This window comes from Mustela nivalis (genome assembly GCF_964662115.1).
Source record: "Mustela nivalis genome assembly, chromosome: 6".
Classification (NCBI taxonomy): Eukaryota; Metazoa; Chordata; class Mammalia; order Carnivora; family Mustelidae; genus Mustela; species Mustela nivalis.
Genome location: NC_139025.1, coordinates 93,557,539 through 93,629,627, shown reverse-complemented (window position 1 = coordinate 93,629,627; position 72,089 = coordinate 93,557,539). Strand labels below are relative to the sequence as shown.

Genomic DNA, 72,089 nt, shown 5'->3' with positions numbered 1-72,089 from the left:
GGACCCTGGGACCATGACCTGAGCCGGAGGCAGAGGCTTTAACCCACTGAGCAACCCAGGTGTCCCTAATGTAGATTTTTTTATGTGCAATTAGCCAACATATGGCACCTTATTCATTTTTGATGTAGTGTTCAATGATTCATTAGTTGCATAAAACACCAGGTGTTCATCAGAACACATGCCCTCCTTAATATCCATCATTCTAATTCCCCATTCCCCCCAACCCCCTCCCTTCTAAAACCCTCAATTTGTTTCTTGGAGTCCAGAGTTCCTTGTGAACTGTCTCCCTCTCTGATTTTTTTCCCCCTTCAGTTTTCCCTCCCTTCCTCTATGGTCCTCCATGTTATTCCTTGTGTTTCACATATGAATAAAACCATGTGATAATTATCTTTCTCTGCTTGGCTTACTTCACTTACCATAACCTCCTCCAGTTCCATCCAGGTCAAAGCAAATGGTGGGTATTTATCCTTTCTGATGGCTGAGTAATATTACTATATATATAGAGAGAGAGGTAAAGAGGATGTGGCATATATATATGCCACATCCTCTTTACCTATTCATCTGCTAAAGATCATCTCGGCTCCTTCCACAGTTTCTCTACTGTGGACATTGCTGCTATGAATATTTAGGTTTTGTGGGATTTTTTAAGATTTTATTTTCATATTTGAATGAAAGGGAGAGAGAGAGAGAGCATGAGTAGGGGGAGGGGCAGAGGGAGAAGCAGATACCCGCTTAGCAGGGAGCCCAACTCAGGGCTCAATTCCAGGACTCTGGGATCATGATCTGAGCAGAAGGCGGAAGCTTAACTGACTGAGCCACCCAGGTGTCCCATTGTTGCATATTTTTAGGTAGCCTATGAGTTTAGGAGTGCCCCAGCAGATAACAAACCACCAAACACCCGAAATGTCTTTTTAGTTTTTTTTTTGTTGTTTTAATAAATTTATTTATTTATTTATTTTAAATAAACATATAATGTATTTTTATCCCCAGAGGTACAGGTCTGTGAATCGCCAGGTTTACACATTTCACAGCACTCACCATAGCACATACCCTCCCCAATGTCCATAACCCAACCACCCTCTTCCAACCCTCCTCCCCCCAAGCAATCATCAGTCTGTGTTTTGAGATTGAGTCTTTTATGGTTTGTCTCCCTCCCAATCCCATATTCTTTTTTTTTTTTTTTAAGATTTTATTTATTTATTTGACAGAGAGAAATCACAAGTAGATGGAGAGGCAGGCAGAGAGAGAGAGAGGGAAGCAGGCTCCCTGCCGAGCAGAGAGCCCGATGCAGGACTCGATCCCAGGACCCTGAGATCATGACCTGAGCCGAAGGCAGCGGCTTAACCCACTGAGCCACCCAGGCGCCCCCAATCCCATATTCTTTCATTTTTTCTTTTCCTACCACCCCACCCCCAGCCTCCCCACATTGCATCTCCACTTCCTCATATCAGGGAGATATATGATAGTTGTCTTTCTCCAATTAACTTATTTCGCTAAGCATAATACCCCCTAGTTCCATCCACATCATCACAAATGGCAAGATTTAATTGCTTTTGATGGCTGCATAGTATTCCATTGTGTGTATATATACCACATCTTCCTTATCCATTTATCTGTTGATGAACATCTAGGTTATTTCCACAGTTTGGCTATAAACATTCAGGTGCATGTGACCCTTCGGAACACCATGTTTGTATCTTTAGGACATATACCCAGTAGTGCAATCACTGGGTCATAGGGTAGCTCTATTTTCAGTTTTTTGAGGAACCTCCACACTGTTTTCCAGAGTGGTTGCACCAGCCTGCATGTCTCTTTAGTTTTGTTTTCAGTTTTTATCCTGTTTTTTCTTAGTTTTCCATATATGAGTTTGGTCAGATCTCTGGCTCCAACTGCCACTGTGATGGTACAAAGATCAAACAAACAAGTTATAAGGAAAAGAAAAAAAGTTGGAGGGAAATCTACATCATGAGATTTGAAAGACATTTCAAATTTTAAAAATGGGCAACAGAAACTATAGTGTCTTGAGATGCATAGCTAGAACTAAAGCTATGAAAAAAGGCAAGGAAGTTTTCACTGTAACAGTCATGGTTACTTTTGAGGGGGAAGGGAGTTGTAATTTGGATGAGTCACAGAGAAGATTTATGGGATGGGATACATGACAAAGTTTAATATCTTAAAATGGGTAATAATTATTATTATTTTTTTAATTTAAATTATTTTATTTTATTATTTCTTTAAATTTATTTTTTATTTTCAGCATAACAGTATTCATTATTTTTGCACCACACCCAGTGCTCCATGAAATCCGTGCCCTCTATAATACCCACCACCAGGTACCCTGACTTCCCAGCCCCTGCCCCTTCAAAACCCTCAGATTGGTTGTCAGAGTCCATAGTCTCTCATGTCTCACCTCCCCTTCCAATTTCCCCCAACTCCCTTCTCTCTCTCTTGTTACGCTCCACAAATAAGTGAAACCATATGATAATTGGCTCTCTCTGCTTGACTTATTTCACTCAGCAGAATCTCTTCCAGTCTTGTCCATGTTGCTACAAAAGTTGGGTGTTCGTCCTTTCTGATGGAGGCATAATACTCCATAGTGTATGTGAACCACATCTTCCTTATCCATTCATCCGTTGAAGGGCATCTTGGTTCTTTCCACAGTTTGGCGACCCTGGCCATTGCTGTTATAAACATTGGGTACAGATGGCCCTTCTTTTCACAACATCTGTATCTTTGGGGTAAATACCCAGGAGTGTGATGGCAGGGTCATAGGGAAGTTCTATTTTTAATTTCTTAAGGAATCTCCACACTGTTCTCCAAAGAGGCTATACCAACTTGCATTCCCACCAACAATGAAAGAGGGTTCCCCTTTGTCCACATCCCCTCCAACACATGTTGTTTTCTGTCTTGCTAATTTTGGCCATTCTAACTGGTGTAAGGTGATATCTCAATGTGGTTTTAATTTGAATCTCCCTGAGAGCTAGTGAAGATGAATATTTTTTTCATGTGTCTGATAGCCGTTTGTATGTCTTCATTGAAGAAGTGTCTGTCCATATCTTCTGCCCATTTTTTGATATGACTCTCTGTTTTGTGTATGTTGAGTTTGAGGAGTTCATTATAGATCCTGGATATCAACCTTTTGTCTGTACTGTCATTTGCAAATATCTTTTCCCATTTCGTGGATTGCCTCTTTGTTTTCTTGACTGTTTCCTTTGCTCTGCCAAAGCTTTTGATTTTGATGAAGTCCCAAAAGTTCATCTTCACTTTTGTTTCCTTTGCCTTTGGAGACATATCTTGAAAGAAGTTGCTGGGGCTGATATCAAAGAGATTACTGCCTATGTTCTCCTCTAGGATTCTGATGGATTCCTGTCTCATGTTGAGGTCTTTTATCCATTTTGAGTTTATCTTTGTGTGCGGTTTAAGAGAATGGTCGAGTTTCATTCTTCTACTATAGCTGTTTCACTTATTTCTGGAGCATAACAAATAGCATGGAGGACATGGGGAGTTAGAGAGGAGAAGGGAGTTTGGGGAGTTTGGAAGGGGAGGTGAATCATGAGAGACTATGGACTCTGAAAAACAATCGGAGGGGTTTGAAGTGGTGCGGGGGTGGGAGGTTGGGGAATCAGGTGGTGGGTTTTATAGAGGGCACGGATTGCATGGAGCACTGGGTGTGGTGAAAAAATAATGAATACTGTTATGCTGAAAATAATTTAATTAATTAAAAAATAAAATAAATGTATTTAATAAAATGCAAAAAAAATTTTGATTAAGCTATACATTTGTTTTATGCATTTCTGTACTTTTATTTTGCAATTAAAATAAATTAAAGTCAAAGCATGATAACAGTGGCAGCACAAAACCTCCAACCTATAATTACCCTTGTTTAATGACCTACATTCAATTACCATTTATTGAGGCTACTCGCATCAGTGCATATGTATTTTTAATACTGAAACACAATGCTCCTCGGCCTGTGGGCATAAGCTATACCATCAGGGAGTCAGAACAATTCAGAAACTTTTTGTCTGCTGCATAATTCTCCCTTGTGCAAAGAGTTATACAAAATACTGCCATCATAAAAGCAGTTAATTAGCAGCACTAATTGTGTTGGGTAGTGACCAGGGTCAACGCAAAGACTTGATATTGCCAGCCAGAAATCAGTCTGCCATGGAAACTGTCCCCTAGAAACATGCTGGTTTTCCCAGAGTAACTACAGGGAGAAGCAGTAATGAGTCACCTGGGGGGGTCACATCTCTTTCTGAAAATTACCATTTCACTCCTCTACTTAAAAAAAAAAAAAGAAAAAAGAAAAAAAATGGCCATGAAGTCAAAAGAACACTCTTGAATTACAATGAGAGCAAGTAATAAAAATAACAAGAAGGGGAAATTTTTACCAACAATTGCAGCTTTGCAATATCCCTCAGCCTTTGAATAACTTCTTCTAACTGCATAAACTAAGAAGGTTCTGGCAGATCAATTTCATTCAATGTATTCTAGTTTTAGGTCTATGTTTGCAGCCAACCAAATAAAGCAAACCGTTATAGTCACTCCAAGCCATCCAAATTAATATACTGAATATAAAATCATTGTTTAGAATAGTAACATTAATTGTGGTTCAATTCAACATTAAACTTCTTCCCTTCTAGTCCCAACACCTTTAGGGCCCACTTCCAATATATATGTTCAGATTTCTATTGATATAAATATATAAAATCTTAGTTCTTTGGTGTGTATTGTATCTTGTCATGAATTCTACTTTGTCCCTGACTCACTGGAGCTTTCTCGGACTTCAGCCTGCTTATAGGACTAGAAATAATGTGAAGAGGTAGGGTCAGGCACTGAGGATTATCAGTAATCCTATGGCACCCAACTCAGGAGAGGTCATTCTAGTTTTCAGAGAGTCCAGACAAATCTCTTCAGAAAGAGGAAAAAAAATGCTTCCAACAGGAAGGATAATCAATAAAAGTTAGGAAGTTTTTATTTCTTTTCAGTGTAACAGTATTCAGTGTTTTTGCACCACACCCAGTGCTCCCTAAAATACATGCCCTCCCCAATACCCACCACCTGGTTCTCCCAACCTCCCACCTCCCGCCCCTTCAAAACCCTCAGCTTGTTTTTCAGTGTCCATAGTCTCTTATGGTTCACCTCCCCTTCCAATTTCCCTCAACTCCCTTCTCCTCTCCACCTCCCCATGTCCTCCATGTTATTTGTTATGCTCCACAAATAAGTGAAACCATATGATAATTGGCTCTCTCTGCTTGACTTATCTCACTCAGCATAATCTCTTCCAGTCCCATCCATGTTGATAACAAAAGCTATCCTTTCTGATGGAGGCATAATACTCCATAGTGTATATGGACCACATCTTCCTTATCTATTCATCCATTGAAGGGCATCTTGGTTCTTTCCACAGTTTGGCGACCGTGGCCATTGCTGCTATAAACATTGGGGTACAGATGGCCCTTCTTTTCACTACATCTGTATCTTTGGGGTAAATACTCAGGAGTGCAATGGCAGGGTCATAGGGAAGACCTATTTTTAATTTCTTGAGGAATCTCCACACTGTTCTCCAAAGTGGCTGCACCAACTTGCATTCCCACCAACAGTGGAAGAGAGTACCCCTTTCTCCACATCCTCTCCAACACACATTGTTTCCTGTCTTGCTAATTTTGGACATTATAACTGCTGTAAGGTGGTATCTCAATGTGGTTTTAATTTGAATCTCCCTAACTTCTAGTGATGGTGAACATTTTTCCATGTGTCTGATAGCCATTTGTATATCTTCATTGAAGAAGTTTCTGTTCACATCTTCTGCCCATTTTTTGATATGATTACCAGTTGTGTGTACAGTTTTTTTTTTAAAGATTTTATTTGTCAGAGAGAGAGAGAGAGCAGAAGCAGGGGGAGTAGTAGGCAGAGAGAGAAGCAGGCTTCCCTCTGAGCAAGAAGCCCAATGTTGGACTCAATCCCAGAACCCTGGGATTGTGACCTGAGCCCAAGGCAGCCACTTAACTGATTGCACCACCCAGGTGCCTCACAGACTTATTTTAGACCTAAAAATACAGACTGAAAGTAAGAGGATGAAGAAATGTCCATCATGCAAATGGTTATCAAAAGAAAAGCCAAAGTAGGGGCATCTGGGTGGCTCAGTCAGTTAAGTATCTGCATTTGGCTCAGGTTATGACCCTGTAGTCCTGGCATTACGCCCTGCATGGGGCTTCCTGCTCCTCATGGAGTCTGCCTGACTCTCTCCCTCTGCACCTCCCCACCCTCCTCATGCTCTCTCTCTTCCTCTCAAATAAATAAAAATTAAAAAAAAAAGAAAGCCATAGTAGCAATACTTATTTCATACAAAGTAGACTTTATTTATTTATTTTGGCTAGGTAGAGCATACTTTACTGGTGTTCCCAACAATGTAGGGCTCTCCAAGCCTCTGCCTTTCTTCAAGGAGTGGAAACTATGGAGGTTGGGAGATTCTCAGTGTATTGGGGATGAGTTATGGCAAATACTTCCCAGGAGCTGAGGGCCTCTCTCTTCCTCTTGCTCTCACTGGGGGTAGTGGTTTAGAGGGCTCTTACTCCCTGAAGGCCATGAGAATCATAGTATCTACCACCCAGTTGCTGTTGCCAAATGTACTGTCATACCAGGAAAGGAGCTTGACAATGTGGTCACTGAGAGCAATGCCAGTCCCAAAGTCAAAGGTAGAAGGGTAGGTGTCATTGTTAGTCACAGGAGACAACCTGATCCTCAGCATTTCCCAGGATGTCCTCTAGGAAGCCTTCAGATGCTTGTTTTACTACCTTCCTGATGTCATTCTATTTGGCAACTTTCTTCAGGAAGCAGGACAGATCCAAAATTGACACAGTGGGGGGTAGGAATATGGAAGCCATGCCAGTGGGCTTACCATTTGGCTCAGGAATGACCTTGCTTTACAGCCTTGGTGGCACTTTAGAAGCAGAAATTGTATACTGGGCAGCCTCTTTGGCTCATGCCACAGCTTCCCAGAGGGTCTGTCCACAGTCCTCTGGGTGGCAGTGATGGCATGAACTATGATCATGAGTCCCTCCACAATGTTAAAATTGTCATGGATAGCCTTGGTCCCACACTTCAAATGAGCCCCAGGCTTCATGGTGGTAAAGACCCCAGTGGACTCAACAACACACTCAGTATGAGCATCATCCCACTTGATGGTGAGATTTCAATTATTGAAGTTAGAGATGGGCTTTCCATGATGACAAGTTTCCCATCCTGAGCCTTAACTGACAATGAAATTTGCCATGGATGCAATCATATGGAACATATATACCTTGTAGTTGAGGTCAATGAAGGCATCACTGATTGTGACAATTTCCACTTTGCCAGCATTAAAAGCAGTCATAGTGACCAGGCCTGCAATATGGTCAAATCTGTTTACTCTGACCTCCACCATCTTGTCTCTGGGTCATGGCTAGCACTGCACCAGAAAAGGTGGCTGTCTGCTGAGCAGGAAGAAGCAGAGACCTAAGATAAAATAGACTTTAAAGGAAAGACTGCAACAAGAGATAAAGAAGGACACTATATAATAATAAAGGGACATTCCAATGGGAAGATACACCAATCTTAAATATTTACACACCCAATATAGGAATACCCAAACATATAAAACAATAACAAACATAAATAAACTAATCAATAATAATACAATAAGAGTAGTGACTTTAACATCCCACTTACATCAAAGGACAGATCATCAAAACCAGTAACTGGGTGCTTGGGTGACTCAGTCAGTTGAGCATCTCCTTGCCTTAGGTCATGATCTTGGGGTCCTGAGACTGGGCCACACATTGGGCTCCCTGCTCAGTGGAGAGCCTATTTCTCCTTCTCCCTCTGCTCCCAACACTGTTGCTCTCTCGTGCACTATCTATCTAAAATAAATAAATGTTTAAAAATTTAATTATTAATTAACAGGTAATCAGCAAAGAAACAATGGCTTTTAATCACACACTGAATCAGAAGGACTTAACAAATACATTCAGAACATTCCTTCCTAAAACAGCAGAATACACATTCTTTTCAAGTGTACATTGTACATTCTCCAGAATAGATTGTATATTAGGTCACAAAATAAGCCTTAACAAATTCAAGATCAAAGTGATACCAGGCAGCTTTTTTTTTAAAGATTTATTTATTTGACAGACAGAGGTCACAAGTAGGCAGGAGGCAGGCAGAGGTTGGGGGAAGCAGACTCCCCTGCCAAGCAGGGCTCGATCCCAGGACCCCAAGATCAGGACCTGAACCAAAGGCAAGAGGCATAACCCACTGAGCCACCCAGGTGCCCCCCATGCAGCTTTTCTGACCACAATGCTATGAAACCAGAAGTCAACCACACAAAAAGTGTGGAAAGACCACAAATACATGGAGGTTAAATAAATAACAAATGGGTCACCCAGGAAACAAAAAAGAAATTTAAAAAGGCACATGGAGGGTGCTTGGGTGGCTCAGTGGGTTAAAGCCTCTGCCTTTGGCTCAGATCGTGATCCCAGGGTCCTGGGATTTAACCCCGCATCAGGTTCTCTGCTTGCAGAGAACCTAATTTACTCTGCCCTCTGCCTGCCTCTCTGACTACTTGTGATCTCTGTCTGCCAAATAGATAAAAATCTTTAAAAAAAAAAAAAAGGCACATGGAAGCAAATGAAAATGAAAACACAAAAATGCAAAATGTCTGGAATGCAGCAAAAGCAGTACTAAGACAGAAGTTTATAGCAATAAATGTCTATCTCAAGAAACAAGAAAAAACTCAAACAAGCTAATTTTATACCTACAGGAGCTGGAAACAAAACAACAAAGCCTAAAACCAACAGAAGTAAGGAAATAATAAAGATTAGAGCAGAATTAAATGATACTGAAATTAAAAAAATATATACAACAAATCAATGAAACCAGGAGCTGGTTCTTTGAAAAATATTAAAAAAAAAAAAAAAACCCTGATAAAACTCTAACCAGACTTTTTGAAAAAAAAAAGAGACTCTGGTCAACAGGGACTCTGGTTCTCCTTCTCCCTCTCTCTCTTTCTCTCTCTCTCAAATAAACATATAAATCTTTATAAAGAGAGAGAGAGAGAGAGAGAGAGAGGACTCAAAAGTAAAATCACAAATTAGAGAAGCAAAAAAACACCATCACAGATATACAATTATAAGAGAATATTGTGAAAAACTATATGCCAATAAATTTGACCACCTAGGAAAAAAATGGGTACATTCCTAGAAACACATAACCTCCCAAAACTGAAATAAGAAGAAATAGAAAATTTGAAGAGACTGACATCCAACAAAGAAATTGAATCAGTAAACAAACGAAAAAAAATCTGAACAAACAGAAGTCCAGGACCAGGAGGATTCATCAGTGAATTCTACCATGCATTTAAAGAAGAGTTAATACCTATTCTTCTCAAATAATTCCAAAAAATAGAAAGGAAGGAAAACTTCCAAAGCTATTCTACGAGGCCAGCTTACCCTTATACCAAAACCAGATAAAGAAACTGCTGAAAAAGAGAACTGCAGGCTCTTTTTTAGCATAGATACAAAAATCTTCAATGAAATATTAGCAAACTAAATCCAACAATACTTTTAAAAAAATCATTCACCATAATCAAATAGGATTTACTCCTGTGTTTCAGGGGTGGTTCAGTACTCACAAATTAATCAACATGGTACACCACATCAATAAGAAAAAAGACAAATTTATATGTTCATCTCAACAGATGTAGAAGAAATATTTGACAAAGTGTTCCATCCATTCATGATAAAAAAAAAAAAACACCTCAACAAAGTAGGTTTAGAAGGAACATACCTCAACATAATAAAGCCATATGTGAAAAACCCACAGCTAAGATCATCCTTAATGGGAAAAACTGAGACCTTTTCCCCTAAGGTTGAGAACAAAACCAGGATGTCCACTCACACCACTTTTATTCAATATCGTACTGAAAGTCCTAGCCACAACAATCAGACAAGAAGAAGAAACAAAAGGCATCAAATAGTAAGGAAGAAGTAAAATTTTCATTACCTGAAGATGACGTGGTACTATATATAGAATACATGAAAGATTCCACAAAAAAAACTGCTACAACTGATAAATGAGTTTACTAATGTCACAGGATATAAAATCAACATACAGAAATCTGTTGCATTTTCATATACCAATAAAGATGCAGCAGAAAGAGAAATTAAGAAAACATTTGACCAAAAATAAGATCCAAGGAATAAACATAACCAAAGAGGTGAAAGACCCTACTCTGAAAATTATAAAATACTGACAAGGAAATTTAAGACAACACAAAGAAATGAAAAAATATTCCAGGTTCATGGATTAGAAGAATATTGTTAAAATGTCTGTACTACCCAAATCAATCTACATATTTAATGTAATCCCAATGAAAACACCACCAACATTTTTCACAGAGCTAGAACAAGCAATCCTAAAATTTATATGGAACCACAAAAGACCCCAAGTAGCAAAAGCAATCTTGAAAAAGAAAAACAAAGCTTGGGGAATCACAATTCTGGACTTCAAGTTACATTACAAAGCTGTAGTCATCAAAACAGTATGGTACCGGCACAAAAATAGACACACAGATCAACATAACAGAATAGAAAACCCAGAAATGAACCCACAACTTTATGGCCAATTAATCTTCAGCAAAGCAGGAAAGACTGTCCTAAGAGAAAGTCTCTTCAACAAATGGGTTTGGGAAAAAACTTGATAGCTATATGCTAATGAAAGAAACTGGACCACTTTCTTACACCATACACAAAATATATTCAAAATGGATGAAAGACCTAAATGTGAGACAGGAAACCATAAAAATCCTAAAAGAGAACACAAGAGGTAACTCCTTTGACATCAATCATAGCAAATTCTTTCTAGATATGTCTCCTGAGACAAGGGAAACAATAGCAAAAATAAACTATTGGGACATCATCAAGGTAAAAAAGCTTCATTATAGCAAAGGAAATAATCAAGAAAATTAAGAGGCAACCACCATAATGGGAGAAGATATTTGCAAATGATATATCTGATAAAGGGTTAGTATCTAAAAATCTATGAAGAACATATCAAACAACACCCAAAAAATAAATAATCCAGTTAAAATGTGGGCAGAAGACATGAACAGACATTTTTCCAAAGAAGACATACAGATGGCCAACAGACACATAAAAAGATGCTTAATATCACTAAATATTAGGGACAGGCAAATCAAAACCTTAGTGTGTTAGAGAGAATGTGAAGAAAACAGAACACTTCTGCCCTGTTGTTGGGAATGCAAATTGGAGCAGTCGCTCTGGAAAAATGATAGAAGTTTCTCAGAAAATTAAGAATGGATCTACCATATGATCCAACAATACCACTTACAAGTATTTATTCAAATAATATAAAAACGTTAATTTAATTTGAAAAGATATATGTACCACTATGTTTATTGCAGAACTATTTACAACAGACAACATATGAAAGCAACCTAAGTATCCATCAATAGGTGAATGGACAAAGAGGATGTGGTATATCTAAACAAGAGAAAAACTAGTCAGCCACAAAGAAAAATGGAATTTTGCCCTTTGCAACAATATAAAAGGACTTCAAGGCTATTATGCTAAAAAAAAAAAATAAGAGACAAATAGTACATGGTTTTACTGATATGTGGAATCTAAAAAAAGAAAAGAAAAAAAGCTTAAAACAAACAAAACAATACAAAGCCAAACTCACAGATACAGAGAACAGATTGGTAGTCACTAAAGGGGAAGTTTGTTGGGGGGTGGGTGAAATGGGTGAAGTGGATCAATTGTATAGTGATGAAAAGTAACTAGACTTTTGGTGGTAATCACTTTGTCATGTACACAGATGTCTAATTATAACACTATACACCTGAAACATCTCTAATGTTATATACTAATTTTACCTCATTAAAAAAAGGAAGCTGAAAAACCTCTAAAACTCTGATAAATTAAAAAAAAACATAAGCTACCAATAGACAATGAAAGAGAGGAAAATATTACAAGTCTTCAGATACCTCATAATAAGAGAATATTAGGAACAACTTCTCCAATAAATTTGAAAACACAGATTAATATATAAATTACATTGAGGACACAAGCTACCAAAAATTGAATTGCTAGTTGAAAGCCTTTCCACAGAGAAAACTGAAAGCCAAAATGACTTTTATAGTGAATTTTACCAAATATTAAGAAAGAAACAATAACAATTCTACAAAACTCCTGCAATAAGTTTAATATGAAGAGATATATTCTATAAGGTTAGCATTACATGCTGATACCAAACCAGCAAAATCATTGTTTCAAAACCCAACATCCATTCTTCATTTTAAGAACATTCAGCAAATTAAATAGAAAGGAATTTCCTCAGAAAGAGGAAAAAAGATGCTTCCACCAGGAAGGATAATCAATAAAAGTTAGGAAGTTTTTATTTCTTTTCAGTGTAACAGTATTCAGTGTTTTTGCACCACACCCAGTGCTCCCTAAAATACATGCCCTCCCCAATACTCACCACCTGGTTCTCCCAACCTCCCACCTCCCGCCCCTTCAAAACCCTCAGCTTGTTTTTCAGTGTCCATAGTCTCTCATGGAGAGACTAAAAACGTACAGCTAGCATCATACTTAATGGCGAAAAACTGAATGTTTTTCTCATAAGTATAGAAACAGTCAAGGATGTCTTCCCTATCCGCTTGTATTCAGCACTACACTGTTAGATGTAGGAAGTACAATAAGGCAACAAAAATGAATAAAATGATCCATACTAGAATATGAGAAGTAAAATGTCTTTATGCACTGAAAACATGATCATCTATAAGGAAAATACTACTTACTCTATAAAAAAACAAGTAGAAGTAAAAGATTTTGCAAGTGTTCAAAATACAATGCCAATAAACAAATTATCTATTAAATGTCTACATATTAGCAATAAGCAGTTATAAATTAAACAAAAAAGACTATTTAAAATGGCACCATAAATTAAAATAGGAATACATCTCAAGAAAGATATGTAAGACCTGTTCACCAGAAACTATATAACATGGCTGAAAGAAATTAAATGGGATTTATATATATAGAAAGATACACTCTTCTCCTGGCTCACTTTTCATAAGGAATAAATACATTCATCAAGTAATAATTATGTTATAGCTGTGACAACACTCATATCAATATTGGATATCTCAGGTCTTCTGAATCCAAAATACCAAAGACAGAAACAAAAGGCTACACCATGATTAGTGAGAAGGCCTTATATAATCTATGAGATCTTCCTGTAAATCACTAGCTGTCTGGATACTCTCTTCATTGCTGCCTTCATGTCCTTATTCCTGAATGTGTAGATGACTGGATTCAGAAAAGGAGTGAGAACTGCATCAAAAATAGCAAGAAATTTGTCCAGTTGTGACTTGGGATGTGGCCATGTATAGACAAACATGGTTGGACCAAAGAACAAAAGTACCACAGTGATGTGAGCTGACAGTGTGGAAAGAGCTTTGGACGAACTGCCTGAAGAATGTTTCCAAACAGTAAACAGGATGAAGATGTAGGAGATGAGGAGTATAGAGAAAGAACCAACACAGATAAATCCACTGTTGACAGTGACCATGAACTGCAATCTGTAGGTATCTGTACAAGCCAGTCTGAGGAGACGAGGAAGGTCACAGTAAAAGCTGTCCAATACATTAGGACCACAGAAGGGTAAATTAACAATAAATGCTAGTTGGAATAGTGAGTGTATTATGCCAAGAGCCCAAGCAGCAACCAGAAACAAAATGCACATCCGTGGACTCATGATGGTCAAGTAGTGCAGAGGCTTACAAATGGCAACATATCTGTCAAAGGCCATGGCAATGAGCAGCACCATCTCCACGCCACCAATGACATGGATGAAGAAGATCTGGGCAATGCAGCCTCCAAAAGAGATAACTTTGCGCTTTCTGAAAAGATCATAAATCATCTTGGGTGAGGTGGCAGAGCAGGCCCCCAAGTCAATGAAAGAGAGACTGGCCAGTAGGAAGTACATGGGGGAATGTAAGTGAGGATCGATGGTCACAGAAAACACAATGAGGATGTTTCCTGTCATGGCTGCCACATAGAGCACAGAGGAGAACACCAGGAGAAGAAGCTGGATCTCCCATGAATGAGTCAGTCCCAGAAACACAAACTCAGACACAACTGAGTGATTCCCTCCATCCATGAATCCAGCCAACTCGGCTGCCGCTGAAATGATGAGAATTAAGAAAATGAAAAAGAAAACCTGATTATGGAGATGATAATAGGTCATAGAACCACTAATGTTTCAATGTCCTTATTATGAATGAAAAGTATATAATTATCTACTTTCTCACACATATAAAAACAAATCATCACACATGAGCTATGACACAATTTAAACCAAATTTATGACAAATTTAAACCGAAACTCTGATTGTAATGTTCTGTTCTCAAATTAACAGATTAGGCATGGACATGGATACATGAGTATCCATGACATAGAGTAACTGTGCAAATCACTACTGATATTGACTATTCCTCATTTCTAACATATTCCATCTTGCTTTGATGTATATTCTCATAATCCACTTCTCTCCCCAGTTTGCTCTCACAATTTTCCAATAAAAGTAGGAATAAGAGGAGTGCCTGCGTGGCTCAGTTTGTTAAGCATCCAACCCTGGATTTTGGCTCAGGTTGTGATCCTAGGGGCGTTGAGATTGAGCCCCGGATCGGGCTCCATGTTGGGTGTAGAACCTGCTTAGGATTTTCTCTCCCTCCCTCTCTGCCCCTCACCACCCCTTGCTGGCACACTCTCTCAGAAAAATATATAAATAAATAATAAAGAAAAATAAAAGACAAAAAATAAAAGGTAGGAATGAGAGGAAAGTATGATTAACAAGTGGAATGTCACCTGGAATGAGAGGTGCTTGATATAAGAGTTGAGGCTGATGTTACGACAGATTGAGATTGAATAAAGAGAATGGGGTATGTGAAATTGGACAGCCCACAAGTGTAGTAGAACACTTGTTATATGGATTCTACTACAAAACAGAACAAATATTTTTTCCATCACATTTTATTATGTTCACTGTCCTGGGTACCTCTAGTTTCCACACAATTTTTCACAACTACAAAGCCCTAAACTAGCCTCAACATTCAATAAGAATTTCATGAGGAGTCTAAGCCAGCTAACAATGTAAGGCTTTCTCCACACGTAATATATGCACATTTTAAAGATTTCACCAGTTTCTGCTAAGGTGCATGCCTAAAGTGGCCACCAAGGGTGTAACATATCTTTGCAAACAGCTTTTCTCTGTCCACACACATGAAGGTATTAAAGACCAGCACTTGGAATTGCTGGGATACTACGTTTTAATTCATCAGTGTCTTGGCCTCCCTTTGGTATGTACTTTTACATCCACAGACATCCCCCTGCCCTTTAAAGTGCCCAGAACCACCTTCAGAGTAACATGGCGTGATATGTGGTATTATCCTGCTTACTTTGACTGAAATGCACTCAGATACTTTATCTTCAAGGCAATTTGGACTTCATACTTTTGATTTATGACTTAAAAGTAAGAACATCGGGGTGCCTGGGTGACTCAGTGGGTTAAAGCCTCTGCCTTCGGCTCAGGTCATGATCCCAGGGTCCTGGGATCAAGTCCTACATCAGGCTCTTTGGTCAGCAGGAAGCCTCCTTCCCCTTCTCTTCTCTGCCTGCTTGTGATCTCTGTCAAATAAATAAATAAAATCTTTAAAGAAAATAAGAACGTCAAATATTAATAAGTCACACTTTAGGAGAGATGAGTTTTCTGATCTTGAACCATAAAATACCAAATGTGACACTGGACATGCAGTCCTTTAATATGTGTAGCAGTTACATGTGAAGTGGAAAGTGAGCAGAGAACAGTGTTATATGTTTCTCTGTGTCCAGGTATCTACCTCAGTCATACTCTATAACAGTAGTTTCTGAGAACAGTATTAATAAGGTTACTTTAGGAACTGATGAAGTACAGTAGAAAAGTATAATGATATCCTTCATATTTGCAGCTACAATTCTAGACTTTCTCACACAGAGGAACAACTGCCTGATGCCTTCAGTCATCCCAGACTGCAAAACTCACAGAAATGATCACTGTGTCCTGCCCCTAATTCTGGGTCACCATAGCTGGCATTAATTTCTCCTTTCTCACCTACACACAGTGATTACACTGTTATCTGCTAAGCTAACTGTCTACAATCTATATTACCAGAAACCCAGGGCCTGGAGTAGGGGGCACTAATGCTACTCATCAGGGCAGAGAAAGATAGTACCTCAAGGGAATGAAAGGATGAATCATTCATGGGGAAGTGATGGAGGTACTGGGGAGGGAGTCAGGAAATTCAGTCAAAGCATTGATGAGGAAAGCACATGTCCCCAGTGTAATAAGAGAAATTCTCATGGACTTATATAAAGTCTATTTTGTCCAACTGGTTATCATTCAGATGAAAAACATGAAACCTAGCTAAGTAAACTGAGTTTCCAAGATTCACACAAATGGTTTGGGGACCAAAATTATGTTTCTTGATTCCTATTCCAAAAAGAAAAATTCTAGAGGAAGCAATTAAGTAAGAGAAAGCAAAACTCAAAACACTGTTTTTTTTTTTTTTTTCCTGGTTAAAACCAAACCAAACAGAGACACTCATACAAAATGTCCATTATAATAATGCAAACTGACATTAATTAAATTATATAATGTGTGCCCAATTAAAGATTATTTGACTAATACAATAGTAAATTATATCTGGAAAGTGATTATTCATTGCAATTATGATTTGTGTACACTTTGTATTTTGGTGGTTTTGTAACCAGCCACTACAACAGTAAAAAACTTAACATAATGTTTCTAAAAAGTCCATTCTTTGGTCTTTCTAAATTTTTTTCTTTTTTCTTTTTATAAGTAGTCTCTATACCCAACATGGGGCTCAAATTCATCACCCAGAGATCAAGAGCCACATACTCTACGAACTGGTCCAGCCAGGCATCCTAATCTCTCTAAATTTTATTATCCTCAAAGGTTAATTCAAATCCCAAGTATTTTTGTAGCTCTTATTGACAATTTTCCTTCATACTGATTTTTTCTTTTTTTTTTTTTTTTTTTTTAAAGATTTTATTTATTTATTTGACAGACAGAGATCACAAGTAGGCAGAGAGGCAGGCAGAGAGAGAGAGAAAGGGAAGCAGGCTCCCTGTAGAGCAGAGAGCCCGATGTGGGGCTCGATCCCAGGACGCTGAGATCATGACCTGAGCTGAAGGCAGCAGCTTAACCCACTGAGCCACCCAGGCGCCCCCATACTGATTTTTTCTTTTGCTAATTCTTATAAGTGAAAGAATTAAGAAAATGTGGAAAAATACATAAACTGTACACACCACAAATACAATCTAATGTGATATACAATACATGCCAAGTGAATACTAAAATAAATATGTGATCATTTGGGCAGAGAAAGGGAAGTGTGTTAAAAACATTCAAAGGCAGGGGTGCCTGGGTGGCTCAGTGGGTTAAAGCCTCTGCCTTCGGCTCAGGTCATGATCCCAGATTCCTGGGATGGAGCCCTGCATTGGGTTCTCTGCTCAGCAGGGAGCCTGCTTCCCTCTCTCTCTCTCTGCCTGTTTCTCTACCCACTTGTGATCTGTCAAATAAATAAAATCTTTAAAAAAATAAATAAAAATAAAATATTTTTTTAAAAATTCAAAGGTAGAAGATAACTTGTATCAGCAAGAGCAAATGGGTAGCAGGTAGCTACCCCAAGAACACAGATATTGATCTGGCACTTTAAGAATTACAACTGAATAAAAAGAGATACACAGTATGGGAGAAATACCTTGAATTATGTAATATGAAAGTAAACTTTCATATTAACTTTTAATACTACCTATAATTATGCATGTGTGTATAGCCCATATTATATACACAGGTATATACAGAAAGTCAGTAGATAGTTCTTGATTGAGAAGTTAGATTAATAACCCTCAGCTGTAGTAAGGCAATGCCTTCTGGTCAATGATCTTTACTATTTTTTATTCTCCTTTCTTGGTAATCTTTTCCAGTCGTTTTAACAGACATAAAGGGAAATTTCTCATTTAAAAACTTATCATACCATAACTAATAGTCTCTCAGTAAGAAGGCACCAAAGGCTTTATGGCATACTTCCTGGTAAGGATTAAATCATATTTAATCTTCAAGCCTATAGCCAGCACTCAATTTATTTTCCTGAAGTCTGTGGGATAATCTGAGATGCAGAAAAAAAATAAAGGAGACAGAAAGAAGAAAGAATGAAGATTTTAAGTGTGGGGATTATGGGGCAAGGGGTAAATCAGGAAAGATACTTATGACAAAGGACAAAAAGAAACCACCAAGAAGAAAGAAAAAGAGCTGAACAAGTTTCAGAGCGTATGAAATATGATAGCCAAGGTTTCTGAGAACCCAGGTAAGTTAAAAAGAACATCGATCTCTCACCTTAAATTCACTGATTCAGGGCTGCTCCTGACTTTGACACTGGGTTGCATTTAAGGAAGGCAGATTGCTTCTATTACCTGCCCTGTCAGGCTCACAGAGTTTCTGTGAAAATCACAGATGATAATAAATGGAAAGATGTCTTTTGTAGTGTACAATGATACAGATAAGTAATTCATTATAAAATTTTTACTGTTTTTGTGACTTGAGGAGCTTAATCATATACTAAACAGGAGAAGGAGACATACAGAACAACAGACAAGAGGCAAGTGAAATTCTCCCCACTGTGTGTTTCTGTGTGTTGTACTATCCCAAGAGGGTTCTCTGTCCAGTCAACTTCTGCTTCTGAGGGTCACAGTACAGTTATTTCCAAAGGTGGTGTACTTCTACATAGTGTAGTTATCACACAGCTATATGCTCACTTTCAAAACTCCAGAGATTATTTCCAAATTTTCATCTCTATATTCTTAAATCCTAAAATACAAAAATTCACAGATTGCCTTTTACACATTACAGTAGAATGATCAGCAGCTTTGCTTTGATGGCATTACAACTCACTTGATACATGAGCATGTCAAATTTACAAGACCTCTCTGAACTTCAGTATTATCATTACTAATGTGGAGATAATAATACTTCCTTACAGGGTGTTGTGAGAAGTAGATGTTATAGGTAAACTTTCCTGATTCAATACCTATCACACAATGTGGCACCATAAATGTTATCTATTACATGCTGAAGAGTATATGCACATGACTGACTTTCAAGTACAGAAAACTATTCCTCAAATTCTGAAACTTCCATTGTTCTACAAGAACTAGCTTTAGGTAGAGCTTCTATATCTACACTCACATTCAATCACTTAAGCATATTTCCCAAATAACAATTTTTCTCCTTAGTGGAAATCAAAAACTAGCCAAAGACTGCCTAAGAGATGCAAGAAAGAGCTATGTGTTCTGACGAGGCTGTGATCCTTCTCTTACTGCTATCCCCTCAATCCAAAGTCATAAATTTCAATTAAAAAAATTTTTTTTCTGACCACCGCAGATAACACTGGATACTTTCCTTGTTGTTAGTGGTAAGAGGAAAGAGGGAATGGAGAAAGGACCAAGGCAGGTGCTTCAAGGAATTTCTGAAGGCTGTACCCATCCACACTCACATTTGTGTTGATCTGCCAGGAAAATAGACTTTTCTTTCAAACTGCGCTTTTCATAAAGCATATAAAATTCTTTAGTTTTTACCTATACTTTAGTTGTATAATGGAGAAAGCAGAGGTAGTTTAGGCATATTTTAGTTAGAAAGTCTTGGTTATATTCTATTATTCTATTATGTTCTTGGTTATATTCTATTCCCCATTCTTCTCATTTATTCATTTGATTAAAGTGAATTTGATTACTATGTGCCAGAGCTCAAGCCATACCAGTGTTGTACAAAGTCAATCCTTAGCCAACATGAATATAAATATACTTAAGGCATTTCATGATACATGTCACAGAAGTGTAATGCATAAGGAGAGTGAAAAAAAGGTTACTGTGGTGATGAGAAAAGGCAGCATAGCAGATGTGACATTTGTGTATTGCTTCAAGAATTGGCAAGTATTACAATACACAAACACAGAGTCTAAAAAAGTTATTTCAAGTAGATGTAAAATATGAAAAGCAGATACATTTGTTGCTCAATGGGTTAATGGTGAAGCATGCAGATTATCTACAGAATAGATATTGGTTTTGCAGAATAAAAAAGTAAAGATGATAAAGATTAGTTTGTTCCTGACATTGGGAACTAATACAGATACTTAAGAATTATGAGACATTGAGGTCCTTCATCCATTTTGAGTCTATTTTCGTGTGTGGTGAGACAAATGAAGGGAATCAATGAAGAGGGTGCAAGGAATTGGCGACAAGCCCAGTAAATAGGGAAGATGCTCCATCTGTAAATGTGATGGGTCATTTGGAGGAAAGAAAAAATGGAGGTAAAGACTCCTTTACAGAGAATGCTGAAAGGGACACCTGGGTGTCTCATTTGGTTGGGCTGCTGCCTTTGGCTCGGGTCATGATCCTGGGGTCCTGGGATCGAGTACCACATCAGGCTCCTTGCTCGGCGGGGAGCCTGCTCCTCTCTCTGCCTCTGCCTGCCACTCTGCCTGTTTGTGCATGCTCTCTCTCTCTGACAAATAAATAAACAAATAAGATCTTTAAGAAAAACAAGAGAGGATGCTAAAATAAAGTAGATCAGGGGAGATATATACAGATGTACTAAAACTATAAGGTTTTAGCTTTAAGATTGTAAGTCAGAAAATAAAAGTATTAAGAAATACATGAAAAATTGGTGGCTGAGTAAAGTTGGAGTGAACATGAGGAATGATGTCAAATATGACACCAAGATTTGAGAATGGATAGATAGGACAATGGTGGACTCATTTTTAAAAATAAGGAAATTGGACACAGAATTCGTGGGGATAGAGAAAATAGATGATCAAATTTCTATTAAACAGTTGGAGTTTCAGATACTAGTGAGATATACAACTAGAAATATGAGTCAAGATGTGTAGAAATGAATATAGGTCCAAGATATAATTGTATAGTAATCCATATGGGTAATAACTGAATATACAGGAGTGAATGAATTCCCTGAAAGAATATAAAGGAAAAAAAAAAGCAAAACCCAACCATATAGAGAAGTCATAGTAATAATGTGAAAGGAGACAAAGGAGCCAACAAATTAGGCAAAAGAATCTCAGAGGTAGTACAATCAGTGGAGAGCCAAAGAAGCCAAAACTGAACTGCTCATCAAAATGAAGGATGAAAACTGTAAAAAAAAAAAAATTGAGATACCAATTTACATAAATTTTTCTGCTTTGTAAATGGGCAGTTTGGGCCTGGTATATCAAAGGCACTCACTGTAAATATCAAATAGGTTCATTAGCGGATAAATAATATAATAAATGACAGAGAATTGTCAGAGAACAGATGAATGAAATGTGTATCCCGTTAGGGGCTAAAAGAAAAAGTTTTCAAAGAACCTATATGCCCCTCTGTTGTAACTCACACCTTCAATACTCAGCAGCTTGACATCAATCAAAGAACTGTAACCATTTGGATGAGCACGGAGCATTGGAATGCCAGGTGAAGCACATGATTAAAAAAAAGAAGAAAAGTTTCTGGGCACTGAATAGATGGATCAGGTGGCCAAGCTGACCACAGGCTAGAAAGAAAGTCACAGAGACTGAAAAAATAACTAAAAGCAAAGCAAAACAAACACAAAGTCGGGGCACCTGAGAGGCTCTGTTAGTTAAGCATCCAACTCTTAGTTTTGGCTAAGGTTATGATCTCAGGGTCATGAAATTGAGCCCCACATCAGGGCTCCACACTTAGTGGGGAGTCTGCTTGAAGATTCTCTCTGTCCTTCTCCCTCTGTCTCTACACCCCTCACCAGTAAATAAATAAATACATCTTTTTTTTTTTTTTTTTAAGCCAAGGTAAACTGTTAGGAAACTTGGAAAGGAAGACAATCATATGATAAACTCTGAGTCTTCTATGATATTCTTCTACAGATTTATTCTTTTCTTTGGGGGTTAGATATACACTTTCCCCTACTCATACCTTCAGCTACCCATACACAGTGACTCTCTTTCACGGGCCCGACTCCTGTTCCATCCTCCTTCTCTAGGATACCAATAGCAACATGCCACAGAGGAAGCTGACATCATAGTGAGTTGAGGAATACTTAATTCCTGGAACATAGAAACTGATTTACTCACTACAGATTTTTTTCCCATCCCTCCCACTTACCTGTTTTGACAAGAAAATTAAGAGAACATTATCATTAAAGATTCAGAAAGATTATATTTCTCCCCAAATCAAAGGGATCCTATACAGGATCATTATAGACACTCAAAATGGCTGTATAAAAACGGTCAGAACAGCAGCTAATTAGATCCCCAGGAGGTAGTGACCAAGTAATGCTGCAGAGATTTGGGATTGCCAAACTGAGATCACTTGGCTTAGGGAATTATTGCCTATGGTTGATTTGGTTCTCCCAATGTAGTCAAGCACAGAAGCTATTAATAAGAAAAAATGAGAGGCATTTAGTTTTCTAACAACAAAGAGACCTTTGCCATCTTTTAAACTTTAAATCTTTATTTTATGATGACTAAAGTTGAATTCAAAAGCAACAGTAAAAAACTATCCTTTGACAATTTTTAACCTTTTTATCAGGTTGATTAACTCAATAATATTCAACTTAAAACAAGAATATATTAAAAAGTATGAAGAATAAAAGAATAATACATGGAAATAAAACCATTATTATATTGCATGAAAAAAGTAGAGAGAATATGTAAGAAAATGAGAGTTAAATTGACTTCAAATATAGTGTTTTTAAACATACTCTACTGAATCCTCACGACCACACTATGAAGCACATGTTGCCACCTAATCTCAAACTATTTTTCCTCTAAAATTCACACATATTAGAAGTTTGGTCTATATATGAATTTAAGACAGTCCCAAAATTTTCTTCTTTCTCCTACAGCTAACTTCCTTAAATTACTAAAAAGTCAATATTACACAACATATTTATGAAGCACCTATAATCTTGAATCCAAATTTCAGACAAATACAAGAGCAAAAATAAAATTGTTAACCTCAATTATGTAAATAAATTCATACATCCAGACTAAGAGTTCAAACTTGAGATGCTTCTTCTTTCCTCTTTCTTTACAGCAGAAAAAAACAAAAATGTAAACTCCATCTACTTAGAAAGGCTGGGAAATAAAGCTACAGTTCCAAACCACATGCATTAAAAAAAAAAAAAAAAAGTTTATGTGCAATAAAAATTGAAACAGGACAGGAATGAACACCAAAATAAAAATCATGCCTCCTAAGTTCCTAAACTAGTCACTAAGCTCAATGGTCTCAAAAAGAGATGGATACACTTGGAACAAAACCAGTGATCTTTACTTTGAACAGAAACATGGGAGTGTGTGAACTTTCACTCGACAGAGTGACTGAGGAAAGGAACTTAAAGGGAAAGACAGATAACAGCACCTTTAGAATAAATAGACCATGTGTGGTGGAATGAAAGAAAAATCAAGGCAAGAGGAGGTGGGAAGCAGAAAAACACTTGACTATTCCCATTATGCAAGGAGAAGAAAGGATAAACCATAAGGCAAATGATCAAAATTAACAAATATGGCTTCTCTGAGCCAGTAGTTAGCCCAGGAATCCAGGAGAGAATCATCCCAACAGTCGAGAGATGATTTGGAGACAACATTGCAAACTCACCTGCCTTCTATCACATCTCACTGAAACCCCTAGTTCCTCCACCACAGTATCTTTTAAAATTTCTAGCATATTCAATATTAGATTAATAATTGGGGTGGTTGGCTAGCTCACTTGGTAAAGCATGGGACTCTTGATCTCAGGGTTGTAAGTTCAAGCTCCATATTAGGTATAGAGGTTATTAAAAATAAAATCTTAAAATAATAATTAGATATGCATTATACAAATTTTATTTTGTGGGCACCAGGGGGACTCGGTTGGTTAAGCAACTGACTTCCACTCGGGTCATGATCCCAGGGTCCTGGGATCGAGTCCACATTGGACTCCCTGATCAACAGGGAGCCTGCTTCTCTCTCTCCCTCTGCCACTCCCCCTGCTTGTGTGCTCTTGCTCTCTGTCAAATAAATAAATAAAATCTTTAAAAACAAAAACAAAAACAATTTTATTATAAAATAAAGCAAGAGATGACCTATATGAAAATACTTCAAGAAAGTAAAGGGAAATGACACAAAATAAATATCATATACATAATAGGCTATATACCATGAAGTAGTGAAGGGTATGAGGAAAATTTCCTATGAATTTTTAAAGATCTAACTTCTTTCTAAAATGACAGAAAATATATATGAGTTATGCAATGAAATAAATGACAGAAAATATGAAGTGGTGAAAATATATTGGAGAAATTCAAGAAATACTAAAAGAACTCATTTTATTGTGCTTTGTTTTATTGCATTTTGCAGAACTGCATTTTTTACAAATTGAAGTTTTGTGGCAACCTTGCCATGAGCAAGTCTATTAGTGCCATTTTTCTAACAGTATTTGCTTACTTTATGTCTCTGTATCACATTTTGATTTGCTCACAATACTTGAAACTTTCTCATTATTTTATGATTGTTAGGGAGAGCTGTGATCAGTTATCCTTGCTGTTACTACTGTAATTGTTTTGGGGTACCACAAACCATACCCATATAAGACAGCAAATTTAATTTTAAAAATGTGTATGTGCTCACTGCTCCACCACATGGCTATTCCCCATCTCTCTCCCTCTCCTGGGACCTCCCTATTCCTTGAGTCACAATATTGAATTGGGCCAGTTAACAACCTTACAAAACCCTCTAAGTGTTCAAATAAGGTAAAGAGTCATGTGTCTCTCCCTTTAATTTAAAAGCTGGAATTGATTAAGCTTAGTGAGGAAGGCATGTCAAAAGCTAAGACAGGCCAAAAAGTAGGCCTCTTGCACAAAACAGCTAAGTTGTTAATGCAAAAGAATATTCATGATTCAGGACACCTAGGTGGCTCAGACAATTAAGCCACTGCCTTTGGCTCAGGTCATGATCCCAGGGTCCTGGGATCGAGTCCTGCATCGGGCTCCTTGCTCAGCGGGGAGCCTCCTTCTCTCTCTGCCTCTGCCTGCATTTTCTCTCTCTTCTCTCCCTCTCTCTCTCTCTCTCTCTGACAAATAAAGAAATAAATGAAATCTTTTTAAAAAAGAATATTCATGATTATGATTCATGGGAAGAGGTCAAAAACATCAACATGAACAAGACTTTGGAAGAAGCTGACTCCAACTCTCATGGACAACTTTGAGGGGGCTTCCATGGAGAAAGTAACTGCAGATGTGGTGTAAAGAGCAAAAGAACTAGAATTATAAATGGAGTCTGAAGATGTGACTGAAATGCTATAATCTTAGGATAAAACTTTAATAGATGAGAAGCTGCTTCCTAAAGATGACCAAAGAAAATGGTTTCTTGAGATTGAACCTACTCCTGGTGATGATACTGTGGAGGCTGTCAGAATGACAACAAAAGATTTAGAATATTCCACAAACTTAGTTGATAAAGCAGTGGCAGAGTTTGAGAGGTTTGACTCTAATTTTGAAAGAAGTTGTACTGTAGATAAAATACTATCAAACACCATCACATGCTACAGAGAAATCATTAAAGAAATGAAGAGTCAATGGATATAGCAAACTTCATTTAATCTTATTGTAAGAAATGGCTACAGCAACCCCAGCCTTCATTTACCACCACCCTGGTCAGCAGCCGTCAATATTGATTGAGACCCTCCACTGGCAAAAAGACTATGACTCATTAAAAACTCCGATAATGTTTAGTATTATTGAGCAAAAAAGTACTTTTTTAGTCAAAGTATGATTTCTTACGTGGGTTTTTATATGGCTTTAGATGGTTTTTTAGAAGTAATGTATTGTACTATTAATAGGCTATGTGTCATGTAAACATAACTTTTATATGCATCGGGAAACTAAAAAATTCATTTGATTGCCTTTATTGCAATATTTGCTTTACTAAGGTAGTCTAAACCCACAATATCTCTGAGGTATGCCTATAAATTTAAAAAAAATGATATGAAAATCACTCTAAGAAGAAAAATAAGTATGAACTTAAACATTTTGAGCAAATAAACAGAAAACCAAAGAGCTCAAAAGAAATAGACAAAATACATAGGTTAAAATAAGATCTAAGGAATGAAAAATTAGGGGTGCCTGTGTGGCTCAGTGGGTTAAAGCCTCTGCCTTCAGCTCAGGTCATGATGCCATGGTCCTGGGATCTAGCCCTGTATCTGGCTCTCTGCTCAGCATGGAGCCTGCTTCCCCCCTCTCACTCTGCCTGCCTCTCTGCCTACTTATGATCTCTCTTTGTCAAATAAATAAATAAAATCTTTTTAAAAGAAGAAATGAAAAATTAATGCTCCTTTCTTTTTTTTAAGACTTTACTTATTTATTTGTCAGAGAGAGAGAGAGAACAAGCAGGGGGAGGGGTAAAGAGAGAAGCAGGTTCCCTGCTAAGCAAGGAGGACAATGATGCAGCACTTAATCTCAGGAGTCTGAGATCATAATCTGAGCGGAAGGCAGACACTTAACCGACAGCCACCCAGGCATCCCAAAAAATTAGTGTTTCTTAAGAATGTGTTATATTTGCTAAAGAAAAAATTTCAACAGAAAACTTCTCTAAAATAAAAGAAACATTGAACCTACAGTCTAAAGAGAGTGCCATGACCCAGGAGGGAAAAAAATATTACTGCATGGGTCACATTAAGGCCAATGTATTTGAAGGTACCAGACTTTGTGCACAAAATGCAAAGCCTACAAAATAACAAAAACAAACAATAACCTTAGGAAATAGAGTTCCTATGGGGTATTATTAAAGAAAACTCTTAGCGAACAAGCTTTACTAATCAAAGTAAGTAAAGATAACGTATTGAATTATGAAGCCTAATGTTAAATAGTTTTATAAAATAAACAGGAATTATGATTAAAGAACAGAATACAAATGTTACAAACTATAACAGTATTAAAAATTAATTATCTTAGTAACAAAAATTTTTAAAAAACATTTCTACTGAAAAACTCTGGTCTCCTCACCTTTCTCAGTGGGAGGGAATCAACAGATCATTTTAAGGGTAATTAAGTATTATATTAAAGTATAAGTGTAATGATTAGAAGAACTGAGAATACTATAATCAAAATTGAGTGAAGGTAGAAAGGGAAGTGGGGGGCACCTGGGTGGCTCAGATGGTTAAGCTACTGCCTTTGGCTCAGGTCATGATCCTGGAGTCCTGAGATCGAGTCCCACATCAGACTCCCTGCCATCAGACTCCCTGCTCAGTAGGGAGTCTGCTTCTTCCACTGACCTCTCTCCTCTCATGCTCTCTCTCTCTCTCAAATAAATAAATAAAATCATTAAAGAAAAAAAGAAAGGGAAGTGGGATACAGGGTTAAAGTATAATAATTTCTTTCTATCTCATTGTGATGATTCAATGGATAATATCTTTGGAGGTAACACAAAATTGAAGAATTAACTTATAAACAGTGAATAATTAAAATGATCTATAAATGTTCAGTATTATTAAGCCATTCACACACAAAAGAAATAAAACATTATATAGAGAAATTTTATTGAAAGGATTAAATGGATGCAAAACTGCATTCATTCATTATTCTACTAATATTTACTGAGCACTCATATGCCAGTATTGTGCTGACTGCCAGTGATGTAGATCTCCTGGACCTTGGAGCTTTATATAAGAGTGGGGAGGTATATATTAATCAAACCGTAAATGTGAAATTCCAACCATAAAAGTCACTCTGCAAGAATGGCTAAAATTAACAAGTCAGGTAATGACAGACGTTGGTGAGGATGCAGAGGAAGAGGAACCCCCCTACACTGTTGGGTGGAATGCAAGCTGGTGAAGCCACTCTGGAAAACAGTATGGAGGTTCCTCAAAAGTTGAAAACAGAGCTACCCTACAACCCAGCAATCGCATACTGGATATTTACCCTAAAGATACGAATGTAGTGATCTGAAGGGGCACATGCACCCAAATGTTTATAGCAGCAATGTCCCATAGCCAAACTATGGAAAAGCACCTAGAAGTCCATCAACTAATGAATGGATAAAGAAGATGTTTGTGTGTGTGTTTGTGTGTATGTGTGTACACACACAATGGAATACTATGCAGCCATCAAAAGAAATGAAACCTTGCTATTTGCATTGATGTAGATGGAACTAGAAGGTATTATGCTGAGCAAAATAAGTCAATCAGAGAAAGACAATTATCATATGATCTCTCTTATATGAGGAATTTGAGAGTCAGGGCAAATATCAGAGTCAGAGCTGTGGGGGGAAGGGAAGGAAAAAATAAAACAAGATGGGATCAGGAGGGAGATAAACCATAAGAGACTCTTAATCTCACAAAACAAACTGAGAGTTGCTGGGGCATGGCAGGGAAGGGATAGGGTGGTTGGGTTATGGACACTGGGGAGAGTATGGGCTGTGATGAGTGCTGTGAAAAGTGTAAGCCTGATGATTCACAGAACTATACCCCTGGGGCAAATAATATATTAAATGTTAATAAAAATATTTTTTAAAAATCACTCAACAAAAGAGTGAATATCACATTAGTAGAAGAATTTGATGTAAACAGGGAAGTCAGGGGAGGTTTCCCTGAGGAAGTAACAATGGAACAAAGATCTGAAGGATAAACAGAAGTTAACTAGGAGTGGAGGACAAAGGATTCCCTGCAGTGGGAACAATTTGTGCTCCCTTGTGAGGTCAGAGATGCCACTGGGAGTTGTGTTTGGAACCACACGGCAAGAAAATGAAGTGAACATTATTATATAGATATGGCTGAATTATGTAGTGAAAGACTGCTCCTAAGAGAATGAAAATGAAGATTTTTTTTAAGATTTTATTTATTTATTTGATAGACAGAGATCACAAGCAGGGAGAACGCAGACAGAGAGGGAGGAGGGAAGCAGGCTCCCCACTGAGCACAGAGCCCAATGTGGGGCTGGATCCCAGGACCCTGAGATCATGACCTGAGCCAAAGGCAGAGGCTTAACCCACTGAACCACCCAGGCACCCTGAGTCTTGGCATTTTTTTTTTTTGTGGTCTTAAATTTCTTTATCAGTGTTTTATAGTTTGTAGAGTATACTCTTTCATCTCTTTGGTTAAGTTGATTCCTATGTATCTTATGGTTCTTGTGCAATGGTAAATAGAACTGAGTCCTTAATTTCTCTTTGTGGGGCTTCATTATTAGTGTATGGAAATGCAACAGATTTCTGTGTGTTGATTTTGTGTCTGGTGACATAAGTGAATTCATTTATCATTTCTAACAGGTTTTTGGTAGAATCTTTCAGGTTTTCTATATATAGTATCTTGCCATCTATAAATAGCAAAAGCTTTACTTCTTCCTTGCCACTTTGGATGCTTTTATTTATTGTCTTATTGCTGTGGCTAGGACTTCCAGTACTATGCTAAATAACAGTGGTGAGAATGGACATCCTAGACTTTTTTCTGACTGTAGAGGAGAAACTCCATTTTTCCTGATTTAAGATGATACTGTATGGCTTTTATTATGTTGAGGTATGTTCCTTCTAATACTAATTGTGGAAGGTTTTTTTTTTTTTTAATCATGAATGGATATTTTACTTTGTCAAATGATTTTTCTACGTCTACTGAAATGATTATATGGTTCTTATCCTTTCTTTTATTAATGTAATGTACATTGATTGATTTAAGAATATTGAACCACACTTGCAACCCAAGAATAAATCCCACTAGATTGTGGTGAATGATTTTTTAATGTTTTGTTGGATTCAGTTTTTTCGTCTATTATTGAGTATTTCTGCATCTGTGTTCATCAGAGATATTGGCCTGCACTTCTCTTTTTAAAAGGTATCTTTATCCATTTTGGTCTCAGAGTAATGTTGGCCTCATAGAATGAATGTAGATGTTTTCATTTTTTTTCTGTTTTTGGAATAGTTTGAGAAGACTAGGTATTAACTCTTCTTTAAATGTTTGATAGCATTTGCCTGTGAAGGCATTTTATCCTGGACTTTTATTTGTTGGGGTTTTTTTGATTACTGATTCAATATCTTTGCTGGTTATTGCTCTCTTCAAGTATTCTATTTCTTTCTGTTTCAGGTTATATGTTTCTAGGAATTTACCCATTTCTTCTAGGTTGTCCAATTTGCTGGTGTACAGTTTTTCATAATATTTTCTTACATTGTTTTTCATTGTTGTTGGTTGTTATTTCTTTTCCTTTTTTTATTTTATTTATCTGAGTCCTTTATCTTTTGTTTTTGATAAGTTTGGCTAGAGGTCTATCAATTTTACTAATTTTTTTTTTCAAATAACTAGTCCTGGTTTCATTGATTTGTTCTATTGTTTGTTTGTTTTTTAGTTTGTATATCATTTATTTCACCTCTAATCTTTATTATTTCCTTCCTTCAGCTGACTTTGGGCTTCATATGTTGTTCTTTTTCTAACTCCTTTATGTGTAAGGTTTGGTTGTTTATTTGAGATTTTTCTTGACATAGGCCTGTAATTGTTGTTTACTTCCTTCAGGACTGTTCTTGCTGCATCCCAAAGGTTTTGGACCATTATGTTTTCGCTTTCACTTGTTTCCATGTATTTTTTTAATTTCTTCTCTTATTTTCTGATTGGTTTAGTGTCATGTTGTTCAGGTACTTGTGGTCTTTCCAGGTGTTTTGTTGTGGTTGACTTCAAGTTTTATAGTATCATCAGAAAAGGTGTGTATATGATTTAAATGTTTTATATTTGCTAAAGCTTGTTCTGTGATTTAACATCTGATCTATTTTGGAGAATGTTCCATATACACTTGAAAAGAGTGTGTATTCTTCTGAGTTAAGATGGAATGTTCTGAATTTCTGTTAAGTCCATCTAGTCCAGGGTGTCATTCAAGCCATTGTTTCCTCGTTGATTTTTTTGTTTAGATCTGTCCATTGATGGAAGTGGGGTGTTATAGTAACCTCCTGTAATTGTATTATTATTAATTAGCTCTTTTAGGTTTTTTACTAATTGTTTTATATATTTGGGTGCTCCCATGTTGGATGTGTGAATGTTTATAATTTCTGTATCTTCTTGTTGGATTATTCTCTTTTTGATTATATAATGTCCTTCTTTGTCTCTTGCTACAGTCTTTGTTTTATTTTATTCAAATTCAGTTAATTAACATAGAATATATTACTGGTTTTAAAGGTAGAGTTGCATATAATGCCAAGTGCTCATTATATCACATGCCATCCTTAATGTGCATCACCCAGTTATCCCATGCCCCCACCCACCTCTCTTCCAGCAATCTTGTTTGTTTCCTTTAGTTGAGTCTCTTACAGTTTGTTTCCCTTTCTGATTCCATCTTATTTTATTTTTCCTTTCCTTCCCCTATGCTACCTTGTTTTGTTTCTTAAATTCCTCATATGAATGAAACTGTATGATAATTTTCTTTCTCTGATTGACTTACTTCGTTCAGGATGATTCCCTTTAGTTATATCTATGTCCTTTCAAATGGCAAGGTTTCATTTTTTTGATGGCTGAGTGGTTTCCCATTGTATATATATACCACATCTTCTTCATTCATTCATCTGTTGATGGACATCTGGGCTCTTTCTGTAGTTTGGCTATTGTAGTCATTGCTGCTATGAATATTGGGGTGTTGATGCCCCTTCAGGTCACTACGTTTTTATCCTTTCAGTAGATAGTTATTAGGGTAATTGCTGGATCATAGGGTAGCTCTATTTTTAACTCCCTCAGGGCTATGGTCACAGAGTATATGACCATAATGGAGCTTCAACTCTATGGTCAACTAATCTTCAACAAAGCAGGAACAAATATCCAATGGAAAAAGGACAGTCTCTTCAACAAATCACATTGGGAAAATTGGACAGCCACATGCAGGAGAATGAAACTGGGCCATTTCCTTAAACGATACACAAAAATATACTCAAAATGGGTGAAATACCTAAATGTGAGACAGGAATCCATCAAAATTCTAGAGAAGAACACAGACAGAAACTTCTGTGACTTCAGCCAAAGCAAATTCCTACTAGACATGTCTCTAAAGGCAAGAGAAAGAAAAGCAAAAATGAACTATTGGGACTTCATCATTATAAAAAAAGCTTTTGCACAGCAAAGGAAACAGTTCACAAAACCAAAACACAACCAACAGAATGGGAGAAGATTATTTGCAAATGCCTTATCAGATAAAGGGCTAGTATCTAAGATCTAAAAATAACTTATCAAACTCAACACCCAAAAATATAAAAAATCCAGTCAAGAAATGAGCAGAAGATGTTTTCAGAGTGACCGTACAGCTTGCATTCCGACCAGCAGTGTATGAGGGTTCCCCTTTATTTGCATCCTCACCAACATCTGTCATTTCCTGACTTGTTAATTCTAGCCATTCTGACTGGTGTGAAATGCTGTCTCATTGTGATTTTGATTTATATTTCCCTGAGGCCAAGTGATGATTTTTTTCATGTGTCTGTTACATTTCAGACATACATACATTTGTATGTCTTCTTTGACAGAAGAAATGTCTGTTCATTTCTTCTGCTCATTTCTTGACTGGATTTTTTGTATTTTTGGGTGTTGAGTTTGATAAGTTATTTTTAGATCTTAGATACTAGCCCTTTATCTGATAAGGCATTTGCAAATAATCTTCTCCCATTCTGTTGGTTGTGTTTTGGTTTTGTGAACTGTTTCCTTTGCTGTGCAAAAGCTTTTTTTATAATGATGAAGTCCCAATAGTTCATTTTTGCTTTTCTTTCTCTTGCCTTTAGAGACATGTCTAGTAGGAATTTGCTTTGGCTGAAGTCACAGAAGTTTCTGTCTGTGTTCTTCTCTAGAATTTTGATGGATTCCTGTCTCACATTTAGGTATTTCACCCATTTTGAGTATATTTTTGTGTATCGTTTAAGGAAATGGCCCAGTTTCATTCTCCTGCATGTGGCTGTCCAATTTTCCCAATGTGATTTGTTGAAGAGACTGTCCTTTTTCCATTGGATATTTGTTCCTGCTTTGTTGAAGATTAGTTGACCATAGAGTTGAAGCTCCATTATGGTCATATACTCTGTGACCATAGACCTGAGGCTCTCTCTTCTGTTCCATTGATTTATATGTCTGTTTTTGTGCTAGTATTATAGTGCTGTGATGATCAGAGCTTTGTAATAGAGCTTGTCCAGGATCATGATACCACCAGCTTTGGTTTTCTTTTTCAACATTCCTTGGGCTATTCAGGGTCTCTTCTGGTTCCATACAAATTTTAGTGTAGTTTGTTCCAGCTCTTTGATGTCCATTAGCATGATAAATGGTTTTCAGTCACCTCACTTTATTTTTATTTTTATTTTTTAATCTATTTTTTATTTTCTGCATAACAGTATTCATTGCTTTTGCACCACACCCAGTGCTCCATGCAATCCATGCCCTCTCTAATACCCACCACCTGGTTCCCCCAACCTCCCACCAAATAAGTCAAGCAGAGAGAGTCAATTATGATATGGTTTCACTTATTTGTGGAGCATAACAAATAGCATGGAGGACATGGGGAGATAGAGAGGAGAAGGGAGTTGGGGGAAATTGGAAACGGAGGTAAACCATGAGAGACAATGGACTCTGAAAAGCAATCTGAGGGTTTGAAGTCCCCTCATTTTAAATGTGGAAGTGTCTTTGGTTCTAAAATGAGACTCTTGCAAACAGCATATCAGTTGGTCTTGCTTTTTTATCTACTCTGATATCCTGTGCCTTTTGATTAGGTCATTTAGCTCATTTACATTCAGAGTAATTATTGAAAGATATTAATATTTGTGCCATTATATTACCTATATAATCACTATTTCTGTATATTGTCTCTATTCCTTTTTGGTCTATGTTACTTCAGGGGTCTTTGCTTATAGGATCCCTTTTAACATTGTAGGACTGGTTTGGTGATCACAAATTCTTTTAGGTTTTGTTTGTCCTGGAAGCTCTTTATCACTCTTTCTATTTTTTTTTTAAAGATTTACTTATTTATTTGAGAGACAGAAATCACAAGGAAGCAGAAAGGCAGGCAGAGAGAGAGGAGGGAGCAGGCTCCCCACTGAGCAGAAAGCCCGATGCGGGGCTCGATCCCAGGACCCTGGGATCATGACCTGAGCCGAAGGCAGAGGCTTTAACTCACTGAGCCACCCAGGCGTCCCACTCCTTCTATTTTGAATGACAGCCTTACTTGATAAAGTATTCTTTTTCTTTTATTTTATTTATTCCTTTGACAGAGACAGATCAGAAGTAGGCTGAGAGGAAGGCAGAGAGAGGAGGAAGCAGGCTCCCCACCGAGCAGAGAGCCCGATGGGGGACTCGATCCCAGGACCCTGAGATCATGACCTGAGCTGAAAGCAGAGGCCTTAACCCACTGAGCCATCCAGGCGCCCCTTGATAAAGTATTCTTGGCTGTGTGTTTTTCTCATTTAGCTCCCTGAATATATCATGCCAGTCATTTCTGGCCTGCCTTGTCTCTGTGGATTGGTCTACTGCCAGTCTAATGTTTCTACCCTTCTAGGTTACATAACTCTTGTCCCAAGCTGCTTTCAGGATTTTCTCTTTGTTTCTGATTTGCAAGCTTCACTATTATCTGTCAAGATGTTGTCCTATTTTTTTTATTTTTTTATTTTAAGGGATGTGTCCTATGCCTCCTGGAATTGAATGCCTGTTTCCATCGCCAGATTAGGGAAGTTCTCTGCTATAATTTGCTCCAAAATTCCTTCTGGCCCTCTTTTTTCTTTTCTTCTGGGAACCCAATTATTCTAGTATTGTTTTGCTTTATGGTATCATTTATCTCTCAAATTCTCCCCTCATTATCCAGTAGTTATTTATCTCTCTTTCTCTCAGCTTCTTTATTCTCCATCATTTTTTCTTCTATATCACTAATTCTCTCTTCTGGCCCATTTATTCTAACATTTAGAGCCTCCATTTTTTATTGCATGTCATTAATAGCTTTTTTGATTTTGACTTGATTAAATTTTAGTTCTTCTATTTATCCATAGAAATTCTGTAGTGTCATCTATGCTTTTTTTTTTCCAAGTCAATCTTGTCTTTATAATCATTATTCTGAACTCTAGTCCCGATATCTTAATTATATCCATACTGATGAGGTCCCTGGCAGTCAGTACTGCCTCTTGTTCTCTTTTGTGAGGTGAGTTTTTCCATCATGTCATTCTAACCAGAGAAGAGTAGATGAATAAGAGAGTAAAATACTAAAATTGGAACAATGACCCCAGAGCAATATACACTAAATAAATCAGAAGAGACCTGAAACTGCAACACAATTAAGAAAGAGAGGTTGTAATCAGGTGAACAGAATGGAGCAGTACACTGGGTCTTATGTATATTTTGGTCTGTTTGTTAGAAAAATAGATCCAAAATTGTAAAGAAAGGAAAACATATATGTAGAAAAATGAAATTATTTACAATTAAAGGATAGAATGTCACTGGAAAAATATAATATTAAAGAAAAAAAAAGAAAGAAAAGAGAGAATATCAACAGAGAGATGAATAGAACAGAGCAATATACTGTATCCTGTGTGGATTTTAGTCTGTTTGCTAGAAGAAACTACATTCCAAAATTGTAAAGAAAGAAAAACTTATATTTGTACAAAAATAAAATGAAATACGATGAAAAGATAGTATGTAACTGCAAAAATGAAAATTAAAAAAGGTTTAAAAGTTGATAAAATAAGAAATTGGTTGAAGAAAGAAGAGAAAAAAAATAAAATTGAAAGACTAAAGAATCATGAAAAAAAAAAAAAAAAAAACCCTTGAATTCTATATACCCTTTTCCCCTAGCCCTGGAGGTTTTCAGTTCATGATCCATGAACTTGGTCTTAGTTGGATATTCTTGCTGATCTTATTGGGGGGGGGGGGTCCTGTTTCATGGATTTTCAGGTGTCTTTGCTCTGTGCTGAGTTGTGCCACCCTGGCTCTGGGGGCCAGGCTAATTAAGGGGTTCAGGAATATTCTACATGGTCTTTATTTCCTGAAGGCTTTCTGCACTGTGTTAGAGAATAAGAATGAAAATGGAAGCTTCCTAATCTCTATCCCAGTCACTGAAAGCTTGCACACACACACACCCCCACACACAGTGTGTCCTCAGGGAAAAGAAATTGATTACTCCTGTCTCTCTGGTCTCCATCTCCACTCTGTGCACATCTAGCCTGTGATCAAGCATTTCAATCTGACACACAATCCTACTTCGAGTCTCTAAACCCTGTAGAGCCCTGCTGTGTGCACCTGCACCACTTATTCTGGGGGAAAATGGGAGGGTCTCCCCATGGTTTTGCCATTTGCTTGGCACCTCCTGGGAGAGCAGTCACCTGACCTGTGTTGTGGTTCATGATTTTTGGTGACACTGAGCGGAAAGACCACTCCTGGGCTTGCTGACTGCAGCCAGCTTCCCCTATCTGGTGCCTGGGAACTCTGATGCACTCAGACACCCCTGTTCTTTCTGTGACCCCATGGATCCTGAGCCCACACTCTCCCACCTAGGTTTCCAACCCACTTCTCCACCTAAGTGCCTTTCAGGCAGGGTTGTCTCTCACTGGAGTAGACTTCTAAAAGTTCCAATTTTGTGTTCAGCTGCTACATCACTTCCCAGTAGCCTGCTTACAGAGCCTTCTTTCCCCTTGTGGTTTATCTTCCCGTATATTGCCTCAGATTTACTTCTTCGCATCTCCTCCCTTGCAAAAAGTGGACCCTTTTCTATTTGTAGAATTGCAAGTTCTTCTTAAATCTCTGGTTGAGTCCATAGGTGTTCTGAATGATTTGATAGTTGTCTAGCTGAATTCCTGGGACCAAATAAAACTAAATCCAGACCAGACAAAACTCCTCCACCATCTTGCAAAAGCACTCAGTGTCAAAATTTCTGGAATGTAGTTATCGCAATGCTTAGGGACAGGTTTATAAAAATACTAATGTATATGGAATATAAGAAGTTATTAAGTCAGTATTCTAATATTTCACCATAAGAAAATAGAACAACATTAAATGTAGATAAGCAGAAGTAAAGAAACAGTAATGGTAATAGAAATAAATTTTGAAAATAAACCTGAAACTAATAATTCACCATATATTAATTGAACTTAAATAAAAAATAAAATAGATATATAAAGTAATAACATTGAAACCAAAAGATTTTTGGAAAATACCAATAAAATTGAAAACTCTCTAACCAGACTAATCAAGAAAAAAGAGAAGATTAAATTATTATTATCAGAAATGAAAGTTGTGGCTTCAGTGTGTACTCTAGACACATCAAAAGGAAAATAGTGAGATGGTACAGGTAATTATTCCTCTAATTTTAACATCTTAAATGTTTTGATATTTGAATAAAAATACTCAAGTTGAATCAAGAAGTAAATAACATGAATCATCATATTAGTTAAGGAAATGGAATTCCTAGTTAGAAACCTTAAAATAAAGAGAACTCTAGATCAAAATGATTTCACTGGCAAATTCTATCAGATATTTTGGAAGGATATAATATTCATTTTACACAATCTTTATTTTCAGAAAAAGTGTAAAGGAGAGAAAACTTTTCAGAAAGTGTAAAGGGAAGAACACTTTGCAACTTAATATATGGGATCAACATTACTCTGATATTAAAACTGTACAAATATATTAAAAGAAAAGAAACTGTAGACCAATATCAACCATGTGCATAGACACAAAAATGCTCTAAAACTATTAGAAAATTAAAATCAGACATGTATAAAAAGGATAAGTACATCATAACTAATTAGGGTTTGTCCAAGGCATGAAAGGTTGGCTCAACACTTAATTATCAACTAAGAGACTAAAGAATTTCAGGAAAATAAGTGTTATTTCTCCTTTGAAAGTTTGGTAGAATTCCCCAGGGAATCCGTCAGGTCTTCGGCACTTGTTTTTTTGGGAGGTTTTTGATCACTGCTTCAATCTCATTACTAGATATCAGTCTATTCAGGTTGTCGATTTCTTCCTGGTTCAATTTTGGGAGTTTATAGTTTTCCAGGAATGCATCCATATCATCTACGTTGCTAAGCTTATTGGTATGTAACTGTTGATAATAACTTCTGATGATTGTTTCTACTTCCTTGGTGTTAGTTGTGATCTCTCCCTTTTCATTCATAATTTTATGAATTTGGGCTTTATCTCTTTTCTTTTGGATTAGTGTGGCCAATGGTTTATCATCTTATTGATTCTTTCAAAAAACCATCTTCTAGTTTCATTGATACATTCTACTGTATCTCTGGTTTCTACCTCATTGATCTCAGCTCTAATCTTGATTATTTCCCTTCTTATGTGTGGAGTTGGTTTGCTTTGTGGTTGATTCTCCAGTTCTTTAGGTGTAGAGACAGCTAGTGTGTTCTGCATTCTTCAATTTTTTTTGAGGGAGGCTTGGATGGCTATGTATTTCCCCCTTAGGACCACCTTTGCAGTATCCCATAGGTTTTGGACAAAATTGTCTTCATTCTCATTGGTTTCCATGAATTGTTTCAGTTGTTCTTTGATCTCCTGGTTGATCCAAGCATTCTTAAGCAAAGTGTACTTTAGCTTCCAGGTGTTTGAGTTCCTTCAGAAATTTTCCTTGTGATTGAGCTCAGGTTTCAAAGCATTGTGATCTGAGAATGTGCAGGGAATAATCTCAGTCTTTTGGTATTCGTTGAGTCCTGATTTGTGACCCCGTATGTGGTCTATTCTTGAGAAGGTTTCTTGCGAACTTGAGAAGAATGAGTATTCTGTTGTTTTAGGGTGGAATGTTCTGTATATATATCTATGAGGTCCATCTGGTCCAATGTATCATTCAATGCCCTTGTTTCTTTATTGATTTTCTGCTTCAATGATCTGTCTGTTTCTGAGAGATGCCTGTTAAGATCTCCTACTATTAATGTATTCATATCAACATGACTCTTTATCTTGATTAACAGTTTTCTTATGTAATTGGCTGCTCTCATATTGGGGGCATAGATATTTACAACAGTTAGATCATCTTGGTGGATAGTCCCTTTAAGGATTATGTAGTGTCCTTCTGTATCTCTGACAACAGTCTTTAGTTTAAAATCTAATTTATCTGATGGGAGAATCACTACCCCAGCCTTCTTCTGAGGCCCATTGGCATGAAAGATGCTTCTCCATCCCTTCATTTTCAGTCTGGGTGTATCTTTAGGTTCAAAAGGGTCTCTTGTAGACAACATATGGATGGTTCCTGTTGTTTTATCCAATCTGCAATGCTGTGCCATTTTATGGGCACATTTAGGCCATTCACATTGAGAGTGATTATTGATAGATACGTTTTTATTGACATAGTGCTACCTTTGAAATCTTTCTTTCTGTAGATTGTCTCTATATTTCTGTTCAATGCTATCCTTATGATTGTTCCTCTTTTATAGAATCCCCCTTAATATTTCCTGCAGTGTCGGCTTGGTGGTTGCATAGCGTTTTAAGCCTTGCTGGTCTTGGAAACTCTTTATCTCTCCATCCATTTTGAATGTCAATCTTGCTGGATAAAGTATTCTTGGCTGCAAGTTCTTCTCATATAATGCCCTGAATATTTCTTGCCAGCCCTTTATGGCTTGCCAGGTCTCTGTGGACAGGTCTGAAGTTATTCTGATGGGCTTTCCTCTGTAAGTAAGGAGCCTCTTTGTCCTAGTGCCTTTCAAGAGATTATACCTAAAATTATAATTCCTCAATTTGACTATCAGGTGCCTTGGTGTTTTTCTGGAATCTATAATCTTGGGTGGAGACTTTTCAGCCTCTAGGACATGAATGCTGGTTCCATTTGCGAGATTGGGAAAATTTCATGAAGAACTTGTTCCACTATATCTTCTAGACTTCTTTCTTTCTCTTCCCCTTCAGGGATTCCAATAATTCTGGTGTTAGAACGTTTCATGGCATCATTTATTTCCCTGATTCTGTTTTTGTGGTTTCTAAGCTGTTTGTTCCAGGCTTCCTCCTGATCCTTTCTCTCTATCTGTTTGTCCTCCAGATCACTAATTCTATCTTCTGTCTCAGTTACCCTAGCTTTGAGACAATTTAGATTAGATTGGAACTCATTGAGATCATTGTGAATTTCATCCCTGGTAGCTTACAGCTCAGCCCTAACATTGTGAACATCCTGTCTGGTTGCTTTCAGTTCAGCCCTAATCAATTCCGTTTGGTCCTCCATGGCTTTCTCCAACCTAGCTATTGTCTGGATAATTGTTAGCCTGAATTCTCTTCCCGACATATTGTCTATGTTGATAGCTGTTATCTCTGTTCCAGAAGGTCCATCCTCTGTGTTTTTCTTCTGTTGGGCATTCCTCCTCCTAGTCATTTTGGTGAGAGATGACTGAACAGATGTAGCTGGATGTATCGACCGTGGTGCAGTCAAGTTGCACCCTGGAACACTTCTGAGCAATCAGGATTCCCCACCCAAATGAGAGAAAAAAGAAAAGAAAAACAAAAAGAGAGAGAGAGAGAGACAGGAAAGAAAGGGAAGATGAAAGAGAAGGTTCAGCCCAAATTGGCCCCAATGTCCGATTTATGAAGTATATAAACAAAAACAGACAAACACAAAGACTGATAAAAGTATATGACATGAGAATAAAACATATATATGCAAATAAAGCAAGAAACTCATCAAAAAGACCCCAAGTGTAAGATTTATATACTATCAGGACAAACACAAAAACACAGAAAGTGGTGGAAGAAAAAGATGGGAGAGTGGTTATAAATTCTCAGTGTGGGTGAGGAACGTTGTTTTGATTCTTCCTGGATGTATCTTGATATCTTTGTTAAAGGATTCAACTTTCCTAAGATAAAGCCAGATTAAAAATTGATTTACCTATAGGGGTAGTATTGATTGGGGAAAGGGGATTGCTTTAAAGTTTATATGAATATTAGAAAATAAAAATAAAAAGGAATAATCTAGACTAAACTAAAATTTAAAAAAACGAAATTCAAAAAATAGAAATGTAAAAGAAAAACACAGGTGTATGCATCAAAAAGTTCAGGTTAGAAGGTTATTATGGAATTTGATGTACTGGCAGCTCACTGTGATGGTAAATAGGTTAAAAAATTATCTATATAAAAAAAGAAAATGAGCCAGAATAGTGGGAACGAGTTAGAAAATAAAAGTTGTCCTATGAAGTAGTTGTGGTTGTTCTCTTGCAGTGTTTTTTTTTTTTTTTTCTTGGTTTGTTTTCTGGGGGAGGGGCCTGCCACGTGGGTTTTCAGTCAATGATGTTCCCTGAGTTATGTCCTACCGCCCACCTCAAGGGGGTTGGCTCTGAGGAAACTGTTGTTTTTTTTTTTTTTTCAGGCTTTTGTTCTCTGGCGGTTTTTATGTTTCTTCACTTTTTTTTTTTCCTCACCTTGACCGCTTTTGATGGTTTTTGTAGTTTTAGAGGAAAACAAACTGCACCCTGACCTTCCTCTCAGAGAGAAGCCTCAGTCTGACTTTCCCTTTTGCCACTGGCAGAGCAGGTTCAGAGTCGTGGTCCCTGGGGACGTGGGATCTTTTGCTCATACCCAAAACCACAGCAGTGGTGGCAGTCTGGGAGCTCCAGACCGCCAAAGAGATTCCAAGCAGTGATCGCACACTGAAATTTTTCCGCTGGCCTGGGCTGGGAATGCCTGGTCTTTCTTGGTCTAAGAGCGCATGGCTTGCACGCACCTCTTTCGTGAGCGGCTATGGGTCGCACGGGTGTCTCAGGCACTGAGAACGGGGTGCGGGTCTGAAAGCACCAGGCTGGCCTTTTGCGCACCTCTGTCAGGGGAGAGATTGGGACGTGTGTCTTAGGCTCTGAAACAATGGCGCCGGTCAAAGAGCGCCGGCTGGGCCTTTGTAACTCTCTCAGGGGAGGATGAGGGACGTGCGCGCGTATCTCAGGCTTTGTTGCAGGGCTCACCTGTTCTGCCATCTGGCGTGGCTCCCATTCCCTCACAGGAGCCAGAACCCATGCATTCTCAGGCACGCTGGCAGCTTAGCGACCAAGACCTGGTTTCTCTGGCTCAGCGCTAGGGGAGGCTGTCCTGGGACCGAGGACTTCAGCCCATGTCCCTAGCTGCCCCGATTCCTACAATTTCCCCCCTGCGATCCTTTGCTCTTTTTGAGTGCTTTCAACCAGTCTCCAAGTTAATGCTGGTCCCCAGACGCAGGGCACTCTCAGATTGGGGTATTACTTTCCAACCAGTCGCCTCTGGTGGCTCCCTCCCCCTTTTGTTTATCTTCAGATATCAGTCCACCATTCCCACTCCACTTTACCTGCCCACTGGCATCTTCTATCCCTGTAGAGATCCAGACGTGTATAATTCTGATCTCAGGCTAATTTCATGGGTGATCGGAGTTCTTTGGTAGGTAATCAGCTCACTTTAGGATACAGGTTGAAAAGGCACCTCCTCCTACTTCCCCGCCATCTTGTCCCCCCTCTATATATATGTTTATAAAAATTAATTTTTTTTTACAAAAAAGATTCTCGGGACGCCTGGGTGGCTCAGTTGGTTAAGCGGCTGCCTTCGGCTCAGGTCATGACCCCAGCGTCCTCGGATCGAGTCCCACATCAGGCTCCATGCTTGGCAGTGAGCCTGCTTCTCCCTCTGCCTCTGCCTGCCATTCTGTCTGTCTGTGCTCGCTCTCTCTCTCTCTCTCTCTGACAAATAAATGAATAAAATTAAAAAAAAAAAAAAAAAGATCTCCCTGATATGAGGAAGTGGTGATGCAACATGGAGGCTTAGGTGGGTAGAAGAAGAATAAATGAAACAAGATGGGATTGGGAGGGAGACTAACCATAAGTGACTCTTAATCTCACAAAACAAACTGAGGGTTGCTGGGGGGAGGGGGTTTGGGAGAAGGGGGTGGGATTATGGACATTGGGGAGGGTATGTGATTTGGTGAGTGCTGTGAAGTGTGTAAACCTGGTGATTCACAGACCTGTACCCCTGGGGATAAAAATATATGTTTATAAAAAATAAAAAATTAAAAAAAAAAAAAAAGATTCTCTATCCCTCTGCCCCTCCCCCTCTCATGATCACTCTCTCCCTCAATTAATTAACTAATTAATTAGTTAATTAACTAGTTGGCTTCTTCAGAAACAAATTCTCATAGAATTTACTAACTCAGAAGCATTTTTATATGAGATCATAAAATCATAAAATCTAAGTAAATTCTTGGACAATACAGACTAATTTGATATTTTTAACAGAACAGCTATACATTTTCTCCCTGATGATTACAGTACAGAGCATAAAACAAGCATTTAAAATGAGAAAAAAATGTAAAATTACATGTCCAGTCAATTTGTTACACTTCTGACAATTCTGCAGTGTGTCCACTTAAACATAATGTCTAATATCCTTAGCAATTTTAATACCTTGATTTAGCATAAAGTTACTAATGAATATTTTTTGGATAATTTTAAAATAAGGTTACACAGTGTGTGACTTATGTCTATAGAATGTCTATACCTTTTGATCAACTTAGTCAATGTGCTCATTTAAGAATAATATTTCTTGCCTATTAGAAGGTATAAGCAGGGTGTGTGTGGCATTGGGCATTATATTTAATGTGCTCATGAGCTTTGCTAGTTTACTAAAATGATTGTATCTGAAAGACAATTCTCAATTACCTTCACAACTCTCAGTAAAATAGATATTAGCTTAGTTTAGAAGTCATAATTAATATGGGTGACTGAGAATATACCAGAAGTAACATCACCAAAAAGTTTCACTGACTATGCAAGTAATAGAATCTGGTTTATCAAGGGAAAAGATGTATATTTAGCTTATGATAAAATGTTATTCCAGAATGTGAAAGGAATAGTAAAAAATAAAACCAAATAGATACAGAAAGCTGTAGATGATTTTCAGGGAGTAATTTTATTTGCTTTGGTTATATATATGATTTTAATTTTTAATTTTTTAAGCACTAATTGAAAAGGATGCACACACCCTGATGTCTATAGCAGCATTATCAGCAATAGCCAAATAAAGGAGAGAGCCCAAATGTCTATCAACTGATGAATGGGTAAAGAAGATGTAATATATATACACAGTGAAAACTCAGCCATAAAAAGAATTAAATCTTGCCATTTGCAACAATGTGGAGGAAGCTAAAGAGGATTATGCTAGGTGAAATAAGTAAGATAAAGACAAATACCAAATGACTTCACTCAAATGTGGAATTTAAGAAACAAAACAAATGAAAGTGGGGAATAAATCAAAGAGTAAAACCAAGAAACAAACTCTCAACTATAGAAAACAAAACAATGGTTACCATAACTGAGGTAAAGGGGGATAGATGAAATGCATGATGGGGATTAAGGAATGCATTTGTTGTGATGAGCACTAAGTACTGCATGGAAATGTTAAATCACTATACACATTTGAAACTAATATTACAGTGTAGGTTCATCTGGGTGGCTCAGTTGGTTAAGCATCCAGCTCTTGGTTTCAGCCCAGGTCATATTTTGGTTGTAGAATAGGGACTTGCTTTGGGCCCTGTGCTCACTGCAGTCTTTTTCAGATTCTTTCTCACTCTCATTCACACTCTGTCTCTCTAAAATAAATATGAAATATTTTTTAAAATAATAATATTACACTGTATGTGAACTAACTGGAATTTTAAAAATCTTGGAAGGAAAATATGTATGTGTGTGTGCATATATATCTTTGAATAATGAGCCTGAAAAGAAGCAATGATAGATGTGAAAATTTTGCACAGCTCAAAATGATCAGCTAATTTAAATAAATGTAGAAGGGTTTTGGAGGCTACGGTATGGTTGGAGTCGAGGATCAAACCAGGCCCTGACTTGTGTCTCCTTCAAAGTCCGGACACCTTGACAAGGATGAGGACGGGAAAGTTGAGTAACACTGAGAAAAGTGTCTGTGCTATGTGTCGTGCGCTCGCCTATGTGACTTCGCACATGCTCACCCTATAGAAGGGAACAATGTGGCCAGGGTCCTGAATTCTTAGTTGGTCCTGGTTGTTCCTGTACCTCCCATAACCCACTCCCTGGTTGATTGTCTTGCTAATGGCTTTAGCCCAAACTACCTGGTATCATGAGGTTTGCTTGTAGTTAATGTAAACTTGTTATTGAAACTTGCGATCATCTGACTAGGTACTGATGTATTACTCCTCCTATTCTGGTCTCCCTTATAAATGACTGTAAGATGTGGAATAAAATCAGCACTGCTGGACATCATCTTCAGTGTCCCTCCTGCCCCCATCTCTTTGTCTCTTAATTTCTTTTCACCATCCTCTTAGCCCTGACATTCTCCTGGTCGATTTGTCACACTGGCCATGACAAAGGGGCACCTGGCAGTCTCAATGGGTTAAGGCCTCTACATTTGATTCAGGTCATGATCCCAAGGTCCTGGGATCAAGAACCACGTTGGGCTCTCTGCTCAACAAGGAGCCTGCTTCCCCCCTCTCTCTCTGTCTGCCTCTCTGCCTACTTGTAATCTCTCTCTCTTTCTCTCTCTGTGTCAAATAAATAAATAAAATCTTTAAAAATAAATAAATAAATGTAGAAATGTTTTGCTATCAAATACTACATTAAAGTAGGACTAGAGGGTGTCAGAATGGCACAGATAGTTATATATCTGCCTTCAGCTCAAGTCATCAAACAGGTATCCTAGAATCCAGCTCAGCAGGGAGTCTGGTTCTCCCTTTCCTTTTGCCCCTCCCCTTAAGCATGTGCTCTCTTTCTCTCTCCCCCTCCCTCCCTCAATAAATAAAAAGCTTTTAAAAAATCATGTTGTAGAAAAGTATTAAAAGGCTCAAAAATTTATAATAATAATAATAATAATAATAATAATAAAGGAAGACTCAAATTTTTTTCTATTAGAACGACATAGCATTTATCTTGGTGCATTCATTCTGTTCTCAACTGGGAGAAGTACATGTAATTCTGTATCTTCTCTGTAATTTTCTAAGTAAGCAGATTTTCTGTAGTCCACAAAGGAGGTTGTAAGCAAGTTTTTTAACAGAAGACAAGAGAAACGGAAAGGAAAAAGCAACAGAAAACTTCATCAAAATTAAATGTCATTAAATGAAACTTATTTCTGTTCTTTATGGGGATGGGACAGGATATATGCTGCAATGTATACTGTATTCCCTACTGTGGGTCACTATCAAAAAGTGTGAAAGACACTGCTCTAAGTAACTCTACCCTAGCCACTTAGATATTCTTCACACTCCATGGCTGAGCCTCTGTCCAAAACAAATTGTTTAAGACATGAAACCTGTGGAAGAAGCAATTTATCACAGTTATAAATAGAAAGTACTGTGGGTGCTTGGGTGGCTCAGTGGTTAAGGGTCTGCCTTTGGCTCAGGTCATGGTCCCAGGGTCCTGGAATCCAGTCCTGCATCTGGCTACCTGCTCCACAGGAAGCCTGCTTCTCCCACTCCCACTTGCCTTGCTTGTGTTCCTTCTCTTGCTGTCTCTCTCTCTCTGTCAAATAAATAAATACTTTTTAAATTTTTTAAAAAAATTTATAAAGCAGAGAGTAATGTATGGTGACAGATGTTAACTAGGTTTATTGTGGTTATCATTTTGCAATATATATGAACACTGGATCATTGTTTTCTATGCCCAAAACTAACAATATTATATTTCATTTAAACTTCAATAAAGGAAAGAAGAGAAATTAATAAATTAATAGGCTAGCAGTAAGGAAAATTAGAAGGAGACAGAACAGCGAGTGAAGGGCTTTTAAATGACTCTAACTGATAAATTGCCTCTTCCACAGGTTTCATGTCTTGCACAACTTGACATGACAAAGGAGGAATGATGGCACAGGGAGAAGGAGAAGAAAAAAAGCCTGAAAAATGAAAGGAAGGGGGTTAGAGATCTTCCTAGCCCAGAGGCCCTAAGTGACTGAGGAAAAGTGAAGAAGTAGAAGAGAAAAGATAATGAGAATTTGCTGGGTTTGAATAGTATAATACCAATCAAGGAGAAAGAGCCTTTTCTCAGTTCCTTTTCTTCCATGAATACATGGCTACTACCGAGATGTTCACCCACTGGGCTTCATTATGTGCCTTCTCAAAGATTCTGTGTGTGCTCTCTCAAAGATACTGCCATCCTTGCACAGCCCTAACAATGACCTACAGAAGGGGTGAAATATGGGCAAGCTCAGCATACAATGAAAAGACTTAGTTCATTTTTCTCAGCAAATTCTCCCATTGAGTAGGGTTTCCTTTAAAAAGAGAGTGAGAGGGGCGCCTGGGTGGCTCAGTGGGTTAAAGCCTCTGCCTTCGGCTCCGGTCATGATCCCAGTGTCCTGGGATCGAGTCCCTCGTCGGGATGTCTGCTCCGCGGAGAGCCTGCTTCCTCCTCTCTCTCTCTCTGCCTACTTGTGATCTCTGTCTGTCAAATAAATAAATAAAATCTTTAAAAAAAAATAAAAAAAAGAGAGTGAGAGAAAAAAAAAAGAGAGAGAGAGAGTTATACAGCTCTCCATGTTCTGAAGTCCTTAAAGAAGCTACCCTCTTTTGCATTTCTAACAATTATTTCATATAAATATTATTCCTTGGGAATTAAGGCTTAAAATTATTATCTTAAATTTAAAATACTCCATATGGGGGCACCTGGGTGGCTCAGTGGGTTAAGCCTCTGCCTTCGGCTCAGGTCATGATCCCAGGATCCTGGGTTGGAGCCCTACATCTGGCTCTCTGCTCAGTAGGGAGCTTGCTTCCTCCTCTATCTGTCTGCCTCTCTGCCAACTGGTGATCTCTGTCTGTCAAATAAATAAATAAAATATTTTAAAAATATATAAAATACTTCATATGTAACTCCTTCTCTATTTTCAAAAGTGAATGTCCTTCCCTCCTAAATGAAACATAAAAATATTCTCAATATCAGCATGTATAGTCAAATCAAGGTTGAACAAACAAGAGCTTTTCTCTGAGTTTGACTGCCAGTAATGAACATCAGGAATCAACAAGGGCTCTTCACAATACTGGCATCAGTTAAGAGATCTTCCTATAATTCACTAGCTGTCTGCATACTCTCCTCATTGCCACCTTCATTTCTTGATTCCTGAATGTATAGATGACTGGATTCAGGAAGGGAGTGAGAACAGCATCAAAGATGGCCAGAAACTTATCCAGGTGTATGATGGGAGATGGCCACATATAGACAAATATCAAAAGACCAAAGAACAAGAATACCAAAGTGATGTGAGCTGAGAGTGTGGACAGAGCCTTGAATGAACCAGCTGAAGAGTGTTTCTGAACAGTAAGAATGATGATGATATAACAAATGATCAGCATGAAGAAGGAGCCAACAGAGATGAATCCACTACTGGCTGTGGCCATAAACTCTAGTTGGTAGGTGTCTGTGCAGGCAAGTTTGATTAACTGAGGCAAGTCACAGTAAAAACTGTCCAATACATTAGGACCACAGAAGGGCACGTTTACCACAAAAGTCATCTGCACCACAGAGAGGATGAGGCCAGTCATCCAGGCAGCCACTAAAAAAAGATACACATTCTTGAGTTCATGATGGTCAGAGAGTGGAGAGGCTTACACATGGCAACATATATGTCAAAGTCCGTGGCAATGAGCAGCACCATCTCCACACCACCAATGACATGGATAAAGAAGATTTGAGCAATGAAGCCACCAAAGGAGATGATCTTATGCTTTCTGAAAAGATCATAAATCATCTTGGGAGAAGTGGCTGAAGAAACTCCCAGGTCAATGAAAGAGAGGTTGGCCAACAGAAAGTACATGGGGGAGTGCAAATGAGAGTCACAAGTCACAGTGAGCATGATGAGAGAGCTTCCCATCATGCTTGCCACATAAAACGTGGACGATAACACAAAGAGGAGAATTTGGATCTTCTGGGATCTTCATCCATGGAATACAAACTCTGACACCTCAGAGTGATTTATTCTATCGATTGGTTTTGTTGGCACGGCATCCTGAAGAAGGACAATAGGAGAAAATGTCAACTATACTAATTATGTTAGTAGATTGGGAGAGACGTCAAAAGTATGAAAGCCTGTTTCTACTACAGCATTAGGACCAACCTGATATGCTCATGTCCTCTTAACTTAGATTACCCAGAAGAATTGGTAGCTCTCATGTGGAGCTTCTCTCTATGACCAGGTCATGTCTGCATGTGATACCCTGTGCTTCCTCTCAGGGTTGATGCCATGATTACTCATGAGATATAACATAGTCAACATGAACCAAACCTTTTGATTTTGGGTTCAAAACTAATATGATCTGGCCCCAGTCACATAGAACTAATCACTGTTGCAGTCCCTTCCAAGTCCATAAGCCTTTATCTGGAAGACATACCCTTCTTCTCTTCCATCCCAGCACCCTGCTCTGGGAATATATCCATCTTTAATATTACTTAAATGTTTACAACATCTACAAAGTCTTGTTTTATTATTACCAGCATAGCCATCAAGTTTTCTCTACATTTAACTCTCTGCTTCCTCCCAGGGTAGATACTACGATGCTTTTCATGAGACACAAGATTAGTCAAGTTGCGTAATAAGAATTCAGCACCGAATTTTTTTTTAAGATTTTATTTATTTGAGAGAAAAAGAATGGGAAAGCACACAAGGTGGGAGAGGCAGGCAGAGGGAGAAACAAACTCCTTGCTGAGCAGGGAGCCTGACTCGGGACTTGATCTCAGGACTCCAGATTGTGATCTGAGCCGAAGGCAGTTGCTTAACCACCTGAGCCACCCAGGCACCCTCAGCACCAAATTCTTTTGATTTTGGTTTAAGACTAATAGAGCCTGCTTCCTTCACCACTTCTACACTATTTCATTCACTTCCAAAAGTACAAGCCTTACACTGACAAACGGACTCCTCCTCCTAACTCCCCACCTCTAGAACATTTTTATCTTCATGGCTTCTTAAATGTTAACTATATTTGTGAGATCTTGCTTTATATCATTAGCATTTAATTTACTGTGTCTTGTGTTTTAGTATTCTAAGCACATTTCTAATTCACCAAAAGACTGTAAGCTCCTTGAAGACAGAGATTATGACTTATTTGTATTTAGATTCCCTGAAGTAATGAAGAAGTGGCCAACACAGAAGTGCAGGTCCATAAACAGTTAGGAGTTCTCATCATGCTAGGCACAGAAATTGAGAGTGCTAAGAAACTTACCTAGCAATCTCACATCACAGCAAAACCCAGATATATAATTTTGTATTTACTAGACTATCACTCCATGAAGGATGGGAGTGGGGAAAGGAACTTGTCTTTGTCATTTGAGAAGCACTGCCCTAGAATACTGAACACATGATCTGAGAAGTCTACATCATAGGCATTATGGTGCAATCAGAAGTATTTTTTTCAAACCTCTTTATAAGGACTTATCACATTACCTTGTAATTTTTTTTTTTTTTTTTATCAGAGAGAGAGAAGGGCATAGAGGGGGAGAGAGCGAGCACAGGCAGACAGAATGGCAGGCAGAGGCAGAGGGAGAAGCAGGCTCCCTGCCGAGCAAGGAGCCCGATGTGGGACTCAATCCCAGGACGCTGGGATCATGACCTGAGCCAAAGGCAGCTGCTTAACCAACTGAGCCACCCAGGCATCTCATTACCTTGTAATTTTAATTTAGAGAAGCAACATAACATAGTGGAAAGAACACTGATTTGGGATTACCAAAACGAGTTTTGTTCTGGTTCAGCCACTACATTTATATTGGGCAAGTTGATTAAATTTTTGAACTTCAGTTTATCTGTGAGATAGAGTTAATAATACTAATTTCTGAGTAAGTTGTAAAGATAATTTTGCCATTATGTATTCAATGTGTAAATATTTAGCAAATGTTGATTTTACTTCCTTTTATTTTGCTTGTCCTTAATAGTGTTCAACATATGAGATTAAATGAATGAATACAAAAATAAAATGGCACTGGCCAGCACATACCATCAAAATTTCATATCTAAAAGATATTATTTTTTTATTATTGTTATATTCAATTAGCCAACATATAATACATCATTAGTTTTTGATGTAGTGTTCAATGATTCATTAGTTGCATGTAATACATGTGCTCATCACAATACCTGCCATTCTTAATACTCATCACCAGGTTACCCCATCCTCCCATGCCCCTCCCTTCTGTAACCCTCAGTTTGTTTCCCAGAGTATTCCAACAATACATTATGATTATCTCCTTCCACATAACAGACATAATAGTCATAATATTTTAGTGATCAAGATAAATACCATCCTGTGTAGATTAAATATATTTGCTCTCAAAAATCACTGTATTTCTTTCTTTCTTTTTTTTTTTTTTTTGGTCGTGCAGATAACATTATTATCTGCAGATGTGTTTTTATTGAGGTATAATTTATATATAACATTGTAGAGTTCAAGGTATACAATAAAATGTGTTGGTTTGGTGGTTTTCCCCCTCATTTTTGTCATCATCTAGGCCCCTTGCTTTACTGTATTTCCTTATAGTACTTTCAACAAATGTAACTCATTGATTTTTATTTGTTTGTTTGTTATCCTCCCTGATGTTACTGCAACCCCCACAAAGAACTTCATCTGTCTTGTTGTCCAGTATATCCCAAAACCACACCAGGAATTTGTAAATATTTCAGGAAATAAATATTTGCTGAAAGAAGAAGATATATTTGGATAATTAAAAAAATGTGTCCAATTATATAAGGAATATGGGTAAAGAGAGTGCATATTCCTAAGCAACAGAGAAGATAGAAAACAAATGATTCTGGAAGAGAAGATTCAAGAAAAAAAGATAAAATAAGCAAAATTAAAATGGAAATTTAAGGGGTGCCTGGGTGGCTCAGTGGGTTAAAGCCTCTGCCTTTGGCTCATGTCAAGATCTCAGGTTCCTGGGATCGAGCCCTACATCCAGTTCTCTGCTCAGTGGTGAGCCTGCTTCCTCCTCTCTCTCTCTGCCTGCCTCTCTGCTTACTTGTGATCTCTCTGTCAAATAAATAAATAAAATCTTTTTAAAAATGGAAATTTAAAAAGGATGAAGAAATTAGGAAAATATATGTATAATAATGAAGAAAAGAAGGCTAAATCTTACTTAAATTGAGTAAAAGGTAGTTTATGAGGTTATGATTTACATTACTTTCTGGACCCTCTTTTCACAAATTCTGTAATCACAAATAATGGCATTATGTCTCCAAGTGTCTTTTAGGTGCTAAAGCTCTTGAAAATGCCTCAATAATCCTTTATCAGCTATGCCTACAGAGCCATGGATTCATTTGCATTTTTTTTTTTTTTTTGGCTCTCCAGTCTTCATCAACTACATTAAGAGCTGAGAATTTTAAGAAAAGTGACTTTAAAGCAGAAAAGATCTGAATGTGGAAGTAGACACAATAAAGATACAAACACATCTTTAAATATCAGGGAATAAATAAACTTGAAAAGTTTGGGTCCTCACAAATTTAAAGTGACTTGAGACAGGGTCATATCCAAATCTCAGTCAAGAAATAAAGTCAGAGATAGAGACACAAAAATGTGTTTATTCACCTAAAAGTTACCAAATACAGGGAAATTTCCTGAACAATGGTATTTTGAACTCACCTTCTCATATATTCACTATGTTTTGAAATTACATTTTTTTAAATTTAACAAGTGAAGTTTTATTTCTTCAAACATATTGATTAAGCTCTTACTGTGTACTGGGCATTACTCTAAGTACTTAAAAATAAATAAATAAATAAATAAAAATAAACCTGAACAAAATCAATGGACTCTGCCCTCACTGTTTTTTTTTTTTAATTTTTAATTGTTCTAATTACTTTTCAGTGTACTAGAGTTTATTGTTCATGCACCACACCCAGTGCTCCATGCAATATGTGCCCTCCCCAATACCCATTACCAGGCTGGCCCAATTTCCAACCCCCCGCCCCTTCAAAACCCTCAGATTGTTTTACAGAGTCCATAGTCTCTCATAGGTATCTCTCCCTCCAATTTCCCTTGACTCCCTTCTCCTCTCCATCTCCCCATGTCCTCCATGTTATTTCTTATGCTCCACAAATAAGTGAAACCATATGATAATTAACTCTCTCTGCTTGACTTATTTCACTCAGCATAATATCTTCCAGTCCCATCCATGTCAATACAAAAGGTGGGTATATTCATCTTTTCTGATGGAGGCATAATACTCCATAGTGTATATGGACCACATCATCCTTATCCATTCATCCATTGAAGGGCATCTTGGTTCTTTCCACAGTTTGATGACCATTGCCATTGTTGCTATAAAAACTGGGGTACAGATGGCCCTCCTTTTCACTACATCTGTATCTTTGGGGTAAATACCCAGTAGTATAATTGCAGGGTCATAGGAAAGCTCTATTTTTAATTTCTTGAGGAATCTCCACACTGTTCTCCAAAGAGGCTACACCAACTTGCATTCCCACCAAAAGTGAAAGAGGGTTCCCCTTTCTCCACATCCTCTCCAACACACATTGTTTCCTGTCTTGCTAGTTTTGTCCATTCTAACTGGTGTAAGGTGGTATCTCAATGTGGTTTTGATTTGAATCTCCCTGATGGCTAGTGATGATGAATATTTTTAATGTGTCTGATAGCTATTTGTATGTCTTCATTGGAGAAGTGCCTGTTCATGTCTTCTGCCCATTTTTGCCTAGAGTAATCTATACTTTTTTTAAAAATTTTGTATTTCTTTTCAGCATAACAATATTCATTGTTTTTGCACCACACCCAGTGCTCCATGAAATCCGTGCCCTCTCTAATACCCACCACCTTGTTGCCCCAATCTCCCAGCCTCCACCCCTTCAAAACCCTCAGATTGGTTTTCAGAGTCCATAGTCTCTCATGGTTCACCTTCCCTTCCAATTTACCTCAACTCCCTTCTCCTCTCCATCTCCCCTTGTCCTCCATGCTATTTGTTATGCTCCACAAATAAGTGAAACCATATGATAATTGACTCTCTCTGCTTGACTTATTTCACTCAGCATAATCTCTTCCAGTCCCGTCCATGTTGCTACAAAAGTTGAGTATTCATCTTTTCTGATGGAGGCATAATAGTCCATAGCGTATATGGACCACATCTTCCTTATCTATTTATCCATTGAAGGGCATCTTGGTTCTTTCCACAGTTTGGTGACCATGGCCATTGCTGCTATGAACATTGGGGTACAGATGGCCCTCCTTTTCACTATATCTGTATCTTTGAGGTAAATACCCAGAAGTATAATTTCAGGGTCATAGGAAAGCTCTATTTTTAATTTCTTGAGGAATCTCCACACTGTTCTCCAAAGAGGCTGCACCAACTTGCATTCCCACCAACAGTGTAAGAGAGTTCCCCTTTCTCCACATCCTCTCCAACACATGCTGTTTCCTGTCTTGCCAATTTTGGCCATTCTAACTGGTGTAAGGTGGTATCTCAATGTGGTTTTGATTTGAATCTCCCTGATGGCTAGTGATGATGAACATTTTTTCATGTGTCTGATAGCCATTTGTATGTCTTCATTGGAGAAGTGTCTGTTCATGTCTTCTTCCCATTTTTTGATATGATTGTCTGTTTTGTGTGTGTTGAGTTTGAGGAGTTCAGTATAGATCCTGGATATCAACCTTTTGTCTGTACTGTCATTTGCAAATATCTCCTCCCATTTCATGTCTTACCTCTTTGTTTTGTTGAGTGTTTCCTTTGCTGTGCAGAAGCTGTTGATCTTGATGAAGTCCCAAAAGTTCATTTATGCCTTTTTTTCCTTTGTGTTTGGAGACATATCTTTTTTTTTTTAATTTTTTTTTCAGCATAACAGTATTCATTGCTTTTGTCCCACACCCAGTGCTCCATGCAATCCGTGCCCTCTATAATACCCACCACCTGGTTCCCCCAACCTCCCACTCTCCACCCCTCAAAACCCTCAGATTGTTTTTCAGAGTCTGTAGTCTCTCATGGTTCACCTCCTATTCCAATTTCCCTTAACTCCTTTCTCCTCTCCATCTCCCCTTGTCCTCCATGCTATTTGTTATGCTCCACAAATAAGTTGCTGTGGCTGATATTGAAAAGGTTACTGCCTATGTTCTCCTCTAGGGTCCTGATGGATTCCTGTCTCACGTTGAGGTCTTTTATCCATTTTGAGTTTATCTTTGTGTATGATGTAAGAGAACGGTCGAGTTTCATTCTTCTACATATAGCTGTCCAGTTTTCCCAGCACCAATTATTGAAGAGATTCTCTTTTTTCCACTGTATATTTTTTCCTGCTTTGTCAAAGATTATTTGACCACAGAGTTGAGGGTCCATATCTGGGCTCTCTACTCTGTTCCACTGGTCTATGTGTCTGCTTTTATGCCAGTAACATGCTGTCTTGGTGATCACAGCTTTGTAGTAAAGCTTTAAATTAGGTAACGTGATACCCCCAGTTTTATTTTTGTTTTTCAACATTTCCTTAGCAATTCGGGGTCTCTTCTGATTCCATACAAATATTTGGATTATTTGCTCCAGCTCTTTGAAGAATACCAGTGGAATTTTGATCGGAATGGCATTAAAAATATAGATTGCTCTAGGCAGTATCGACATTTTAACAATGTTTATTCTTCTGATCAAAGAGCATGGAATGGTCTTCCATCTTTTTGTGTCTTCTTCAATTTCTTTCATGAGTGTTCTGTAGTTCCTCGAGTACAGATCCTTTACCGCTTTGGTAGGTTTATTCTCAGGTAGCTTATGGTTCTTGGTGCTATAGTAAATGGAATCGATTCTCTAATTTCCCTTTCTGCATTTTCATTGTTAGTGTATAAGAAAGCCACTGATTTCTGCACAATGACTTTGTATCCTGCCATGTTACTGAATTGCTCTATGAGTTCTAGTAGTTTGGGGGTGGAGTCTTTTGGGTTTTCCATATAAAGAATTATGTCATCTGCGAAGAGAGAGAGTTTGACTTCTTCATTGCCCATTTGTATATCTTTTAGTTCTCTTTGTTGTCTGATTGCTGTTGCTAGGACTTCTAATACTATCTTGAACAAGAGTGGTGAGAGCGGGCATCCTTGTCGTGTTCCTGATCTCAATGGGAAGGCTGCAGAAAAAGCATTTGACAAAATCCAGCATCCGTTCCTGATTAAAACATTTCAAAGTATAGGGATAGAGGGAACATTTCTGAATTTCATAAAATCTATCTATGAAAGACCTACAGCAAATATCTTCCTCCATGGGAAAAAGTAATCTATATTTTTAATGCCATTCTGATCAAAATTTCACTGATATTTTTCAAGAGCTAGAGCAAATTATCTGAAAAATTTGTATGGAATCAGAAGAGACCCTGAATTGCTAAGAAAGTTTGGAAAAGTAAATCAAAAGTGGTGGCATCACGTTGCCTGATTTCAAGCTTTACTACAAAGCTGTGATCACCAAGACAGCATGGTACTGGCATAAAAACAGACACATAAACCAGTGGAACACAGTAGAGAGCCCAGATATGGACCCTCAACTCTATGGTCAAATAATCTTTGACAAAACAGGAAAAAATATATGGTGGAAAAAAGAGAATCTCTTCAATAAATGGTGCTGGGAAAACTGGACAGCTATATGTAGAAGAATGAAACTCGACCATTCTCTTACATCGTACACAAAGATAAACTCAAAATGGATAAAAGACCTCAACGTGAGACAGGAATCCATCAGAATCCTAGAGGAGAACATAGGCAGTAACCTCTTTGATATCAGCCACAGCAAATTCTTTCAAGATATGTCTCCAAAGGCAAAGGAAACAAAAGCGAAATGAACTTTTGGGATTTCATCAAGATCAAAAGCTTCTGCACAGTAAAGGAAACACTCAACAAAACAAAGAGGCAAGCCACGGAATGGAAGAAGATATTTGCAAATAACAGTACAGACAAAAGGTTGATATCCAGGACCTATAAAGAACTCAAACTCAACACACACAAAACAGATAATCATGTCAAAAAATAAAATAATTTTTCTTAAACATGTTTATTTTACCCATAATTTTGTAACTAATTAAAATATCTATTGTGCAAAAGACAAGATCTAACTCTTCATCTTCTGTTGTGATTAATCCTTTATCTCAATCTGAATGGAACTGATTAATCATCCAAACAGATCCCCAGACATTTAATCCTGTATATATGAAGGAAATATTGGGAGCTGAAGTTCTAAATAATAGTTATCAAGGTGAAAAGGATCTAAAGACAGTTGTTAGGTTTGAAAAATCACCATCCATATCAATGTTCTCAATATAAAAATATTTTGAGTTTAATATATCCCTCAGCTCACACCTTCTGTATTTTTATATTTCAAATTGTCACAAAACCTTCTTTATACTCAAGTAAAACCGGCCTTCTCTACTTTACTTTTATATCACCCTGGGCAAAATAAATCTTGAAAAGGAGTTTTCAAATAACTGTTTCTTTACACAAATGCAAGAAATTAAGTCAATCATGAGTTTTGTGTTTGCAAGATTGAGCGGACTCGTTATTTTTGATTTTGTCGCTAGAATCTTCTTCTCCCTCCCATGAAAAAAAAAAAATCTCATTTTTCAGCCTTCTTTAAACCTTTCTTCTTTCTATTTACAACTTAAAGATAAAATTCATATAAAACACTCTAATTTCAAACCATTAAGGGACCAGAAAAATTAGTTTAATCTCCAAATAGCTTTATGAGGTTTTTTAAATCTTTCACATCATATTTTATTTGTAATTAATTAATTGTAATTAATGTTAATGGTAAATTATTTTTTCAGCTTTGGGATTTTGGTCTCCATGTCTTCTATTTTTATTGAAATGCCTATGAAATCCTTTCCCATCTTATAAACTTGACAAGTTCCTGATAAATTTGCTTCCCTTTTCACAAAAGATGATCAATTTATACCCATCTCTTTTAAAAAGCTAGTGGGGGAGAAATATAGTTATCCTTGTTAATTTCCTGTGTCATCAGTCTTTCTCATCAGTTGATCAAGTGGCAGAGGGTGAGAAACATTTATATAATCAGCACAGACTGATTAATTGCAACCTATGCTGAATACAAAATATTACAAAACCATTTGACTGTTTCTAATATTTTGCACGATACCCACGGTACAGTGTGATTCCAGCAAAAAGTCAAGGTCAGTTAACCTTTTCCAAAATGTCAACTAACTTTTTCACAATTATTCTTCTATACTATTCAATTACTTATCCCGAACACTATTGTCTTTGCTTTAGGATAACACTCATGCACTTGAGGATATGACTCATAGTCACAGCAATTCCAACAACAAAATCGTGTATAAAATCAAAGCCACTCTTTGCATTGCTGAATTTATTTTAGTTCTTCTATTCTACCTGAATAAATGGAACAGCATCTTCAGGAAGTTTGAAATTTTCCTATGTTTCTAATACAAAGTGCCCTATTAAAATCCTACTATTAGAAGAAATGAAGCTAATTATAGCTCAAGAATACAATAACCAAATGATACTGCAAAAAACATTATAGTTTAGAAGGAGCTCCTGGATCAGGGGACTTTACCCCCTAGAGAACTATTTGATTTGACCAGGGCAACCAGTGATCAAAAACTCATAATAAGACACTAGAAAGGAAGAGGGAAATAAAGTGGAATATTTTTGTTTAATATCTTTGTGCTATTTTGTTGGAAATTTTATAAATATTGATAATTACCCATCTCTGAAATTAGGTAAATATTAACAAAAAATTATGATCATCTTGATCATCTCCAAAAAAGCCACTGTGCTTAATTTTTTAGCATAATTTAAATAGTAGAAAAATGTACATATAATTTCATTTTTATGCAATCATTATATTGAGTAATTACAGATGTATACAAAGACTTAACTATACAGTAATTCATTCCAGAGAATGTGAAATTCCAGTGAAAGGGAATAAAACAGCTATACCTTCCACCATTAATAAGGAAGCACAATGTCTGGAAGATTTCTCCTGTTTCTGGAGCAAACGTAGTCTATAACAGAAATAGCACCCAACTCATGTATTAAAAGATGTAAAAAGCTCTCAGTTTGAGCTGGGTACAGATCTGGAAAAGATTTTATTTTCTTTTTTAAATATTTTATTTATTTATTTGACTGGAGCGAGAGAGCACAAGCAGGTGGAGCAGCAGAGGGAGAGGAAGAAGCAGTCTTCCTGCTGAGTAGGGAGCCCAATACAGGGCTTGATCCTGGGACCTCGGACCTCAGGATCATGACCTGAGCTGAAGACAGACACTTAACCATCTGAGCCACCAGAGTTCCCTGGAAAAGGTTTTCTTTTCCAGCATTTCCACATTTGATGCAATCAGTCCTGGTACTTGGACCATACTACTTGGCATCCTTGTAGTATTAGAAAAATTGGTAGTGAAAAAAGAAAAGATGTGAAGTTTATGGCAAGCATTAATTGGATAATCACAACACAATTTTTTATAGTTCTGGATGAACAATTTCCCCCAAGGATCACAGTTAAAGTGAAATACAGACACATGATAACACAATATATCACATCATACTATGGATCCACGTTTTGTAAAGAAAAGGAGGTGTTAGCACATGAACACTGGATCTATTAGTAGTATCAAACAGTACCAACAAGAATCTGCTGGCCTAACAAAGGAATGGAATGGCTTACTGCAGGTGCAGCTGAAGTAACAGCTTGGACTTGATACTTTGAGATACAGATATAGATAGATATTTATATTTACATTTATATTTTATATGTAAACCCTTGTAATGGAAAGAACTTCAGGGAGTACCTTTAGTTTTATGTTTCCCTTGGAAGAAAAGAATAGCTATGGTAGAAATCTTACAATTTCTGGAAGCATAATTGTTTGGCTTGTGCAAGGACTAAAAAAGAATGAGCTTATACAATTATTGGCTTGGAGTTCTAGGGAGAGGTAGCTAGCTGGACTTCTCAGAATAATGAGAGAATGACAGTACTCATGCCCATATAGGAGCTCAATTGAAGTTACTCACTGTACATGAATAAGATGTACATGAGTAAGATGACCTGCCCCTGTGGTTGTCAGTCAGCCTCTCTCCCCAGCTGTTCTAGAACAGTTTAAGTGGCATTAAAGCATAGCAGCAGAGTTGATGTCTCTGCATAAGATCAGCTACATGAATTTCCCAACCTTACATCTAATACTAAATTTTCACATTTTTCTAATACTACAAAATGCCAAGTAGGATGGTCCAAGTACCAGGGTTGATTGCATTAAATCTGGAAATGCTGGAAAAGAAAACCTTTTCCATATCTGTACCCTGCTCGAGCTGAGAGCATTTCACATCTTTCAGTGCATGAGTTGGGTACTATTCTTGTTGTAGAATATGTTTCCTCCAGAAACAGGAGTCTTCCAGACATCGTGCTCCCTTATTGGTGGTGTAAGGTACAGGTTCAGTCTTTTTCCTTTACTTTAAAGGGATGTCCTTATTCCCCAGACCACTGAATTCCTACAGTTTTTATTCAAACTTGATTCAGGATAAATGGCAAACAAAATTGTATTCATTTAAAGTTTACAATATGATGACCTAGTATACACATATACTGTGCAATGATTGCCAAGATGAAGAAAATTAACACATCCATAACCTCATATAGTAAACTCTTGGGACTGAGTGTCTTTCTGTGTCTGTCTGTGATAAAAATGCTTTAGATTTACTCTTAGCAACCTTCAAGTGTGCAATACCATATTGTTAACTAGAGTCATCACACTATACATTAGATCTTTTGAACTTATCTTCCTGCAACTGAAAATTTGTACACTTTGACCTATATATCCCCATTTCTTCCTCCCCTAAAGCCCTGGCAACTACCATTCTATTATATGTATCTATACAATCAGCACCTTTTTTGAAAATTACTCCATCTATAAGTGATACTACATATTATTTGTCTTTCTCTGCTTGACTTATATCAGTTACTATAATGACCTCCAGGCTCATCATGTTATCACACATGGGATTTTGCCTTTCATGGCTAAATATTCCAGTTTGTGTATATACCACATTTTCTTTATTCATTTATCCATTGGAAGAAATTTACACTGTTTTCGTATCTTAACTACCATGAATAATGCTATAGTGAAGACGAGTGTACAGATACCTCTTCAAGATCGATTCATTTACTATAGCACCAAGAACCATAAGATACCTAAAAATAAACCTAACCAAAGAGGTAAAGGATCTGTACATGAGGAACTACAGAACACTCATGAAATAAACTGAAAAAGACACAAAAAGATGGAAGACCATTCCATGCTCTTGGATCGGAAGAATAAAGATTGTTAAAATGTCGAATAGCCAAAGGGATATTGAAAAAGAAGGCCAACTTTGGTGGCATCACAATTCCAGACGTCAAGCTCTATTACAAAGCTGTCATCATCAAGACAGCATGGTACTGGCACAAAAACAGACACATAGATCAATGGAAGAGAATAGAGAGCCCAGAAATAGACCCTCAACTCTATGGTCAACTAATCTTCGACAAAGCAGGAAAGAATGTCCAATGGAAAAAAGACAGCCTCTTCAATAAATGGTGCTGGGAAAATTGGACAGCCACATGCAGAAAAATGAAATTGGACCATCTCCTTACACCACACACAAAAATAGAATCAAAATGGATGAAGGACCTCAATGTGAGAAAGGAATTCATCAAAATCCTTGAGGAGAACACAGGCAGAAACCTCTTCGACCTCAGCCGCAGCAACATCTTCCTAGGAACAATGCTAAAGGCAAGGGAAGCAAGGGCAAAAATGAACTATTGGGATTTCATCAAGATCAAAAGCTTTTGCACAGCAAAGGAAACAGTTAACAAAATCAAAAGACAACTGACAGAATGGGAGAAGATATTTGCAAACGACATATCAGATAAAGGACTAGTGTCCAGAATCTATAAAGAACTTAGCAAATTCAACACCCAAGAACAAATAATGCAATCAAGAAATGCGCAGAGGACATGAACAGACATTTCTGCAAAGAAGACATCCAGATGGCCAACAGACACATGAAAAAGTGCTCCATATCACTTGGCATCAGGGAAATACAAATCAAAACCACAATGAAATATCACCTCACACCAGTAAGAATGGCTAAAATCAACAAGTCAGGAAATGACAGATGCTGGCGAGGATGCGGAGAAAGGGGAACCCTCCTACACTGTTGGTGGGAATGCAAGCTGGTGCAGCCACTCTGGAAAACAGCATGGAGGTTCCTCAAAATGTTGAAAATAGAACTGCCCTATGACCCAGCAATTGCACTACTGGGTACTTACCCTAAAGATACAAACGTAGTGATCCAAAGGGGCACATGCACCCGAATGTTTATAGCAGCAATGTCCACATAGCCAAACTATGGAAAGAACCTAGATGTCCATCAACAGATGAATGGATCAAGAAGATGTGGTATATATACACAATGGAATACTATGCAGCCATCAAAAGAAATGAAATCTTGCCATTTGCGACAACATGGATGGAACTAGAGCGTATCATGCTTAGTGAAATAAGTCAAGCAGAGAAAGACAACTATCATATGATCTCCCTGATATGAGGAAGTGGTGATGCAACATGGGGGCTTAAGTGGGTAGGAGAAGAATAAATGAAACAAGATGGGATTGGGAGGGAGACAAACCATAAGTGACTCTTAATCTCACAAAACAAACTGAGGGTTGCTGGGGGGAGGGGGTTTGGGAGAAGGGGGTGGGATTATGGACATTGGGGAGGGTATGTGCTTTGGTGAGTGCTGTGAAGTGTGTAAACCTGGTGATTCACAGACCTGTACCCCTGGGGATAAAAATATATATTCGTAAAAAATAAAAAATTTTAAAAAAATGTCGATACTGCCTAGAGCAATCTATACTTTTAATGCCATTCCAATCAAAATTCAACCAGTATTCTTCAAAGAGCTGGAGCAAATAATCCAAAAATTTGTATGGAACCAGAAGAGACACTGAATAACTAAGGAAATGTTGAAAAACAAAAATAAAACTGGGGACATCACGTTACCTGATTTCAAGCTTTACTACAAAGCTGTGATCACCAAGACAGCATGGTACTGGCATAAAAACAGACACATAGACCGGTGGAACACAGTAGAGAGCCCAGATATTGACCCTGAACTCTATGGTCAATTAATCTTCGACAAAACAGGAAAAAATATACAGTGGAAAAGAGAGAATCTCTTCAATAAATGGTGCTGGGAAAATTGGGCAGCGATATGTAGAAGAATGAAACTCGACCATTCTCTTACACCGTACACAAAGATAAACTCAACGTGAGACAGGAATCCATCAGAATCCTAGAGGAGAACATAGGCAGTAATCTTTGATATCAGCCACAGCAACTTCTTTCAAGATATGTCTCCAAAGATGGGCTTTCCTGAATCATGAGAGACTATGGACTCTGAAAAACAATCTGAGGGGTTTGAAGTAGCAGGGGAGTGGGAGGTTGGGGTACCGGGTGGTGGGTATATAGAGGGCACGGATTGCATGGAGCACTGGGTGTGGTGAAAAAATAATGAATACTGTTATGCTGAAAATAAATAAATTTTATTTTTTAAAAAAAGATATGTCTCCAAAGGCAAAGGAAACAAAAGCAAAAATAAACATTTGGGACTTCATCAAAATCAAAGCTTCTGCACAGCAAAGGAAACAGTCAAAAAAACAAAGAGGCAACCCACGGAATGGGAGAAGATATTTGCAAATGACAGTACAGATAAAAGGTTGATATCCAGGATCTATAATGAACTCCTCAAACTCAACACACACAAAACAGACAATCATATCAAAAAATGGGCAGACACTTCTCCAATCAAGACATACAAATGGCTATCAGACACATGAAAAAATGTTCATCATCACTAGCCATCAGGGAGATTCAAATTAAAACCACATTGAGATATCACCTTACACCAGTTATAATGGCCAAAATCAACAAGACAGGAAACAACATGTGTTGGAGGGAATGTGGAGAAAGAGGAACCCTCTTCCACTGTTGGTGGGAATGCAAGTTGGTGCAGCCTTTTTGGAGAACAGTATGGAGATTCCTCAAAAAATTATAAAAAATAAAAAATTAAAAAAAAAAGAAATTATAAATAGAACTTCCCTATGACCCTGCCATTGCACTCCTGGGTATTTACCCCAAAGATACAGATGACGTGAAAAGAAGGGCCATATGTACCCCAATGTTTATAGCAGCAATGGCCACGGTCGCCAAACTATGGAAAGAACCAAGATGTCCTTCAACAGACAAATGGATAAGGAAGATGTGGTCCATATACACTAAGGAGTATTATGCCTCCATCAAAAAGGATGAATACTCAACTTTTGTAGCAACATGGACGGGACTGGAAGAGATTATACTGAGTGAAATAAGTCAAGCAGAGAGAGTCAATTATCATATGATTTCCCTTATTTGTGGAGCATAACAAATACCATGGAGGACAAGGGATGTTAGAGAGGATAAGGGAGTTGGGATAAATTGGAAGGGAAGGTGAATCATGAGAGACTATGGACTCCGAAAAACAATCTGAGGGGTTTGAAGAGGCGGGGTGGTGGGAGGTCGGGGTACCAGGTGGTGGGTATTATAGAGGGCATGGATTGCATGGAGCACTGGGTGTGGTGAAAAAATAATGAATACTGTTATGCTGAAAATAAATAATTTAATAAAAAAAGTTTCAGTTAAAAAAAAATCCTAATTTCATTCCCTTTCAATATATAACCAGAAGTAGAATTTCAAGATCATTGTATAGTTCTGTATTCCATTTTTTGCAGAACCACCATATTGTTCTTTGTTAACTTTCATACTATTTACTGTAAATTAGCAGCGGTTTGCATTTCAACCAAGAGTACAAGAGGGTTCTCTTTCCACCACAACCTTGTTACCATTTATTTCTCATCTTTTTTAGAATAGTCATCCTTACAAGTGTGAGGGGAATCTCATTGTGGTTTTGATTTGCATTTCTCTGATGATTAGTGATGGTGAGCAAATTTCTTGGGTCTGTTGTCCACTTGTATATCTTCTTTGGGAAAATTCCTATTCAGGTTTTTCATCCTTCTTTAATTGGATTAATTGCTTTTTGCTATGAATTCTATGACTTTCTTATTATCTATAATAACCCCTTATCAAGTACAGAATTTGCAAGTATTTTCTCACATTGTGTAAGTTGCCTTTTCAATTCATTCTTTTTTTTAATTTATTTTTTATTTTCAGCATAACAGTATTCATTATTTTTGTGCCACAGCCAGTGCTCCATGCAATCCGTGCCCTCTATAATACCCACCACCTGGTACCCCGACCTCCCACCCCCCCCACCACTTCAAACCCCTCAGATTGTTTTTCAGAGTCCATAGTCTTTCATGGCTCACCTCCCTTTCCAATTTCCCCCAACTCCCTTCTCCTCTCTATCTCCCCATGTCCTCCATACTATTTGTTATGCTCCACAAATAAGTGATAATTGACTCTCTCTGCTTGATTTATTTCACTCAGCATAATCTCTTCCAGTCCCGTCCATGTTTCTACAAAAGTTGGGTAGTCATCCTTTCTGATGGAGGCATAATACTCCATAGTGTATATGGACCACATCTTTCTTATCCATTCGTCCGTTGAAGGGCATCTTGGTTCTTTCCACAGTTTGGCGACCATGGCCATTGCTGCTATAAACATTGGGGTACAGATGGCCCTTCTTTTTACTACATCTGTATCTTTGGGGTAGATACCCAGTAGTGCAATGGCAGGGTCATGGGGAAGTACTATTTTTAATTTCTTGAGGAATCTCTACTCTGTTCTCCAAAAAGGCTGCACCAACTTGCATTCTCACCAACAGTGGAAGAGGGTTCCCCTTTCTCCACATCCTCTCCAACACATGTTGTTTCCTATATTGCTAATTTTGGCCACTCTAAGTGGTGTAAGGTGATATCTCAATGTGGTTTTAATTTGAATCTCCCTGATGGCTAGTGATGATTAACATTTTTTCATGTGTCTGATAGCCATTTGTATGTCTTCATTGGAGAAGTGTCTGTCCATATCTTCTGCCCATTTTTTGATATGATTGTCTGTTTTGTGTGTGTTGAGTTTGAGGAGTTCATTATAGATCCTGGATATCAACCTTTTATCTGTACTGTCATTTGCAAATATCTTCTCCCATTTTGTGGGTTGCCTCTTTGTTTTTTTGACTGTTTCCTTGGCTGTGCAGAAGCTTTTGATTTTGATGAAGTCCCAAAAGTTCATCTTCACTTTTGTTTCCTTTGCTTTTGGAGACATATCTTGAAAGAAGTTGCTGTGGTTGATATTGAAGAGATTACTGCCTATGTTCTCCTCTAGGATTCTGATGGATTCCTGTCTCACATTGAGGTCTTTTATCCATTTTGAGTTTATCTTTGTGTACGGTGTAAGAGAATGGTCGAGTTTCATTCTTCTACATATAGCTACCCAGTTTTCCCAGCACCATTTATTTAAAAGACTGTCTTTTTTCCACTGTATATTTTTTCCTGTTTTGTTGAAGATTATTTGACCATAGAGTTTAGGGTCCAATTCATTGTATCTTTTCCTCTTGTGTAGCAGCTCTTCAGATTGATACCTTCCCAATTATTGATTTCAGCTTTTGTTGCCTGTATTTTTGGTGTCTTACCCAAAAATTCATTCCCAAGACCAATGTCAAGATCTTTGCCTGTGTTTTCTCCTATGATTAAGTCTTTGATACATATCTCTGAATTCCTAAAATTTTAATGGCATGTTTCTTTATTCTTTATGCAATTTATTCACTCCTTTGATAACAAATATGTACAATCTAAGCATAAATGTTCTTGCCATTTGTCCTATTCTAATTTGACAGATAGTGTCATTAATAGGCAATCTTAAATAGATATAAACCATCCAGATGATTCATTTCTGTCCAGACTATCAAAGAGCAGAACAACAAATAGATACTGATGTCCTTTTCATGTGAATTGTTTCTAACTCTACTTTCTGAGATGGAAAAGAATATTTACCAGATCAATAACCACATATCATATACCCAAGTTTGTGTTAATCTTTACAGTGGCTCAGTCACTTAAATGTCTGCCTTTCCCTCAGATCATGATCCCAGTGTCTTGGGAAGAAGTCCCTTATCATGCTCCCTACTCAGTAGGGACCTCTCCCTCTGCCGCTCACCCTGCTTGTGCTCTCTCCCTTTCTTTCAAATAAATAAAATCTTTAAAAAATAAAAACACTGCTCTAGCAACAATAACACCTTTAGTATAACAACTGCTATTGAGGCCACTACTGGACTGAGTTTACAGTAGTCCATTGTCATTTTCTAAGATCTGCCTGACTTTTGTAGGGGCCACAGTGGTGGGTTAAATAGTCAGAGGTTGGAGATCACCATTTCTATATTGTTTGGGTATCTTACTGCCACCTTTATCCCTGCAGAATATAATGTCCTTTTTTTTTAAATACTGAGTGTATGGATGTGACAAGCTAGGTGCCATAACCTCTACAATACCTGAAACCCACAGGGCAAAGAAATAGTGTGGGAGCTGGACTAACAACCAAGTATATTGATTCAAATTATACATTCAGAAAATGGCATATTGATCACAGGGTGGGAGGGGCGTCATTTGATGGACCCACTGGTGGATCCACCAGATCTAGACAGGGACTCTGTATATAGTTAAGTCCCACATGCCTCCCTTCAAATAAAGGACCACAATGAGCCTTTAAAGATTTGAGTATCCATTTCAACTCAGACTGTGCCCAACTGTCCTCAGAATGTTGTGATATTCCTTTATTCCTAATATTTGATTATGCAAGCACATGGTCAAGCATACTTTTGGAGAAAGTAGAGAGGATCATTGTCATGTATGTTGCATTTTTTAAAGTGATCTTGGTGATGCCATGCCCCCCAGCCCCTCCCAGAAGGATACAGCCAGGGGTTATCTAAGTATGTTACACATAATAGACCCATTCAGATATCTTCTTTATCTTTTGGGCTCCTTCCTCTACAATATATCAAGGGAAATCTGGCATTTCAACTTCCCAGATAGTAGTGAGTGCCTTGCACAATATGCCCCATTAATTTCACATACACAAAAAATATTTGTGAATTTACTAACCTCATAAAAACTGGGTTTTGATGGTGAGGAGGTCTCCAGAGGAAGCCCACAAGTAGAGGTTGTTTCCAGGTAAATGAGTAATTCTGATATCTTTTATTACCAGAGATGCATTATAGTGCAAGGATTAAGATTACAGATCCTGCATCAAAACCACAAGGCTTTGTGTCCAGTCTGATTACTTAATGCAACTTGAGAATATTTAACATCTTCATGCCTCAGAGCCCTCCTGTGTAAAATGGGGATGGTGAGAATATCTACTCCATAAGTTTCAAGGTTAATCCCTGAGGACAATAGATTGTAAAATGCACCATATGAGTCACTTATTACCTCCCCTAGAACACAAATGATGACAATAATAATTTTATTGTCTCATGAAGGAAACTTCAATTAGTGTGTGCATTCCATTCTATTGTCTAGTAATTTTGTTAAATAACAAGCTTCTCAATGTATGGGGAGGGGGGGAACCCTTCATGTATATCTATAAATATTTCATTTTGTTGAAATATTTTAAATTCTCTTTCTGGGAGAGGTACAATGATCTTAGTGTCACTTCCTTAAGCAGAGTAAAATTTTTTTTTATTTTTTTTTAAAGATTTTATTTTATTAATTTGACAGAGAGAAATCACAAGTAGATGGAGAGGCAGCCAGAGAGAGAGAGAGAGAGAGGGAAGCAGGCTCTCCGCTGAGCAGAGAGCCCGATGCGGGACTCGATCCCAGGACTCTGAGATCATGACCTGAGCCAAAGGCAGCAGCTTAACCCACTGAGCCACCCAGGCACCCAAGCAGAGTAAAATTTAATCAACAACATTTCTTTCCCACAAATGAAATAACATCATTAATTGTAAGTATCTGGGGAGACTTCAGGCCTACAAAATAGAACTTAATCAAAAATCTCTGGTTACCACTATAGACAAAAGAATCTTGCATAATGAATTATAAACATGTTTTTCATAACTAATGCAATAGTTTAAGAGTCAGCTTTGGTAGAACCTGACAAGGAAACATACGGTCATGGTAGAAAGTAAGAAAAGATTTAGAAATGATAAGGAAGTCCTTAGTGCTCACAAGAAGTTTACAAGAAAAAAAGGAATACACATAAGAGATTTACACGTCTTTCATTAGATAGACCTATAGGAAAAGGCTGAAAGAGTAGAATATGTTCAGAAATTCAAACGCAAAACTGATTTGAAAGTCAACAGACACTGACATGGCAACCAGGGTCAAGGTTTTCAGAGCCTGACTCTCTGATAAATTTTGTTCTAACCCTGGGCTAATGCAATCACCCCTCATCTCCTGGGTTATATATAGTGCAACAGAAGGGATTAAAGGCAATAATGCTAGTAATCCAATCTAGCTATAGCTATAGCTCTCACATAGGATTAACAATTTATTACACTACCAGATAGAGGAGATAATCTAGCAACAAAGAGAATTAAAATCAAGGTATAAACTCAAGTAAGCAGATGGAGGATAATATAAATGCATAATTTGTCTAGCAGTAGACAATATAGGAAATACATCAAACTTTATTATTTACTCAATTACATGATGACATTCCCTTAACCATGTAGGTTTCAAAGCATGTATTATTCACTTTTTAGCACTTTGACATACAGGGTATCAAAGAAAAACATGACTTCTAACTTAATGGTGAAATAGATACCATAATATCATAGTAGATTTCTAGACATATAACATGTCCTAAGTGTAACGGATTTTTCTGAAATTGTATAATGTCTTTTTTACAATCAGCATGAGGGAAAATCTGTGATTTTGTATCTTCAAAGCCATCCGTTCATGAAATCTTCCTGTAACACCCGAGATGACCACACAGTCTCCTCATTGCCACTTTCATCTCTTTGTTCCTGAATGTGTAGATGACTGGATTCAGAAAAGGAGTGATAACTGCATCAAAAATAGCAAGATACTTATCTAGGTGTGATGTGGGAGAAGGCGATGTGTAGAAAAACATCAGTGGCCCAAAGAACAAAACCACCACAGTGATATGAGCTGACAGTGTGGAGACAGCCTTGGATGAGCCACCAGAGGAATGTTTCCAAACAGTAAACAAAATGAAGATATATGAAAAGACCAGCAGGATAAATGAGACAACAGAAATGAGCCCACTATTGACAGTAACCATGAACTCCAATTCTTGAGTGTTTGTGCAGGCAAGCCTGAGGAGTCGGGGAAGGTCACAATAAAAACTATCCAATACATTAGGTCCACAAAAAGGCAAATCTACCACAAAAACTAATTGAACCAATGAATGGATGAAGCCAATGACCCAAGAAGTGACTAAAAAGTATAGACACATCTTTGGGCTCATGATGCTCAAGTAGTGCAGAGGCTTACATATGGCCACATATCTGTCAAAGGCCATGGCTATAAGCAGCACCATCTCTGTGCCCCCAAGAGCATGACTAAAGAAGATCTGCATAATACATCCACAAAAAGAGATGGCTTTGTGCTTCTTAAAAATATCACAAATCATTTTAGGGGCTGCAATTGAGGAAAACAACATATCAATGACAGAGAGGTTAGCCAGGAGGAAATACATAGGGGAATGCAGATGAGCATCCAAGGTTACAGTGAACACAATGACAAGGTTTCCCATCATGCTTGCCAAGTAGAATAAAAAGGAGAAAATGAAAAGGAGAAGTTGGATCTCCCATGAATTTGTGAGTCCAAGGAACACAAACTCTGATACTACTGACTGGTTCATTCTGTCCATTGCCTCAGACACAAGGATCAGGTTTCATGTTTCCCTAAAAGAAGAAAGAAAATTTTTTTTTAAAAAATGCCTAGGCAAGTATTGGTGTTCACAAAAGGAAGCCTCCTGCCCATGGAAACAGTCATCATATTAAAAACTCCCAGAGCCAAATAATCTTCATCACATATACACATTAGACTTCTACTTATAGGAGCCAGCTGGTTCCCAATGCCAGTATGGATTTAAAATTGCTACAACTAAGAGAATTCCATCCCTGGACCTGTTTCCCTTCTGTTTTCTTCACTATCACATGGCTATTTCGTATTTCCTCCTGCCCTGCATTCTATCAGTAACATACAAGGTCAATTTCAAAACCTTTTGAATAGACAGCATTTCCGCCATTCATATGAGCAAACTAACAATCCCTCATACACAGCACATAGCTTTCAAAGTCTCTGTCCATTAATCCTATTGCTTGCTTAGACTTTAAACATCTTCCTTCTTTCAGCTTTCAAAATTTCTCATTCTCTACTGTCCCAGTTTTCAATGCCCAAGTTCAAATGCTCCCTTCCTTGTGAAATCTTCCAAATTTGCTTCAGTCTCTACTCTCTCTGCACTGTTCGCATTGATTTCACTCTGCCTCTCCTGATTATATGTTTCCATTTCTCAAATTAATGGGTAGTTTCTTGGATATAGGAATCATCTAAGTTTATATGAGTACCCCCCACCTCCATCACAATCACCAGTGGTGACTAACACAATGAGTTAATGAATACTAAACATTGGTTGAATGAAGGAAGAAATCAAAGGGATTGAAGAATGACTCCTGCAGTTAAGAGAGTTTATCATAATCTACAAAAGTTCCCATTGATTATACATTTTGTGGTACCAGTCAGGATTACAGGATCCCAAACCTCATCATGCAATTGTTTAAAAACATAACATAATTATTTCACAAGAGAAGTCTGTCAACAAATGCAATAAGGGATCTCAACTATTAATTTCAAACGGGAAAGATATTTTATCTTTTAATTATATTCCAAAAAATTCACAATTTCCAACATAACACCTGAGGCAAATAATCTCCTCCACTAGTAGACAGACAGACAAAGAGAGTCATTGAATACCCAAAGGTAAGAACTCTTCCACATAACAGTCTTTTTTCTTTTTCAAAATACATTTGGACTGGATAAAAGAGCAACAGGAAAAGAAAACTGGTGAAAAGAGTCAGACAAATCTGTGTCTGCAATTGA

General features: G+C 37.6%; 1 protein-coding gene and 1 pseudogene across 4 annotated transcripts in view; both read right to left on the bottom strand.

Moving 5' to 3' along the window:
* The window catches only part of LOC309867699 (olfactory receptor 4F3/4F16/4F29), a gene marked incomplete at both ends in the record, with an annotated part of 348,174 nt that extends 333,864 nt beyond the window's left edge, over positions 1–14,310 (bottom strand). For 2 of the 3 annotated variants that reach the window (XM_082736766.1, XM_082736767.1), the window contains one exon: positions 14,140–14,223. In XM_082736766.1, the coding sequence (XP_082592892.1) occupies positions 14,140–14,223 (84 nt within the window). Of the gene's footprint in view, positions 1–13,284 lie in introns of those variants that run through there. The other variant, XM_082736765.1, reaches the window with a different exon arrangement.
* Positions 14,311–48,079: 33,769 nt separating this feature from the next.
* On the bottom strand, positions 48,080–70,857 carry LOC309867762 (olfactory receptor 4F21-like; annotated as a pseudogene). The gene is made up of 2 exons: positions 70,714–70,857; positions 48,080–48,873 (listed from the first exon to the last, which is right to left on the bottom strand). The product of its transcript is annotated as an olfactory receptor 4F21-like (transcript).
* Between the last annotated feature and the right edge of the window lie 1,232 nt (positions 70,858–72,089).